This window comes from Camellia sinensis, chromosome 2, assembly GCF_055761805.1.
Source record: "Camellia sinensis isolate YWXY chromosome 2, ASM5576180v1, whole genome shotgun sequence".
NCBI lineage: Eukaryota > Viridiplantae > Streptophyta > Magnoliopsida > Ericales > Theaceae > Camellia > Camellia sinensis.
In genome coordinates this window covers 57,707,424-57,779,512 of record NC_138962.1, presented here as the reverse complement: position 1 = coordinate 57,779,512, position 72,089 = coordinate 57,707,424, and the positions used below count along the sequence as shown (strand labels likewise).

Sequence of the window (72,089 nt, the reverse complement as noted above, 5' to 3'; positions counted from 1 at the left end):
AGTGCCTTGTACACAGTAAATCTGAACACATGAACAAAAGGATTTGCTATTGAAACTAGCATTGGGGAAAAAGTTAATGAAAAGTTAGTGTCAGATCTTTATCCTCACTTGGCACGGGGAGCCATTCCACTCGCTTTCCCAAATTCATATCCATGCACTCTAATAGGAATCCCATTATTACCAGCAGCAATAGCTGCTATATGACTGTTAAGCAATGTTATCAAAGAAAAAATGGATAAGAATATAGTAAAACAAAGAGAATCATAGTTGAAAAGAAAATTTAACTACCAGTTGCGTAAAATGCAGCACCAAAAATAGGATAGTTAGCTTTGTGTCAAGTAGTACCATAATCATGCAAGACGTATTTACTACCAATCAAATGTCCTGATTTCTCATACCTGCAAATATTTGCAATACAACACCAAACTCAAAAATTAGGTTGCGAATAGTTATACACACTTCATCAAATATATACATTATTGCATAAACAAAAAAACACAAAAATATATATTTAAAGGAGAGGGAGGGGTAAAAGTTTTCCTATCTACCACTTCAGTTTAGAGTCAGTTATCACAGGTCCTTTCTTTATGCATCTAATGTAAGTCAGTGAATGGTTTCTCTCTTTAGCCAAAAGAGTTGCAAGTCGATCTGTTGGAATTGAGAAAATGGTATTAATAGTAAAAGACCAGAATAGTTAAATTACTGAACAACGACGAAAATATTAGTTGCCAAAAGTACTATTTGGCTACTAAATTTAAATTTAGTCTCTAATAAGTAATATGTATTGACAAAAAAAATTTAGTACCGGTATCTTGAACCAATGCCGACAAATTTGAATTTTAGTTGCCAAAAAATGTGCATCAGGTGCTGTTATATACATGCTGCATACCGAGACCAACATGCCTCTCTTTTGACCAGGGAAAACTAAATAAATTTTCCATCCTATTTCCCTCCTCCAGTGTTGGAACTCTCCCTGCAAAATAAATACATAACACAATTAAGCCACAGGATATCAGAAAAGGGCCTTCATTTTATGTGCATATGGGACTTAATGATTAAGTGAGATGATCAAACAACAGAACCCTATCAGCACAGGTGAGTGGGGCACTTGTCCTAACCTGTCTTAAGGAAGGAATCTATAGCCACATTTAACTTGGCTCGATTCAGCGTACGCAACACAACAGATTTAACCTGCGCAAACAAAAAAAAACAAAAAACAAAAAAAATGAATAGTTGGTAGGTAAAAATGACACACTTTGTTCCATATGGCACAAAAGTATATAAAGGGCAAAAAATTATTACTAATATACAACAGACAACCTCTTGGTAGGAGCTACAAAGGTATCCACATGAAAGGAAGGAAAATGTTGTGACTAGGGAGAGATTTCTTTTTGCCATCATGATGGGCAACCCAGTTCCAAGCCTCAAAAAACAAGGGTTCAGCAACATTAGCTCTGAGTAAAAATGTTCAATGCATAAGTATGTGCATCATGCACACTGCAAAAGACCATAAAATTCATACCCAATTATCAGCTTACTGATCCAAGCCAACAGCAGCAACACACAACCGGTAGCAACCAGAATGAAGAAACAGCAAACAACCAGCAACACAGCAAGCAGCTACCCCTTCCTTCAAAACAGTAACAAAAATAGCAGCGACATCAGCATCTAGAATCTTATAAAATAAGCCACAATTACAAGATAAGATAAGCCAAAAGCCAGAACTATATAATAAGCCATAACTTAAACAATGTAGACTAATCCAAGTGAAAACACCACCTGAAGATAATGTTTGAATATACTTACCAATGTTGGTTGTTCCTAATGTCCTAATTTTCCCCTTGTTCCACAACCCCTTCCATGGGTTTGTCTCCTGGGTCTCTTACTATATACTCTCTGTATATCTTGCGCTGCTGCACGTACGACTCCCTCGCCCGCTTCTGTAGAAACTGGCTGCATATCACCAATGGCTGCTGTACAATCATTTGATACCACCTCCGGCACACCTTCACATATGGCACTAAGCTGTGAAACGCCATCATCCGCTGCATTATTGTCATGGTCTATTGCTTGGTGTCGCCCTCGCCCTCGCCCTCGGCCTCTACTTACACCACAACGGCCGCCACAACCTCTACCCCTACCTGTCCCTCTGGTAGGTGTATGGACCTGGCCCTCCCCCTCTCCGTCAATGTGGAAGTCATGGGTAATGAGTGGATCAACATGGTAGGTGAAGGTTATATGTGGTGTAGGAGATGATGGTGGGGTAGGAGATGATGGTACTGTGAAAGGGTCGGGTGCGGTCAATGTTGATGCAGAGGGAATCATAGTAGACAGACATGTAGTAGACAGTGGTGCTAAGGGAGTCACCGGGGTACCAACCGCTATCCTATATGGGGGTGGTGACCAAGAGGGGTCCAATATATGGCCATGGGGTGTGGAAGTATGTTCAGACATTAGAGGATCTACCTCAGGGGCAAATTGGGATGTGTAATTGGTACATTCAGGTGGGGAAGTCTGCGGTGTATGCATTGCTGTAGATGGACCATGAGGGGACAGGCCCATGGAAGGCCCCTCACCAAAGTGTTCCATATCGAAATAGTCCGATTGATGTGCATGACGTGCGGTAGGATGCGGTTGAGGCATTGATGTCGATGGCTCAGTGGATGGCATATTCGGGTGCGGCATTGATGTCACTGTAATATCTACCCCCATATAAGGATCCTCGCCAAAGTGGCCGAAATCTAGTCGGTCATGTTGATGTCCCTGTTGCAAACCATCGTACAATAACTCCCGTATCTCGGCAATGGCATCCAATCCCTCTCTACCATCGCGTGTAATATGGGCAGCGTCTGCCATGTGATATGCCCTCGCAACTCTACGAACCTGTAATGTAATGGTAACTGTGTTACATAACCATTAATGCCAAATAACAAACATACACAAACTTAAGCAAATGTTGTTTTGGAGAATATAAAGAACTTACCAATCCCTCTAAACTACCCCCGACGCCTTGGTATCCGAAGGCAGCAATGTCACTCGGATTACTAAGTACTAGACGTGTATGACGGCGAAACCATAACATGTATGGGTCCGAAGATGTAAGCACTTCATTGCTCCTCTCAGCATGGACAATGGTGTTGCGTCGGTTGTTCCACTCACCAATAAATGTCTGGTATTCCTTTGCCTAATCAATGGCCATTTTGCCACGCCTATCTCTAAAATGCATAGCCAAGTGGGAGTCAAAGCAATCAGGTACACTCTGAACTCGTCCAAATTGTCTAAGCACCCGGTCGGGGAGATGCCAGTTAATGATATCGAAGCATATAAGTGGCACTCGTGCCATCCATATGTCTCGACCAACGGTACAATATGATGGGAAGCTGGTCATGATATCATCCTCCGTCCCGTAAGGCTCCCATATGAACTGCAATAGCAATGCAATAATTTAGAGATCTATTCGTACAACGGAGGTTGACAAACAAAAAAATGGGTAAATTCACATGAACAAATTACAAACCTCCCTCTCCACCATGCGGTCGAACTGGTCCCGGAAGATGACACCGACATTAGTCGATATCACCTCATGGCTGAAGGGAACCCTCCACCTACAAGCTCGCGGGCCAGGTGGTAACAGCTGGTCGCCCTCCTCTATGGCACACTCGCCAGCAGCAATGTTCGACTTCCAACTAGGGGCGATCCTGCTCAATCTCTCCCACGCCCAAACCTACAATGAATGATGCCATTATTAATTTATTACAGTAGGCACTTTAGAAAACATGGCAATTGAGAATATCAGATAAAACTACAAGTCATTGCAACTCGCTTGTAACAACACTAGTGGGCTAGCTATCTCCTTTGTATCAGCCTTAGTTGCCCGACACAACATCCTGTACAAACATGCCAATGTGGCACCACCCCAGCTGTACTCCTGGATACGGTCAAAGTCTCTAATTAGTGGAAAAAACATCATCTTGACTATATTTTGTGACTTATCGGGGACGAGTACCCCCCAATAAGCCACATAATATAGGCTCGAGCATAATGATGAACCGTCTCATCGGATTCATCATGTGGAAGGTGATGGAAATGCTCTGATATCCATTTCAACTTAAGCGATGAGCCTATGAAGTCTTCTTCTGTAGGTGCTGCTCCTAACAACTCCACACATAGCGCTATCAAATCATCCAACTTATTTCCTGGGTCTTTTCCAGTGACTGCGTATCTGTCAACCGGTAGGCCAAATAGAATAGCCACATCTTGTAATGTAACTGTGGACTCTCCAACAGGAAAATGAAATGTGCGCGTCTCTATGCGCCACCTCTCTACGAGAGTTGTGACGAGATGGTGGTCTAATCGAATAGGCTCGATCCGATACACCCTGTAGAACCCCGCACGGAGTAGGCAACGTAGGACTCTATGGTCCAAGGCGGTGTCCCATATACCCGAATCAGATCGTCGGCATTTCAATTTCGCCTGATCTTTCGCCTGCACAAGACAACGTTGTGTGTAAGAGACATAATGCTTGTACAAATGACAATTGAAATTTCATAATGAACCCATCTTCTATTAACTGAAACAGTGGGTGAGATAACCAACATTTTAGTGGTGCATAGTGCGTAAGTGGTGTAAATGTACAAAGATAAATACATACAGACACAGATTTGCAGTATCATGACATAGAAATAAAAGGCTCCATCAAAACTAATATAAGTTTTAAAATGTTTGGTACACCTGTTAACGAAGTTGGGTTGTACCCTTCATTGTAGACTGCAATGGGGGTTTATGTGGTTTTCAGTTAAATTAGAAGGGCGTAAAATATAACTAAGCCGTGATTTCATCATTGAGATAAGAATTAAATAAGTTGGGGATCAAATGAATACAATGAAATATTACAGACTAATATAACATATAATGAATATATTTTGAAGAGTTTAAAGTCCTTTATTTTGAAATGAAAAATGTCGCTCGAACTATATTAATGCAAGTTGTTGTAGTATGAAATAAGTTAAAAGTTATTTAAGTAAACGAACAAGCTAAAATACTCACTTTGTCAATAATTGAAATTGTTTGTGTTCTTATTTTATATAATTTTTAGGACAGTCAAAATATAAAATAAGAAATCGCTGGCAAGTAGAAGATTATGTTATTCGGAATTGGCAAAACGCTTCACAGATGAATCAACAAATGAGAAATCATAACATATTAAGTGAATTATTTATTATTTCTTAATTATTTAACAAAAGTGAATCAACATATTTTTCTCCTAAAGAACTACATAATTAGCCAGCTAGCAAGGATAATTATTGAGTCATCCTAGAGTATCATGTGGTGTTATTTATTTAATGTTCCCAACTACTTACGTGATGACAATTTTTACAAGAAATAATGTTGACTCACTTTATTAACTAGGTAGAAGACAAGGAATGAACAACTGTTCCTTCGTTCGCCATGGCGAAAAGACAAAATAGGCTAAAAAGCCAATAACACAAAATGTTACATCTAAACAATAATCATTTCATTTTTACTTTTACAAAAGCCAAAAAGCCTATCCTAAGTGAGGCTTTTTAGCCACAGGCTAAAATAGCCAAAAAGTTAAAAAGCCAAAAAGTCAACCCGCATCCCAAACCAACCCCTTCATGTGTTTATTTGGTACAGTTTATTGTAAGTTAAAGGTTAGTAATAAAAAAAATGCCGAAAGCATTATTTTTGTAACATTATGGTAATTAACTTTTTCAACTTATTTAAAAATAAAAGTTGCACCAACAGGCCAATACGCAACTCTGAAATTATAATTTAAAAAAAAAACTACAAACAATTCATATAAATTATACGGAAAATCGTCTCATAAAAATTGAAAAAGTCAATGTGGGTTAATAGTGTGAAAACAATTCGTACTATGAATTCCAAAAACCAGCAGGTAGTTCCTACTGTTACAACACTTAACTATTTTTGAAAGGGCAAACTCCACCTATTTTTAAAATTTTTTATTGAAATTTATCAATTGAAATAATGTTGTTCAAGTAAGGAAGTAGACAGATCTAGTTTTCCATACTGCGATGGTACTAGGAGTCGCTGAAATTGGATTATTTAATGGATTTTTTTAGTAGGTAATGGGTGATGAACTAGGACTTCTGATTTGATGATTATATAATATTATTTTGTGCTATAAGATTATGAATTCAACCTCTATAAAAAAGAATTTTGTTTGTGATATTTATTTCTTCTTTTATTTTAGGAATTGTATTTAAAAGTCCTTTATTTCATCGTAAGCGTAAACTTGGGGTAATTGTTAAACTTGATGATTATTAACTTTTTAACCATTTTTTTTTTTTTGGGGTTAAGCTAGCGGTCCATTTAATATAATCTTCTTCGTTCTCTCTCCATGGACTAACGTTTACACTTGGGGAAATTTGTCTAAACCATTGAAATGTCCAAATAGGATGATCCATGGACTAACATTTACAGTTTCACATTATATTATGTAACAACTACAATGTTTGTGTAGTATTCAAATATCGATTATAAGTAAATAATTCATATCGACTGATGCCATATCGTATCGGCTCGATGCTGATGAATCAATAATGGGATATCCTCTGGTAAATGAGTCATAGACCTGCACAAGTTTTCATATATGAAATCGATATCCGATAACAAGATGTTTGACAATAGTACATACATATGCTGACAAAATTAGAATACGACCTGACAATATATCACAGGTACACAAACTGCAACAAGATAGGGAAAACAAAAAGAAAGGGTTGCCTGGAAAAATTTCTTGATAACTAAAAAAAAGTTCACCACCTAACAAAATGTGGCTACGCATTGAATATTACATGCATTTATATTGGTGATTAGTAATTCATTTCACATTATTGTGATAGGAGATAAGGTACACATGGTACCTGTGAGTTTAAAGATATTGTTAGTCCGTTGTCACGTCAAGCTTTATGACATGAAAACCCATGCTTCAAGTAGATTTCAAATCCACTACTCAAACTTTTTAGAACAACTAAGCATTTACCAATATGTACTAAATTTAAGACACATGATTGAATTGATAAAATGGTCTTCCGTCACGTAATGAATTTTTGGAAACTAAAAAAATAATTCACGACGTAATAAAATGTGGCAACGCATTAAATATGTCAAGCATTTATATTGGTGATTAGTAATTCATTTGACATTATTGTCATAGGAGATAAGGTTCACATGATACCTATGTGATTAAAGTTATCAGTGTGTTGTCACATCAACCTGTATGACATGAAAAAATGTGCTTTCACTTTAAAGGAGTTGTCATTTAGACAGGAAAGAAGTACGAAGGTTTGAAAAGGGTTTTATGTAGATTTGAAATACATTAGTCAAACTTTTTACAAGAACTAAGCATATACGAATACGTAGTAAATGTCCGAGAAGTGATTGAATTCATAAAATGGGCTTTCACCCACGTAATGGATTTTGGAAAAAAAAAAAATATTAAAAAATTAGTTTTCCACATAACAAAATGTGGCAAAACATTGAATATAAACTGCATTTATATTGGTGATTATCAATTCATTCTATGAATATTTGCATTTTTCTAACATTAGATAAACTGGTGTCCATCGAGGTCAGGACACAATCGACCATCAACGCACCAAAGTTTGCACAATTCAGTGCACAAAGGACACTTGTAACAACTAAAGCAATTGAAGAGGTTTGCCACATTTAACCAAATCTATGTCATTAGTAATTACATTTGACCAAACCTATGTGATTAAAGTTATCAGTGTGTTGTCACGTCAACCTGTATGACATGAAAAAATGTGCTTTCACTTTAAAGGAGTTGTCATTTGGACAGGAAAGAAGTACGAAGGTTTGAAGAGGGTTTTATGTAGATTTGAAATACATTAGTCAAACTTTTTACAAGAACTAAGCATATACGAATACGTAGTAAATGTCCGAGAAATGATTGAATTCATAAAATGGGCTTTCACCCACGTAATGGATTTTGGAAAAAAAATTAAAAAAAAAAAATAGCTTCCCACATAACAAAATGTGGCAAAACATTGAATATAAACTGCATTTATATTGGTGATTATCAATTCATTCTATGAATATTTGCATTTTTCTAACATTAGATAAACTGGTGTCCATCGAGGTCAGGACACAATCGACCATCAACGCACCAAAGTTTGCACAATTCAGTGCACAAAGGACACTTGTAACAACTAAAGCAATTGAAGAGGTTTGCCACATTTGACCAAATCTATGTCATTAGTAATTGAAGTCGTAAATACATTATCAATTTACTGAATACTGATTCATTGAATATTACATTGACTCCAATTCAAAGAAAGTAGCGTGGAACTAATATGTAAAGAAGACAAAAAACTACTGTCGAATCGATCGGATTCTCGTTGGACATTTTCTCTTATCATGCCCTCTTTGCAAACACAAACTACAATGGGGCAATCCACTTTGTCTGGAAGTATCCATTTCGTTGTGTATGCGGCTATGTTGAGGACGACCCGTTTTAACTTCACGTTGTCGAGCTGGAATAGCAAGCAAAGTTGGGTAATCATTGTCAGGCCAATATTGCTCGTGCGGCATGGGCCTAAACTTCTGCGCGAAGATACGCTTGTGGACTTCCAACCTATACTCTGGTGCAACGAAAGGAAAAGGGTCCTTGCCCAAATCTGCTGTCACAGCAAGCATGTGGGAACATGGCAAGTGAAATAATGTGTACTTCCCACATGAACAACTCGGTGGTCGGAGACTAACTATTTGACGAGCACCACCCCCCATCCCATGCGGTGCTGTCCTCACCTCATATTCCCCTATTCCCCTACAGGAAAAATGTATGTACGTGGATTAATATGCATATATGTTTAAATATAGACTAACATCAATGATCGACGAGTGCGAAATGTTAATGTGTAGTGAATTCGGTGCATCCAATAAAAATTACCTATTAATCGGTACCAACATATGCACATTCGCTTTAGCTTGGTGCTCGTCAATCCATCGTTGAACATTAGTCGTGTACAAGTGACCCCGATTACTCGCATTTTCAGCAATGGCCCTGCCCTTGTCAAAATATTTCACGAGCCAATAAAAAGTTATCTCAACTGATGCTGTAATGGGAACACTGCGTACGCCTTTCAGTACACCATTGAAGCCCTCTATATGGTTTGTCGTCAATATGCCCCAACAACAACCACCATCATGGCGAAATGTCCAATGAATAAGGTTCATCCGTCTAAACCACCGTTCAGCATTCTTCTCGAGCTTGTAGAAATTGTCCATAATCTTGCTAAACTTCCGCACTTGCCGTGCAGAACCAGCTCTCCACACAAGATCCTTCGTTACTGTATTGTCGAATCTTTCATTGAAATTGCTACATATGTGTCGCAAGTAATACCTATGGTACCCTCTTGGTTGAACTGCTAGATTGTCCCAAATTCTTGACACGACACTAAGCAAAGCTGTGTGTCGATCGGATATCAATGTGATCCCCTCTCGGTCACGGCACACATGTCGCCTAAGCAGAGTAATGAACCAACCCCAACTCTCGATTATCTCCTTGTCAACAACGGCAAAGGCAAGAGGTACAATCTTGTCCGCAGCAGTCACTGCAGTGGCAGCAACAATCTTCCCTTCGTATTTCCCGTACAAGTGTGTGCCGTCAATGCATATCACTGGACGACAATACTTGAAGCCTTCTATTGCAGGTTTAAATGCCCAGAACACATAGTTCATGTACATTTCAGTTCCGATTGAGGTAGAGTGCAAATTTGGAATCATGTCCCACATGACAATTGTGCCTGGATTGAATGCCTACAATGCAGCCATATATCTAGGCAACCTTCGGTACAACTCGTCCTAGTCACCAAACACCATTGCAACTGCCTTCGTCCTTGCAAGCCACGCTTTCTTATATGATATAGTGAACTAAAACTTCTCCTTCACGACCTTAATTATGGTAGCAAGAGGCAATTCTGGTGATATCTGCAAATATAAATTATATTTGAATACATTACAGTCATAATGAAATCCTAAAAACAATAATGTATCTAGCATGGCACTTACCGCAATTTGTGCCTTGATGAAATGAGCAATGACCTCGGACTTGAGGTTGCAATTGTCCCTATTCATTCTAGGGTACACACACTGATGTGGCACTTCAAACCTCCTAATTTGAAAGAAATCTTTGTCTTTCAACTTCGTTGCCCGAACCCTCCAGTTGCAGCCGTGCTTGCACTCGGCCACCCAACTGTTTCCTTTGGATTCTACGACCTTGCATTCTCGATTGCGCTTCAGGTTATACAACTGAACAACGTGCACTAGTCTTTTCTTATCACTAAATATCATTCCTTTCTCCAAATTAGTAGTTTCGAAGTCTCACAATGGCCAACGTTCGACAACATCACGGCTAGTGATGGAACCATCATTGTTGAAATGCAAATTATGGTAGAAAGGGATATGGACATTTCTGTGTACCTCCTGCATATCATGATGCCCTCCAACTTTGTCATCACCGGAGTCATTGTCCGCACATTCCCATGCGCCATCCAAATCTTCCACGAAATCTTCATCACTTACTCCAACCTCATCAAACAATGGCACTGTATCATCGGAGTATGCATAATTTTGGACAACCGTCTCCGGTGTACGTTGAACATTACAAATCGGTGGACATTCTTCATTCCAGTGGGGATATGGGGTTGTAAGAACCATCGGATTATACGTTGTTAGAGCACTTGGACTTGCTTCGACACTGTAATAACCATCTACGTTTTGTGATGCATTTTATTGATTGTAACTTTGAGAATGATTGAATGGAGGGTAATCTGCAGGGAACATGTGTGCAGACTGTATAAGTGTATTGTCAGGGGATTGCGATTGTGTCAACATTTGAGTGAATGTCCCACCCACCGGAATTGGCATCTCTGTGCCACCAAAATTGCTCTCCTTCTCCACATAGATTTCCAAAAAATAATCAGGGCCTAATTTATGTGGGAGCTCTAAGACATTACTTAAGGTCTCATTATCTTTGATTGGGAGTAACCTATACTTCCCCCGACATGGGAGTCTACATTTAAACTCTAATCGCATTATTTCCCCATACGTACCAACCTTCGGCACCATCATAGCCTCCAACTCGGCCAATGTTATCCCCCTGTGCACATTATACAACCCCTGAGGTTCGATGTTGTACGACACACCTTCATCGCGATTGCACAAAATCTTTCCACCCCAATAGAACATAATGCTCACAACTTCCATACCTACACTTTGCATTCAAAGTAACTCAATTATTTCAAAATAATAAAGTAAGCACATTTGAGAGCAAACACCACATATATTACATAGGAGTGCCTTTAGGCATGGGTCTTTTGGTATTACAAAATATTTAAGTGGTATATCGACATGAACATGGAAATGAAAGTTATTTGCTCCATATATAATAGCATCCTACATGACTTATATTTCTTGTATTATTTAGAAGGATTATCTATTTGTACATTTAAACAAAAAATCATGTGTGGGATCATTTCTCTAATTATCATGAATTAACATTTGAATTCTTTTGTTGTGATTTGTCATGATTTCTTCATCCCTTCTTACGAGCTTATGTTTTCCTTTACTCTTTGTTTTATGTTGTTATGCTTTCCCTTTGGTATTATTATTATTTATTTAAATAATTTTTTCAATTAAAACTCTTTTTTTGGGCTTTCATGGGTGGGTGTTTTCAAATGCTTTGAAAGAACCTTTTCCATATCTTTAATTGACATTTTGTTCAGGTTTATCAAACCCGTTTTCGTCATGTGTTTCACGTGTAGTTGCTTTCATACTTCGATTTTTTTAATTTCACATTCTATGAAATAGCATTCACATACTGTAAGAACTTTTCCCACAACCTCACTTTGCGCACCATAATTTCTCATTTCATCTTCATGTATTGAGCCATCCATGTAAGACATTATAACCAATAGGCCTTTGATACAGAAAAACTCTACTAAACTAATTCTTCATACTATAAGAACCTAATTTTACAAACCCTAATTTTTCATACTATAACAACCTAAGAACTTTCAACAGGAAAATCCTAAATTGTTCACAAGTTCAAACTCTAAACTACCATGCCCACAATTGTTCAGTCTGAAACAATAGTATAAAATACTGAAATTCCAACTTTCCATGAAGAATAAAAAGTATCTTGCCTTCTAAAAACATAAACACATTAAGCTTTTGGGTCAATCGCTAATCTAATAGATTAATGTAGCTACAAATAATCAATTCACGCATGGAGTTACAACACCTTAGTTTAGAAGAAGCTCTGAGGATTGTTGAATAAACATTTGTTTTCTTAACTCCGTTTGATTGGGCTAATTACATTGATAAAGAGGTTATCTTTACAACTTGGTAAAGTAAATGCTAGTCAAACAGATGTCAGATCAAGTGCAAATCAATGACACATAGACCCTTTGAACTTCTTTTGACTAAAAATCACCACAAGAATTAAGACCAACCAAAAAAGATTTTTTGAGACTTTATTGTGATAACAAATTAGCTACCAATTGTGCTCGTAGTCTAGAATCCATTAAGGAGCAATGCATCGATTGTTTATTTTTCCATGCCTATTGTTACAAGAATTTCACAATTTTTTTTAATATATTTTTCTTAAAATGGGAAACCCCTTTATCCAACTAAGCATTCATAACACTCAACATGTTCAAGTAATTAACTATTGAGGATTTATTAACATCAATAAAACATTTCGGTTTTTTTCCTAAATATTTTCATACACTTTCAAATCCTTTTGTTATTTCTCAAACTTTTTGAAAAGTTTGAAAAGTTTCCAATTCTATTTTCATTTCCATCCTAACCGAAAGAACGTACGGAAACGAAATTTTGATCCTATTAGAGAAGACGGGAAAATTATCACATTTTAATAACAACATTTGATTTCTTTAACATCAATTTATAACCCAAGTTTGACATCACATATGCACACCCATACAATACCACCGAACAAAGTACTAGCCAAAATTAACAACAAACAAAGAAAAAAAGAAAAAAAAAGCTTACTAAAAATAAAAATAAAAATAAAAAGAAGAAAAAATAAGCACTTTTTCATATTTTTTATTTTTTAGTAAATTTTTTTTCAGACTTCTCATAAATATTAAAATTTTAAGTATATTTATATTAGGTGCATCAAAATAAATAGATTTTTAATTAAAATCTAAAAAAAATGAAAAATAGATGAAGACAAAAATAAAAGCTCTTTTTTTTATAAAAAAAAAAATTCTAAACTCTATTAGAATGTGTGTATTTCTTAAATTTAAATTTATCACAATAGTACCTGTAACCCCGTGCAAGGCATGGGCATTTTACCCTAGTATCTATATATCTGGTCCTAAAGGGTTGCACTCTATCACAAAAATATGGTTTTACCATAAAATTGTGTAACATCAGTAACAAAATGTATAATCTCGTTACAAATTAGCATAATAAAATGTCCAAAATTTTGTGGTTAATGATGTAAAAGTTTTTGGCTTACTTACGATATTTTTTATTATGCCAATTTGTAGTTAGTTTATGGATGATGTAAAAGTTTATGGTTTTGTTGCGGCATTTTTTGTTACGTCAATTTGTAATAGGATTACACATTTTGTGGCAGGTGCATATGGTAGCATTTTCCATATATCTAGGCTTGAATAACTCGATTTAGATCTGTTGTTATTGCATACGATGTAATGGGTTAGGCTAGGCTGTGGGCTCATACAAGAAAATTGTGGGCTTATTGTAGGGCTTGGTCCAAACGGGCCAAACTTCTATATCTAGAGGCTCTGAATTATAGGATTTTCCTTTCTTCAAAAAAGGTTTGATTCCCTTATTAGATGTGGGCTTTTTCTTTTTATATTTGTTTTGAGGATCTTTCTTGCACATATTTATAATTTTCTTTTTATGTACTAAAAAAAATGTAAATAAATACAAAGAAAAATATGTTAAGTTTGTTGTGAAGTTTTCTCAAACCTATTATGTTATTATTTGAAGGCATTTGTTATTCCCAAACTTTTAGAATTATGAACTTTTTTATCTTGTTTTTTCTTTTTTTTCTTGCCATTTTTATTGACAAATTTAAAATCCAAATGTAGAAATTAAAATTAAATCTTCTAAAATATGCCCTCCATTCCTCGGTCATTTGGCATATTAATTCCATGTTGATCATTCAAGAGGTAAAGTCTCAGAAAATTATGAAGTCCAAGTGTCCATCAATGGTCGTAGGGGGTTCGAGGACAACAATGTGATGTTCAATCACCAAAAACTCCAAGCAACTCGTTGTTGTCCTTTGTTTTTAATCTTTCCTCAACCCACTTACAAAAATATATATATTTTTTGATTGGTATTCGGCCGTAATGACTGACTAATATGATCTCAAAAATACATATATATATATATTTGGATTGGTATCCGGTCGTATTGACTAACTAATATGAGAGATCAATCCCAACGTAGTGGACAGTGGGACAGTGGGATTAAGGGAAAAAGAAGAAGAAGAAGAAGAAATCATAGAGTCCACTCTTTTGCTTATGTCTCATCTCTTTACTGACTGACTATAAAGCTAGTGTTTATATGGGTCAATCGTAAATAAGATAGTCTCTTGCTTAAAAATGCTATCTGTATAATTTGCATTTATTGAGAGAAAATTATACTACTAATACGTCTTGAATGTAGAGATTTAAAAGGTTGAATTTGGATATTTTAAAGGTATGGAATCACTAGGAACTCCAATGATGTGTTAAAAATACCAAGTAAAATAGATGCACTACTTGAAATTGACAAGTTGAGAGTTAGCGAGTTAGCAAAACTCTTGCATCAATTCGAAGAGAAGATCGAAAGCTTTCACGAGGAGTTTGCATTAAGGATGTGGTTGTATTAGGCGGGGAATAATGTCACAACTTGGGAATTTTATCAAATATTTGAATTACGAATTCGATTTTAGATTTATGTAAAATTTTGTAGAAATCCCTATAATTAGGTAGATAATTGTAGAATTTATTTATCATAAGGTGGTGGAAGGATGTAGATAGCTTTCATACTACTAGATCATTGAAATTTATACATATGTAGACTATTAATTAAAATATATAATAGGCAATCATTTGGTTATAAAATGGAAGAATTAGATAGTTTCCACACCATTGGATTGTTGATATTTGTATATATCTCTAGACTATTAATTGAAGATCTGAAGGCCAAAGGCATCATTTGGCCAAACTAACAAAGCAATGGTAAACTCTCCGTATTTTCAATTCGAGCTTTACTTCTTGTGAACTTGCTATTTTCAATTCAAACTCTCTCTACTTCCAACTCAAACTCTATACCATCCTGAAAGTCCATCAGGGTGAGTACCACATGCACACAAACCATGGAAGGCCATGGCCTCCCTGCCTAGTATATATATATATATGTGGGTTCATTTTATGAGACATGAACTACCTTATCTAATTTTCAATTTTATGCTCACAAGACATACGGCTATGCATTTGAAAAATTTGATTTTTAGAATTTTGATTTTTTAGGTGTATATATAAAATTTTGATTTTTTAGGTGTATTACCCTAGTATATATAAAATTTTGATTTTTTAGGTGTATTAGCTTATGGCCAAACGTGTGGTGTGTATACTCGTATAAATCTGTGTGTAGTGTGCTTAGCATCTCCATTGAGGATGCCCCAAGGATCCTAATAATGAGCCAAGGCCAGTAGTATTGCCCCAACTAGGAATGGTGTAGGAATAGAACACCACAAATCCAATCCCACTCTACTTCATTGCTATTCCTACTTTTGTTCTAAAATTTTGCCCTATATTCCCAATACATTTCCAAACACAAGATTTCAATATTTCAAAATTCCACTACTTGTGGCTAAGAGTGTATTGAAAAAGAGGAAAATAAGGATATTATATGATAAACAAAAAAGGAGTGAACAGATGAGGGTTTTCAATGCCCTAGAAAATCGTATAATATCCACAAAAGTGAACTGAGATACACTGAATCATATAATGCCCTAGAAAAGTGAACTGAGATACAGAAATCGTAAACTATGTCCTACGAATAACAAAATTTGTAACTTTTCAATGCCCTAGATTCAGCAATGAAATGAAAACCCCAAATTTCGAAATTTAATGCCCTAACTTTTCAATGCCCTAATTTCGAAATTTAAAATCCCAAATTTGAAATGAAAACCCTCATTTATGTGATACAAACATGAATGTGGGTGTTTGATGAAGGTGCCCCTCGTTTTTCCGGTGGTGTACTGTTGGCCGTTGTTCGTTGCTTCCTCTTCGTCGTCGGTCTTCCCTTCGGAGTTCAGCTGAGTGAGGGAGAAGAAGAAGGGCTGGAAAAGAAGAAACGACTTTCGTAAAGGAAGAAGGAGATGGGTTTTGTGTCAAATGAAACGGCTTTCCGAAAACCGTTTTCCATTTATGATAAAATCCTTATTTTAGGCAAACAATATTTATAAATTGAAAAAAAAATTTATTAAAAATAAAAACGATTTTACAAAAACCGTTTTCTATTTATTTTCAAATTATTATTTTAGGCAAACAATATTTATAAATTGAAAAAAAATAATAATAAAAATAAAAACGATTTTAGAAAAACCGTTTTATATAAACTTAAAATTAATTAGGTGTTAAGTAAAAACGGTTTTACAAAAACCGTTTTTATGAAGGAAAATTTTATTATTTTTTTATTAATCAAAAACGATTTTGCCAATGCCGTTTTAATGAAAACGGTTTTTGTAAACCTGTTTCACCCTATATTGGAAATAAAGTAGAAAACACAGCCTACAGTCGGACTAAAATATTCAAAATGCCCCAAACAGGGAAATTGGCCTATTTGGCTCCGTTTGGAAGGCTCTCAAATTATAATCACACTCATTGAATTGATTTAAGTGTGGTGTTTGTTCTGAGCTTTTAAATCATAATTTTACATCTATTTTTCAAAATTCAATTCAAAACATAATTATTAATTTTCAAAACTCATAACCAAACACATAATTCAAAACTCTTTTCAAAATTCAATTTAAATCAATATTTTAATTTTTAATTTTTTTTAAATATTTTAATTTTGTTAAGATTTTAAATATTTTAATATTTAAATATGTTACGATTTTTTTAAATTTTTAATTTTTTGAATATTTTTAAAAATTTTAATTTTTAAATATTACGATTTTAATTTTTTAAATTTTAAAATATTTTATAAAAATAAATTCAAACTCTATTTTATAAAAATATTTTTAAATATTTTAATTTTTTTGTTATGTATTTGGTTACGATTTAAGTGTAGAGTTGTGAAAGTAGTATGGAGTTTCGAGTTATGTGTTTGGTTATGAGTTTTAAAAATAACTTCTTGATTGAGTTTTGTTTTATGTGTTTGGGTTACGATTTGAGTATAGAGTTGCTTTTAAATTTAAAATATTAAAATTTTAAATTATTTAAATATTTATGATTTAAATTTTTTGAATTTTTGTTTTGAAAAAAAATTATTTCCTTTGTAGTATTTTCAATTAAAAAATTGATTAATGTTATTTTCTGTTAATAATAAATTTTTTTAATTGAATTTTAAAAAGAATTTGGTTATGAGTGTTGATCAGAATTTTCAATAGTGTGAAAGTAATGTGTTTTGTTATGAGTTATAACAATTTGAATTAAATTTTGAAAACTCTTTCCAAAACTTATAACCAAACAAATTTTGTTACTTTACATGTCAAATCAAACTTTTACAACTCAATTCCACACAAATCATAAAAAATCATAACCAAACAAATTTTGTATACTCAAATCATAATTTCAAAACACACAAATTCAAAATACAACTCATACTCTAAAATCATAGTTATAAAGTCTAACCAAACGGAATGAGTATTTTTATTTTGCTTTAGACCAAGGCGCCAATCTATATCACCAAAATTTTACACCTTTGCCGACTTAAATTCATTTTTTATCGGAAAATCTAATTTATAAGGACTAAACTATTTGCTAGTCAAATCTTAATTTACAACTATTAAACTATTTGGTAGCCAAATCTTAAGTAACGGCGATTAAAATGTTAGTTGCAAAAAATACAATTTGACTACTATTTTTTTTTTTGGTCGGGAAAAATGAGTATATGATGACTAAATTTTTTTTATTTGTGACCAAAATAGTTCAATAACAATTAAAACAACATAGTTTTATTTTCTGCTAATTTTTTTTTTATTTCCACATTTTTTTTGGTCTTCCCTCTGACTTTTGCAGACCAAATTTCAATTTCGGTCCTAGAAAATTATATTTTGACAACTAAAAAATATTAGTCGGCAAAACTTGAAACCTTTGTCTACCAAATTTTTATTTAGTCGCCAAATGAAATCTTTTTGTAACTAAATAAAAGTTAGTTGGCAAAATTGGTTGAAAAAAATGTAAATTCCTGTAGTGGAAGGTAGATGTGAAGCCCGTGCCATGGTGGTAGTGAAGGTGACAGTGACCATATCGATGGTGGTGTGGTAGTGGACGTGAAAGTGATAGTGGTGATGGTGGTGTGATGACATTAATAAAATTTTAATCCAAAAGTGAAAAATATTTGCTCTCAAAATAGACTTATTTTTTATTAATCATGAAAAATATTTTCATCGACTTCTATTTTTTATTATATCAAATATCAAAAAAATACAAAAAAAAAAGTAATAATAATAAATATAAGAGGACATGATATTTAAGGGGTTGTTTAGGATGATATATTTTTTGAATTTTTATGAAATATGAGTTGGATTTGGATTAGATATAAAGTGATGCGCAAGGATCCTCTAGAGTAATCCTCTAGAGTGATCTCCTAAAGTGGATGATCGGATGGTTGATCTTAATACTCACCAAAACGACGTCGTTTCGGTGAGTATTTTGAAAAAAAAAAAAAAAACAAAAAAATCAACAATATCTGGGTTCACTTTCACTCTGTTCTGGGAAGAGTTAGAGAGAGAGAAGAGACCAAAGCTTTGATTTTGCTTTGTTCTTTCATGTCCTCTTGAAATCTCACGGTTGAATAGTAGTGATGGAGAGATCTGAAAGACCTCCTCCGCCGATCGTAAATCTACGATCAATTCTACAAATTTTCTCGTTGTTTTGGAGGGATTTGATTTGATAGAAGAATTCTCTGCAAATTTCGATTCGACGAAGCTCTTTTTTCTGTAAGTTCATCTCCAATCTCTGCCTCTTATTGGGTATTGAACGTTGTGGTTCTTTGCTGTTGGATTTTGCTGGGTTTTGTTTTTGGAGATCAGATCTGTGGCATTTAGGCTTGTTTCGATTGGGTATATATATATACATATATATATATATATGACGCAGAAGCCATTGCTGTTGGATTTTGCTGGGTTTTGTTTTTGGAGATCAGATCTATGGCATTTAGGCTTGTTTCGATTGGGTATATATATATATATGACGCAGAAGCCAAATAAATAGCCCAAGTGTTCTCCTCCATAAATCTGATTTTTTTTTTTTTGTTCACGTTTTTTCTTCAATCTTTTGATAATGATGATGATACATATCTGAATCAATTTTATTATTGAATCGATTTGATCTTCTTTTTTATTGAATCAATTTCATTCTGTTCACATTTTTTCTTCAATCTTTTGATGATGATGACGATGATACAGATCTAAATCAATCTCATTATCGAATCAATTTAATCTTCTTTTTTTATTTATTTTGGTCTCACGGATCAAAATTGACGATGATGATATATTCTGAAGCTTCTTTGTCATTCTGTTCAACTTTTTTCGTTTTTTTTTTCTCATTTTTTTTTTAAAATTTCCCCCACCAAAACGACGTCGTTTTGTTGAGGATTAATCTCAACGTTTAATTTCATTAATGGGACACGTGTCGAGCCTATGTCACTCACTTTAGGAGATCACTCTAGGGAGATCACCCCAGAGGATCCTAACGCATAAAGTGATATGTTAGAGAGGTGATGCGACTTAAATAGGATAGTGACTTTTTGACTTTTTATCTTTTTTCATGGATGCCAAACTTGGCCTAATAATTTGTAAAAAAAAGTAGGGCAAATTACATATACCTCCCTCGAGGTTTGACTAAATTACAGATACTCCATGAGGTTTCAGAAATTATATCCTGCCCCCTAAGGTTTGTATTTTCATAACAATTTGCCCCTTAAGGTTTATATTTCATAACAATTTACCTCCTAATTTGTTATGCAAATATAGCATTTAGGGAAAAATTTATTTCTCAAATCTCGAGAGTATTTGTAATTTAACCAAACCTCAAGGAGATATATGTAATTTGCCCAAAAAAAATTAACACGTGACGCCCCACACGTATTGAATAGTTTTTCTCCAAAACGCTATCAGAGAAGACTGTCCGCAATCTAGAGAGAGAGAGAGAGGGAAACTAATCAGATCGACACTTCACGCTTCGCTGAGTCTGATCAATCTCATCGATCACCACCTCATCTTCACATATTCATCATATACACAGTTATATATATATATATATATATATGATTCCGGTAATCCATCAATCTCAAAGACCATTTTTGTGTAATTGATTCGATTTTCAGTGTTATGCACCAACTCTGCTTCGAAATTTTCGCGAATTTCGTCCAAGTGAGGGACAACTACTGTGCTTATACATATACACATAGGTATATATGTTTAAATTTCTGTATACAGATTATATATTTGAAACGTTTAAATTAGGTTACGGGTTTTCAATTTGAATTCGTAAAAAATTGGAGTAAATTTGGGCTTAGATCTGATCAGGACCAGAAAATATTTTTTGGAGTTGGACTCTAGCATAAATATCTGTTTGATGTGTGTGATAAATAGGTAAAATAGGTCGAATAATGTAACTACCATTTTTGGCTGCTGAGAATTGGAATGAAAAAAAGAAAGAAGATAATTTGAATTTTATGGATGAATACTATTGGTTTGGATTGCAATTTGCAAACTTAAAAAACCCGACTTCAATTAGGCAGAGAGTAGAGTGGAGTGGAATTTTTCCTGCTTCAAGTAATAAATTAAAAGATTTAAGGGCGTGTTTGATTAGCAAGATTAATAGCGAGGAGATTAACAACCATGCGATTAGTGTTGGATTTTATCCACCTGGATTCCTGAGATATATAATATCCATTGTCTACGTTTGTTTTGCAATAAGTTTGTTTTGCAATTATCCCAATTATATCTAAACAAGGATGCACGTCAAAGTCAATCATCATCTGTGGTCCGTTCTGAACAGAAAATCCAGGCCTCAAATCTCGAAAAGCACAAAAGACCTCCTCGACCTCAAAATGTCCAGCATTTCTTCAAGGATACGAATAGATCACTGGAATGTCGTTGGGAATGGTTTGCATAGTGTTTCCAGTGAGAAGCAGGAGAAACGTACAAGGAACAAGGATAGGCCTGATCGTGGTGTTTGGACTCCTCTTCGCCGTTCAGATGGATCACATGCTAGTGATGAATCTTTATCATCTCCAGCTTCTCAATCTACACAGTTACAGCCAGATTCTGCTGAAGGTGTGGTCATTACTCAGCTAGAATCCAGAAATCAGTAAAATTGTAGTACTGGAACCCCTCTTGTTTCCATTTGCACACGTTCAAATGGAAATAAGGAGGTGAAATGGAAACGAGGGTTCCAGTACTACAATTTTACTGATTTCCGGATTCTAGGTGAGTAAGGAGGTCAAATATGGAGTTTCCTGCAAACTTGCATTTATAGATGTTGCTTTTTTTTTATTTTTTTATTTTTATTAGGTGTTAGGCCTCGTTTAGGAACAGGCTAATTTAGTAACTTTTTGGCTATTTGGTTAAAAATGTAGGTAAAAAAAACTTGTATGTTTGGGATGACTTTTTTGCTAATTACGAAAAGATGTGCAAAAAGTAGAGAGAAAAGAAAATTTTTGACTTTTTGGTATGGGTTGTTGGCTTTTTGACTAATTTAGTAACTTTTTTGCTAATTGGCTAAAATAACCTCTTGCCAAACGAGGCCTTAGTTGTGATCTTATTATGTACATATTGTTTTCGTATTTTATTTATTTATTTATTATTATTATTTTCCAGGAAGTCATGGAGAAGTGAAATATGACCTGTCAAATGCAAGGAGTGGGGAATTTAAAACTGTTGGAACTGGATGTAGCGGGTATCACTCACTAGATAATGGTTAGTTTTGCCTTTGGAATCTGAAATATATATATGAATATATATCTCTGTAATATAATTCTTCAAACACCTCCCCCTCCAACCCCTTTCTGCTCACCTGATTTGCTTGCATACCACAACTCATGTTGCTACCACTTACCAGGTTCACATAAACATGGTGGCCGCCGGGGGCTAGCACATAATGTGAAGGATTTAGATGGCTCTTCTATCGTAAGTGAAGGGAAGCTATTGAAGAAAGGAGGTTCTTCTGGCTATGGTTCCCATGAGGTGTGCTTGCAATTAAATTTATGGTTTCAACTTGAGCTATCAGGTTTTTCTATTTGGTCATTTGCTAATCTGATTAGGTTAATTATTATTTAAATGCAGAAACAAATGTGGGTTCAGAAGCCAAGTGCTGGTTCTTAATGTGGTTTTGACTGGTAAGCCACTATGCTTTATGAATGACTTCTTTTTCATTTTATATGAATGAAAAATTCATATTGCCAAACCAAAATGCTTGAATGTAAACAATTTCAAAAATTCAGTTATCTGTATACATATGTCAACAAATATCTAATACAAGAAAGTTCCATTGTTTAGTACTTGACGGATTTGTTGACTGATGGAAATAGGCTTTCGTAGACCAGTTTATAAATACATGTCGGTAAGTTGTCCTTTATGGTAACTAGTATTGTGATTGAACTTTTTAGCTGGGTGGAATGTGGGGAATATGGGAAGGGGACTCTAGGACTGACTGCCTGGTCAGGTATCTGTCCGAGGTGTAGGGAAGGAGCACAATTATTTTGTGTGATTTGTGTTGTTGAGCAGCTATATAGTGTGACTTGTTACATATATAGAAGTCTATGACTTTGTTAATCCTGCCTTCTAATTCTTCAAATTTAGGCTTGAACTTTCATGCAATTTTTCTCTTTTCTTTTGCTTTCCATTTTCTCCATCTGATACATGTAGATTGAAAAGGTGACAACATATCACAGATTTTTTAATTGGTTTATCATGCTTGAGAAATGGATGTTCAGAGCCCATTGACAATATCTGGTCATAAGAGTGTATTTGTTTGTTTGTTTGTGGTATTGAGAAAGGTGTGTAACATGAATCTCTAGGGGTCAATTATGCTGTTTACATTAACAAGAGGTAGTGATTGATGTGAATTTGGACCCCTACCTGATGTTAATGTGTTGGACCAAAATTCTATCATGATTGGATTGTGGTGGCATTAGGACAGAAAGTTGTTCCTTTAGATTCAAAAGGCTGATGGTGTTTGGGAGAAGGCTAGGGGCTGGTGGAGAGGTTATACTGCAGAAGAGAGGCTGAGTTTGGTGTTGGCCAAAGTAGTGTTTTTTAAGGCAAAAAGTGAACAGAGGTAATATGGCTTCCCAAGGCCCAAGTGTGAGGTGATGAGGATAGGGCTTCATCCAAGTGAGGTGAACGCTATGAATATTTTAAAAAAATATATATTCTAGACAAAAGCTTTATTATTTTCAAGAAGTATGATGCATCCAATATTCTAAATACTACATATTCATTAAAAACATAAAACTACCAACAAATTCAACATCCTAAATATCAAAATCCTACAAAAACACAAAAAATCCAACAAAATTGATCAGGAAAATTAAATAAAAAATGACGATTAATCTGTGTGGTGATCTGCCTACGAAGGGTAGTTGGTGATCTACCCGCCTAGATTCCCAAGAGACATTTTTGATAAAAACAAGAACAAAATATGAAGCAGAGTGAGGAGAGAGGAAAAAAGAGGAGATTAGAAATGTTACTATTTCTTTCTATCTCATCTAAAGTGCATATTTTCTACATATTTCATGTCCTTGTTCACTAAAGCCTCAAGCTCACTATTCCTACATATTTCATGTCCTTGTTCACTATTCCTTTTGCCGTTGCTAAGAGGCTTGAGAGAATGCAACGAGACTTTCTTTGGGGCTGGTTAGCAGAAGAAATATTGTTTGGTGGACTTGGAGTGATTATGTACACCTCTTAGAGAGGGTGATCAGTGATTATGAGGATTGGGATTCTCAATCAAGCCATTTTGGGTATATGGCTTTGGAGAGTTGAGAATGGTAGTGGTTGAATAGTATAGTTCTATATAGGGGTGGGGATTGGTCTTTAGTCGACGTTTCTATGTCTTTCGATATGGGCCTTTGTAAGGGTATCCATCTAGGTTGGAATGATTTATGCTACTATACTATGTAGGTTTAGTGACACATGAAACTATGTTGTTGAAAAAGCCAGAATGTTATATTGTGGGTGTTTGGGAAGCGGATTTTTATGTAAATTCTTTTAGTTGTAGGCTATGAAGCACGGACACGGACACGCGACACGACACGACACGACACGGACACGCGAACACGTAAATTTTCAAAAAATGGGGGACACAATACGTTGGGGACACGTTCAATATATATAATTAATTTTATTTATTATATGTCATAAAATTATAAAAAAAAATCATTAAACGGTAATAAAATATACAAAATAACACTATTAAAATTATAAAAAATAAACATTTAATTGATTTAACATCATATATATCATTCACAAATAACACTATTAAAATTATAAAAAATTAAATCAGAATATAAAAGAAAAAAATAAAAGAAAAGAAAAAATAAAATAAAATCATAATAAAAGAAAAAATAAAATAAAAGAAAAAATAAAATCAGAGGCTGAGAGAAAATAAAATAAAAGAAAAAATAAAATGAAATCAGAGGCTGAGAGAGAGAGAGAGAGAGAGACATCGACTGAGGAAAGAAGACAGAGGCTGAGAGAGAGAGAGAGAGAGAGAGAGTGATTGAGGGAAAGAAGAAAAAGAATGAAGATAGAAGAAGAAGAAGAATGAAGATCGAAGAAGAAGAGCAGCGTGTACCTTAACGACAAAGGGGGAGAGATGAGAGACGACCGACAAGGAGTGACGAGAAGAGAAGACGAATGACAAACGACGAATCGATCAGGTCCTCTCTTTCTCACCCTTTCTCTGCTGTTTCTGTTCTAATCGAAGTAGATTAGGGCAGATATTGATATGCTTTTACTTATTTAAAAATCGACACCAAAAAAAATTATAAATTGTGAAATTACCTCGAACGTGTCCCGAAAGTGTCTATAACGTGTCCGGAACGTGTCCGGATGTGAAAAAATTTTAAAAAAAAGGGACACTCTCTGCTGCGTGTCGGACATGTGTCCACCGTGTGTCCGTGTCCATGTCCGACACGTGTCCGACACTGGTACGGAGCCCTCAGAGAGGTGTCCGTGCTTCATAGGCTGTAGGATATTATTGAAGAAATTTTTTTTGTGTTTGGGAAGATAGTTGGGTTTTTTTGTGGTTAGATGTGATGTTTGTGAGAGAAAAAATGAAATAATTATAGGGTTGGATGTGATATTTTGTTTGGATTTGTTTTTTTTTTGTTTTGCAAAAATTGTCTTTTAGTGGAAAAAATAAAAATAAAAAAACCCAAAATTTTTTTTCCCCAAACACCGCCATTGTGTATATATTTAAGAAACTATACAATCGATGTACCTTTTTCTACATGTGTAATTATTAATAATTGTTTTAAGATGTGATAATTGATCTTCTAGTTGTCTCATTTAATTTGTTTGCAGTGAAATTGTTTGTCTTTGACCATATTGGTGTATACATGTATGCGCTAGTGGCTGGAGGCTCTTTGCTAGATGGATGATCAGGTGTTTGCAAATTTAAGGAGCAAAAAGCAGATATCCTTTGCAAGACCTTGGAGGAACTCCAGGTACCCTGAATGATGCAGATAATTCATTTATTTACCGTTCAATGCGGTGAATGGATATGGATCTTATTTAGTTGAAGATGGCCAAAAAAAGGGGAACGTAGAGGAAAAGAGATGGCGATATGTGCATGATATAAAGCGTATATAACACCTCGATTTTCATAAGGCTGTTCATTTAATGGGCTTCTTCTGTTCACAGATGGAGAGTCCTCGTTCTTGCCATTGACTTAATTGGGTATTGGCATATCAGCTTATAGGTGGATTTTGTGTTTTTGTTAGAACTGTAAATATAAATCTGGAATTAGATGTGTACTGGCTCCGTTACTCTCTACATATGCTTTTGTTGAGCGGTAGGTATGTCATATGCTGTTAGTGAGTTCTTGTTTATAGCCCGCGGTATATGGGCTTTCTTTGTAATTGGCAATCGGGTTTGTGTGGAAGGACAAAGTTGGGGGCTTGCCTTCGGCGCGGCAGGTATGTTTTTAGTCTTTTGACATATACCAACCGGAGTGACTTTAAAATAGGTGAGGAAATTGGAGTGGAGAGTCAGTAGAAAACTTATGTTTTGGTGTGTTGTGGCGGATGAGGCTGAAATGGGAATATGCATTGATTTGTGCTATGTTAATTGTTTGTAATCGACACTAGCTAATATTTTCAGCCAAGATCAGTGTTTTATTTTTTTTCAATTATTTGTCATTGGTATCTTGGAAACCCACTTCGCCCAAGAATACTGAGAAACTGTTTCTTTGAGATTATTTTTTGGCTGCTCGATCTTTTGATAATGGATCGACAACTTTTCATGTTCTTCATGAAGACGCTACCCGTTTATGAGTTAATTATCATGTGCTTGCTAGCTGTGACTTTTTTATTTTTATTTTTATGATTTACATGAGGAACCAATTTTGTCTTTTACATTGATTTATTGCTGCGCGTACACATGCGCACACACATCATCAAATTTTTGCAGCAATGAAATTAGTTTTGGTTTGGATGGATTAGACGGCAGTGAGTAGCAAATGACTCGTTTTTTTACTAAAATAAAAGATGGAGTGTGGATAAATGTGGACTGAAGATGTTGCAAAGAGAGAAAAAAATGTTATGAAATGATGTATATTTTCAACTTTAATGTTTCAGGCTCAGATTTTCTTACTTAACGATTACCAAATACTAGAAAATGATGTGGGTCTCACCAATCCACCATTGGCTGAGAATCTGAGATTAATTCAAGTTTTGGTTCCAATATTTTGAATTGATGTTAAATCAGTCAATTAATTGCGCTCCCAAAAACATATCATGCGGGGTGATGTGTTATTTAATTAATTAATTAATTAATTTATAATAATAGTAGCATTGCCCTCAATACAAAATTAGTGAGAGCTAACAATTACTTTAGAGGAGTGCTATTTGCTTTCCTTGAGGTTGTGTTTGGATCATGGAGATTTGAAGGAAATGTTAGTTTAATACCCAAATTAATACCCATATCCATGATCCAAATACAACCTAAGTAATGAGTATGTCATTGTTGTACTGTCTAAGGCCCCGTTTGTTTGGGGTTATAGGGAGGGGATTGGGATTACTAATCCCTTGGTATTACTAATAGAGTGTTTGTTTTGAGAGATGGGAAGGGGACTATTAATTCATTGGTATTAGTAGTCCCCTTGGAAGGGGGATTGGTAAGGAGGAGGTAGAGATGGTATTAGAAAAATAGTGAGGGGATTAGAATTTTTTTTATTTTTTATATATTGGGAATTTTTTTTTTAAAATATAATGTTTAATTTTTTATATTGTTTTATTTATTTTATTATTTTATATAAAAATAATTTAACAATTCCTCACTATTAATCCCCTCACTATCAATCCCCTCCATTCTATCTTTGAAAACAAACGGGGCCAAAAGTTCTTTCATAGCCATCTACCCTTCTTTGAATTCTGGGGCATTGTTGATCATGTACCTAGTATTGACGTCGTTATCCACAAATCAGTTTGGTTTGTGGAAACCACAAAATCCTTGATAGCAGAAATGTTTAAGAGAGGAGAGGTGACAGTAAACATCTGTAAGGGAACCTCATTGTGTGATTGTTAGGTCTGTATGTATTCCTCGATCTGCTTTCTACAAGGGCCATTGCCTGTTTAGGAAGCTTATGGTCTTCAAGTGCTTCTTATGGCCCCTCTTAGGACTCTCTGGTCGGTATGGCAAGTTATGATGCAACTAGATTAGATATGTGGGAAATGTTTTTTCGATTGGCACCGAAGTGTTCGGATCAAAGCCGGACTAATCCTAGGTGCACAGGTCCTCGGTAAAGAGTTTTCCGCCAGTACACCTCACTTAATTCAAGGGTTTTCTTCCAGTGGAAAATGTTAAAAATAAACTATTACCCAATTTAATTCATTCGTGATTTGAAAATTTCATAGAGAAATAAAATAATTCCGAAACCAAAATTTGCACATTTTAGTCTAAGATTTGGGCTTCATGATAATGGAAAGATTCTTCAGAGTTTAAATTGCTTCCTAAGCATTATTTAGGTCCTCTAATTTAAAGGAACACTGTCGAATTATCTGCAGGCAAGCCAGAGGCAGATGTTGTTGTAATTGGAAGTGGAATTGCTGGACTATGTTGTGCAAGACTTCTATCTAGATACCAGCAAGATGTTTTAGTGTTAGAAAGCCATAGTTTGCCTGGGGGTGCTGCTCACTCATTTGAGAAAAAGGGCTACAAATTCGACTCTGGTCCATCTTTGTTCTCTGGATTCCAATCAAGAGGTCCTCAGGCTAATCCTCTAGCACAAGTAATTTTTTCTTTTCATATCACCTTACTTCTTACATAAATGCAGTTTTATCTGAATATAAGTGGTATTTAAGATCTTGCTGCTGATAACAGCAATTAACTTCACTACATAGCATTTACTGGGGCCTGGTTGTACTCTATAGACAAGAAAAGATCATATTTAGTTTGGCTTCTCTCAAGTTGTTATCTCAACTTGAGAGAGCATTTGTTCTTAGTAGACCCATTTTGGAACCGATTTATATGATCAGAACCGTTCACTTTTTATGACTTGTTGAGTAGAATATTCATGCAAAAAACCAAGATGATTAGACATCAATAGCTATATGTTTTGAATCATATTTGTTTTAAAAAATTGTATGACATATATAATTTCAAGAATTTGATTCAAACATATAGATATTGATATTTGATCATCTTGACTTTTTGTATGAATATTCTACTCAACGAGTCCTAAAAAGTGAACGGTTCGAATCACCGAAATTGGTCCCAAAATGGGCCTACCAAGCCCAATGCTTTCTCAAATTGAGATGGCCAACTTGAGAGTAGCCAAACCTTTAAAGTAATTGAACTGTTGAGTGTAGCTGGCCTATAGCTTGCAACTATGTCGAATTCCATTAGTGATGTGCAACTATACCCACATGAAAATACACCCACACATCTATAAAAGAAAAATGCAACTGAAAAATGACTAAAAAACATCCTGAGGCTCTTTTTATTTATTTATTTATTACCTTTTGAATTCTACACTGGACAACTCAATTCATCATCATTTATGTGATGGACAATTAATAATATAATGTAGCACATGATGAAAAATATATATATTTAAATATTTTGTGAAGTTCTTCCTTCAATAATGTAGTTCATGATAATATTTTGTATATATTTGAAATCCTCCCTTTAATTATGCCAAAGATATTTATTTATATACAAAAAAAAATGCAAACAACTGACTCTTCAAAAAAACTTAAACTAACAATAGAAATGGTGCAACTCAAACAAAAGCTGATAGAGGGGATGCAAAAAGTACTAGTATCATTAATAAAAAAAAGAGAATTTGAAGTGGGAAGGAGTGGTGGTGAGTGCCTTTTTGCTGAGGTTAGTTATGACTGCTAGTAGGGCTAAACCTAGTGAAAGCAAAAAGAATGCAGCAGCAACATGTTGGGTATACCTCCTTATTGGAGTGTGGGACCCAATTGGTTTATTAAAAGAGTTTGATTTAGTTTGGTATTAGTTATAATATATTTTTATATATTATATTCATGGAGACCCAATTTTATTTGGAAACAATTTAGGGTTTGATTACAAAACCCAATACCCAATTATATATATATATATATATATTGGTTTTCACCATAAAGGTAGTACGGCTGCCATTCTTGGTATTTTGCCAAAAAGGTGAGCATCCAGCAGCATCATGATCATGGTGAGAAGCATGGTTCTGTGGTTGTGATTCGGTGGTGGCGTGGTTTCGGCAGCTTTGGTGAAGTTGATTTGGATTATTATTTTGGGTTTTCTTCAACTCTGGTTTTGAAGATTTTGGTTCATCTATTTGGTGAGGTCTTTCCTCTTGTTTATTTGTGATTATTTGGAATTCACCTAACGGTGGTTTTGTGAGACCATTAGTGTCTCGTTTGTAATCGTTTGGAACTTATTTGGTTGATAGTGGAATCGGATTTCGATCCCGTGGACGTACCTCACATTGAGGGAACCACGTAAAAATTCTTGTGTTGCTTTTGATTTAATTTTTCCGCATTAGTTTTTATTCCCATTGATTGATTTACTTGTGGGGAATCACATCGATTTTCCCTAACAACTGGTATCAGAGCTTACGGTTTATTTGCGTTTAATTATTTGTGTAAATCAATGGAGGGGAATGTGGGTCGTATGTCTAGCTTCAATGGAAGTAATTGGGTAACTTGGAAAACTAAAATGAAAGATCTATTATTTTGTAAAGATTTGTATGGACCCATTGAGGGTGCTAGTGGCAAACCCGAGGGTATGAAAGATGATGAATGGAATAGGCTTAATCGAAAAGCCGTTGGTGTTATCCGTCAATTGATTGATGACAGTGTGTTTCATCATGTTGCTACTGAAACTTCAGCACATGATTTATGGAAAAAATTAGAGAGTCTTTATGATAGAAAATCAGCCACAACTAAAGCTTTTCTATTTCGTAAGTTGGTTAATTTAAAATATAAAGAGGGCAGCCCTATTCCGGAACATCTAAATGAAATAAAGAGTATTGTTAACCAACTTGCCTCTATGAGAATTGTTTTTGATAATGAGTTGCAGGCTTTGATGCTACTAAGTTCTTTGTCCGAAAGTTGGGAGACTTTAGTTGTGACGGTTAGTAATTCGACACCTGATGGAGTTGTCACAATGGGCCAAGTCACTAGTAGCTTGTTGAATGAAGAAACTAGAAGAAAATCAGCGGGTTCCTCTCATTCAGAAGCATTTGTTGTGAGAGGCCGAAGCAAAACAAGAGGGAGGAGTAAAACTCCTCATGGTCGTGATCAAAGCCGTGATAAATCAAAAGATGGTTCTTTTTCAAAGAAAGACATTGAGTGCTATTATTGCCATGAGAAAGGGCACATGAAGCGAGAATGCCGAAAGCTCAAGAATAAGGAGAAAAGGCGTGACAAAAGTGTGGACAAGAAGCAAAAAGACACAACGGCAGTTACTACCAATGGTGATCTCATGGTCGTTTGTGAAGATGATTGTATCAATTTTGTGGGCCAAGAGAGCAATTGGGTGATTGATTCTGGTGCTTCTTTTCATGTGACTTCTCGAGTTGATTTCTTCACTACCTACATTGCAGGAGATTATGGTTCTGTTCGAATGGGTAATGAAGGTTTGTCCAAGATTATCGGCATGGGTGATGTTTGCTTGGAAACAAATTTGGGCTGCAAGTTGTTGCTTAAAGATGTGAGGCATGTTCCCGACATTCGCCTCAATTTGATCTCTACCGGGAAGCTAGATGATGAAGGCTACAACAACAAATTTGGTGATGGAATATGGAAGCTCACAAAGGATTCTTTGGTGGTGGCTAAGTGCAAGAAGACTCATACACTTTATTCGATGTAAGGAAAAATTTGTAAAGGTGTTGTCAATGCACTTCAAGATGATACTTCTACCGAATTGTGGCACAAGCGGCTTGGCCACATGAGTGAAAAGGGGTTGCAAGTTTTGTTCAAGAAAGAGCTTCTACCCGGTTTGAAAGGTACACATCTTAAAACTTGTGTTCATTGTTTGGCGGATAAACAACATAGAGTTTCTTTTCATAAAAATGTTGCTTCTAGAAAAGAAAATGTTTTGGAGTTGATTCATTCTGATGTTTGTGGTCCTTTAAAGGTTAGAACACATGGTGGTGCACTTTATTTTGTTACTTTCATTGATGAATATTCAAGGAAAGTTTGGGCTTTTCTACTAAAAACTAAAGATCAAGTTCTAGAAGTATTTAAGCATTTTCAGGCCATGGTTGAAAGAGAAACAGGGTAGAAATTGAAGTGCATCCGATCAGACAATGGTGGTGAATACATTGGGCCATTTGATGAGTATTGTCGCAGCCAAGGTATTTGGTACCAAAAGACAGTTAAGAAGACTCCTCAACAAAATGGCGTTGCCGAGAGGATGAACCGCACCATTGTGGAAAGAACAAGGTGTTTGCTTTCAGAAGCTAAATTGCCAAGATCCTTTTGGGGTGAGGCATTGAAGACAGCGGTTGACGTGATCAATTTGTCTCATTCCTATCCTTTGAATGGTGATGTTCCAGAAAGAGTTTGGACCGGTAAAGATGTGTCTTATGAGCACTTGAGAGTGTTTGGTTGCCGAGCTTTTGTTTACATTCCAAAAGATGAGAGGTCCAAGCTTGATAGCAAGTCAAGACAATGTATTTTTCTTGGCTATGGGCGTGATGAATTTGGGTATAGATTGTGGGATCCGGTCGACAAGAAAGTCATTCGAAGCTGTGATGTTGTGTTTCTTGAAGACCAAACAATTGAAGACTTTGGCAAAGTTGACCAACCGGAGCCAAAAACTAGTGATCTCATTGACATGGATCCATCTCCTTCATCTTCAGTTGATGATGAAAACAGGGGAGATATGCAGCCACCCATTGGAGATGTAGAAGATGATGCTAATCCTAATGAACTTGAGCCAAAAATTGAGGAAGAGCATCCAACTCAAGAACCGCCACCACAACTTGAGTTAAGAAAATCTACAAGGGACCGACAACCTTTAAGAAAGTATCCTCCCAATGAATTTGTATTGATTTCTGATCAAGGGGAGCCGGAGAGCTACCAAGAAGCAATTGAGCATGCAAAGAAAGGTGATTGGAAAAAGGCCATGTAAGAGGAGATGAACTCCTTACTTGAAAATCACACCTATGACTTAGTGAAGTTGCCTAAGGGGAGGAAAATTCTGAAAAATAAGTGGGTCTTCAAATTGAAGAATGATGGCAAGAATCTGAGGTACAAGGCACGTCTTGTTGTGAAAGGCTTTGGGCAAAAGAAAGGCATTGACTTTGACGAGATTTTCTCACCAGTTGTGAAGATGTCTTCTATTCGGGTTGTACTTGGCATGGCTGCAAGTATGAACCTTGAAGTTGAACAACTTGATGTGAAGACCGCATTTCTTCATGGTGATCTTGAAGAAGAAATTTACATGGAGCAACCGGAAGGTTTTGTGGAGAAAGGAAAAGAGAAATTTGTTTGCAAATTGAAGAAAAGTTTGTATGGTCTCAAGCAAGCCCCGCGGCAATGGTACAAAAAATTTGATTCTTTCATGATGAATAATGGTTTTTCTAAAACCACTTCGGACCATTGTGTGTTTGTGAAAAATTTTCCGGATGGTAAATTTATTATTCTTTTGCTTTATGTTGATGACATGTTAATTGTGAGTCAAGATTCTACCATGATAAATAGGTTGAAATTGGAGTTGAGCAAGTCTTTTGCTATGAAAGATTTGGGGCCGGCAAAGTAAATACTTGGTATGAAAATTGTTCGTGATCGCAAAGAGGGGCTGATTTGGTTGTCTCAAGAAAGCTACATTGAGAAAGTTCTTGAGAGGTTCAACATGAATAAAGCAAAACCGGTTAGTTGTCCACTTGCAGGTCACTTCAAACTTAGTTAGAATCAATGTCCTACAAGTGAGAAAGACAAGGAAGAGATGTTGAAAGTTCCTTATGCTTCAGCAGTTGGTTCTTTGATGTACGCCATGGTTTGTACAAGGCCGGATATTGCTCACGCCGTTGGTATGGTAAGTCGTTTTCTCTCTAATCCGGGTAAAGAACATTGGGCAGCGGTAAAATGGATTTTAAGGTATCTTCGAGGGACTTCGAAGGTGTGTTTGTGTTTTGGGGATGGTAAGCCGATGCTTGATGGGTTCACAGATTCTGACATGGCTGGTGATGTTGATTCTCAGAAATCTACTTCGGGGTATTTGATGACTTTTGCAGGGGGGGCTGTGGCATGGCAATCTAAATTACAAAAATGTGTTGCTCTCTCAACTACCGAAGCTGAATTTATTGCCATTACGGAAGCTTGCAAAGAAGAGTTATGGTTAAAGAAATTTTTGCAAGAATTGGGTTTGAAGCAAGAAAAGTATGTGCTTTATTGTGATAGTCAAAGTGCTATTCACTTGAGTAAAAATTCTACTTTTCATTCGAGATCGAAACACATTAATGTGAGATACCATTGGATTCGTGATGTGTTAGATTCGAAATTGTTACAACTCGAAAAGGTTCACACAGATGATAATATTTCGGATATGTTGACGAAGACTTTGTCGAGGGACAAACATTTAAAGTGTCGAACTTTGGCGGGTATGGTTGATATCTCCACCTAAGTCGGCAGGGGGAGAATTGTTGGGTATACCTCCTTATTGGAGTGTGGGACCCAATTGGTTTATTAAAAGAGTTTGATTTAGTTTGGTATTAGTTATAATATATTTTTATATATTATAGTCATGGAGACCCAATTCTATTTGGAAACAATTTAGGGTTTGATTACAAAACCCAATACCCAATTATATATATATATATATTGGTTTTCACCATAAAGGTAGTACGGCTGCCATTCTTGGTATTTTGCCAAAAAGGTGAGCACCCAGCAGCATCATGATCATGGTGAGAAGCATGGTTCTGTGGTTGTGATTCGGTGGTGGCGTGGTTTCGGCAGCTTTGGTGAAGTTGATTTGGATTATTATTTTGGGTTTTCTGCAACTCTGGTTCTGAAGATTTTGGTTCATCTATTTGGTGAGGTCTTTCTTCTTGTTTATTTGTGATTATTTGAAATTCACCTAAGGGTGGTTTTGTGAGACCATTAGTGTCTCGTTTGTAATCGTTTGGAACTTATTTGGTTGATAATGGAATCGGATTTCGATCCCGTGGACGTACCTCACATTGAGGGAACCACGTAAAAATTCTTGTGTTTGTGGGGAATCACATCGATTTTCCCTAACACAACATTTATCTCCTTGCCGCGTGTTCAATTGCTTGAAAGGAAGTTCTTCGCTGTCGGGCTATATAGTATGGAGATGAATGAAAAAAATATAAACAAACTGTGTGCTTGCAAGGAAATGAAAGCATTAGTCATGTGGGAATTTAGATTACCAAGCAAATAAACATATTCTGCACTTCTCTCTGGGATTTACAATTATTTAAAATTTTAACCTTTCACTTCCTTATCCATTCATCCTATTCTATCTAGCTATTCTCATCACTGTTGATGGTGAAATGCCAAGCTGATTTTTGGCAACAATTTTGAAATTCAATGGACTGCATTAGTATTTGATCACAGTGGGTGGTTGACTATTCAGTGAAGGGAAGGAATGGTTCTACTTCTCAATGGATGTTGTACTTTCTTTGTGGAATACATTTTATGTCATTGCATTGACGTCATTAAACCCAATTCCTTGTGTTGCTTCATTCTCATTAATTAACCTTGTTATGTAATCTGTGATAGCATATTTTCTGTCTATTCCATCTATGTAAGAACTTTTTGATGGACATAAGAATATTTGGTGGTGTATGGTACTTGTCTTTAACAATCAAGTGTATGCTATTTCCTAAGGTTACTATAGAAACTGACAAAGTGACGATTAATGGATTTGTCTCTTTTTAGCATAGATTCTACTTGGAAGCTGCAATAAGTTAGATTCGTGGACTCCATGTGAAAAAAATATAATTACTGCATCTGTTCTATTTTCAGGTCTTGGATGCATTAGGTGAGTCAATTCCTTGTGCCAATTATGACTCTTGGATGGTTTACTTACCTGAAGGTGACTTCTTATCACGCATTGGACCAACTGAATTTTTTAAGGTGGACACTCAATATCCACTTCTGGTATCATGTTAGATTGATTCTATTTCTTAATTTCATGGGTCATCGTCCTAGGTTTTTGCTACCCTTCTAATTGATGACTGAAAGAAGCAAAATTTATTTTGTAGAAGCATTATGCTTTAGATAATGTTTTCCAAAAGACACATGAAACACTTTTTTATTTTCTAGCCATTAAAATCATGTGTATTTGACTTGCTTCCTCAAATAATTAAATAAAAACTAAACCAAAGGAATATATATATTTTTTTTGTTGAAGTTGCTACCGGGCGTTTATGGTTTGATAAGAACTGAAAAAAAAATTTCAATCTCACCATTATGAAAATTACTAAATTAGGTGAGCGCTATAGATAAAAGAACAGAGGCAGATCGAAAATTTCACATGGGGACGTATTGGAACTCTTGCAATTATTTTTTGGTTCAATTTGAGTCTTGTTTTTAGGTTTCTATGGGTAAGTTGGCTGTTGGTTTAAAATCAGTTCTAGCTTTATTAGGTATCACGAGTTTGAGTCGGTAGTCTTTAAATTTTCTGGATATGGGCCTTTGTTTTGATCTATTGGTCATAATATGCATTTAGCTATATTTTTGGGAATTATATCTGGCCAACGTTAGGTTTTGAACATTAATATATTACAAGTAGTCAAAATTTAGTTGAGGTAGTAGAAGTATAGCAGCCCATAAAAATCCTTGTAATCTTTCTATTTGAAAGAGTTGAGTTGTGAGGATTTGAGGTTTTGTTTTTTGATTTTGGTTAAACTTTGCGAACTTCGAGCTCCTCTTTTCTTCTTCTTCTTCTTCTTCTTCTTCTTCACAATGCAGCCAAGTTACCCTGTGTGAATCACCATTCATACCTAATTTCCATACACACCATACAGAGGGTAAAGAAAGAGTATACAATTTTGGTTTTTCTATAACTTTTATGAAACCTAAAACACTAGGATAAAAAAACTTTATGATAAGAGATTTCAGCAATCAATTTTCCTATGGATCTTATAAACTAAAAAAAAATACTTGAACATCGAGATTAGCAGACACAATCAATTGCATATATGTAGCTGCGTCACCTTCATGACTGAGATGAACTTTTTGAAACAAGAAATCACTTATAGCCCTGTTATTGTGTTCTCTTAATTCTGGAAAATTGCTTGATATGACATCTAATCATTCTTCAGGACCTTGAGAAGTATGCAAGTCTTGATGCTGCGCGAGAATGGAGAAAACTTCTTGTAAGTATTGTGTATAGATGAATATAAATTCTATTCCTCATCAGCCCTTTTTTTTTTTTTTTTTTCTTTTTCTTAAATATAGAATGACTATGTTTTTAAATTTTTTTTTTAATAAAGTAGAAAAGGAAAATCTTTGCTATCATTTTCTTTTCGAAATTGAGAATGAGCCAAAAGCTCAAGGCCGAATCACAAAAAGTTGATTGACAGATTGCCCAATATCCTGGATACGTGATTTTGCAGAAGTTGCCTTCATGATTCCCTATTATTGCTCTTATCAAGAATATAAAATGCATTTCTGTACAGGATGCAATACTGCCAATGTCTGCAGCTGCAATGGCTCTGCCACCTTTATCTATTCGAGGTGATTGGGGTGTTCTATCTTGAAATCCTTTGCCCAAATGGGACCTCAGGGAGCCCTTAGTGCTACGAAGCTTCTCAGACCCTTCTCAGAAATAGTTGACTCATTGGAGCTGAAAGAGCCTTTTATGCAAAATTGGATAGATCTTCTGGCTTTCTTGCTTGCAGGGGTGACATCTAATGGTATGCTGTCTGCAGAGATGGTAACTATTACATATCAAGGTTTTTTCTTGTTTTTGTTTGAACTGTGGTATGATTATGAAATATAAGTATGCTTGTGCTGCGTATTTTATTGATAACAAATAATTTTGTGCTTCAATCTTTTCAGGTATACATGTTTGCAGAATGGTACAAGCCAGGTTGCAGTCTGGAGTATCCCATTCATGGAACTGGGGCAGTTGTTGATGCTCTTGTCCGTGGACTACAGAAATTTGGGGACGGATCTCTTTCAAGAGTCATGTGGAAATTATTGTTGTTGAAAATGGTCGAGCTGTGGGAGTAAAGCTAAGAAGTGGTCAAGTGAGTAAATGATTTAAGTGACAAAAATACAGAATTTCTCATTCAGATTGAATTATATTTCTTTCTTATTCATTAATTGATAAAAATAAATATTTGCTGCAGTTTGTACGCGCTAAGAAGGCTGTTGTTAGTAATGCCTCTATGGGGACACATTGGATCTATTACCTAAGGAAGTCATTCCAAACAGGATCAAAATGACCCCTCAATGTGAATCATTTATGCATCTTCATTTGGGTTTTGATGCAGAGGTGAGTGATTGTAACACCCAGCCTTGCTTATGATTATTGGGGGGGGGGAGGGAAGAAGCTTTTTGTTCACTAAGTGAGGTGCTTCTTTACAGAATCCATTATAATTCTAGATCTGAGGAGGATGTTTCACAGATTTATTTTGTACATATTCTCATGTCAGCAAATTTTTTTTTATTTTTCCAATTGTTCAATATCAGATGCGAAAGTTCTGGTTGGCCATTGCACTGTTTGTGGGTTAGTTTCTGTTATGTAGGCCATCAAGTCTTATTTCACTGCCTTAGAAAATATTTTTCACGTCCGTGTTCAACATGAACCATGTTGATCTCTATTCAGTGGACAAGTGGTTAAACTGAGCATTTAGGGGAGATGATTGCCTAACATAGCATCAAAGCATTAGTTTTGGTAGGACTTGGGTTCAAGTCTCTGTGTGTTTATTTTTTCCACCATTACGCTTTTCGCTTAGCATCTATTATATTTTTACTGTTTGCACCTTGTTTGTATGTTAGTACATTTGCAACCTATTTGGTTCATCTGTTTGTTGACATATGAGAAGGGGGTCTCGTGTGAGGGAGGGTACAATGGCTTGATACGTGTTTTTTGGCCCAAATCCTAAATAGCTTTAACTTTTTTGGGTAGCTTTGATCCTATTAGGTCTCGGGTTCAAGTCTTTCCAAATAATCTAGTACCTTATAGGATCAAAGCTTTGATATCATGTTAGACAAATCTAAGTTCAAGTCCTATTATCCTTTGGGTTCAAGTTTCTCACACCAAGGTCTTGGGGAAGGATGTGAGAGATCAAGCATTTTACTGTCACTGGGTCGTTTAACATAAACCATCTTGACCAAAATTATCTACTCTTATTGTTGTTGTGTTGTTGCTGCTGCCGTCATCAATTTCTCATGAATCAGGTGCTTGTGATATATTTTTCTATTGCCTCTATCCTTTTCCTGTGCAATATCCTAATTTCCATGTCTGCTCATTTCATGGGCTTCTTGGGTTTGGTTTGCTCTACATTTGTAGTCAACAGAAGGTTTCCTGTAACCTATGATTACTTTTGCTATCAACTTTGTAAATTTATTATATATATGATATGATTGATCAATGTGTGATGTCCTGAATCCTCATTACTAATGGAATCCAAATGATCTCTGGATTGATCAGAAGATCCTTTCAATTGGTTAGAAACCGTTACTTGAATGAAACTAGATTTTGTGGAATTATTTGAATATTTGACGATACATTCTGTACCTTGCTAAACAACCGATCCTTGTTTACCAACTGTATTAAAAAGTTTCCCACGTGTGAATGTGAGGGCTTGGGTGAGGCTTGCTAAAAATGCATCATCTATTGGTGATAATGCACAATGTACTTAAGTCAATCTTAACTCTTTAAAGAGAGATTTTTTTATTTTTTATTTTTTCTAATATCGCTGAGACGAGTTGAAAAATAGTAGAATTGAATCACCATTTGGAGAAACTGAAATCACAAAGTGGTAACGCTAAGAAATTATTGTTACATAAACAAATTAAATAGATTGTTGCCTATTCTGTGGGATATGTTACATAATGTTAGCTTTGTGCTCTCTTCAATCGTTAACATTTGTGGCATGACGACTTTTTCTCAATGTTGGTAATCTTTTAACTAGGCTTCATCTGCCACTGCTTTGGATGATGTTTTCCTAAATCTGAATAAATACATCTAACGTATGTTTTATTTATTAGGGTATAAGCGAGGATTTGAAGATTCATCATATAGTTGTGAATGATTGGGAGAGAGGAGTCGATACTGATCAAAAATTTTGATATCTATACCCAGTGTGCTTAGTCCAGATCTTGCACCCCCTGGGAAACATGTGTTACATGCCTATATGCCAGGAACTAAACCGTTTGGACTCTGGGAAGGACTTGATCGTAAAACTGCTGAATACAAAGAACTCGAAGCTAAAAGATCTGAGGTATGCTTCCTGGAAACTTTTGTCATTGGCTTTTCTTATGTTGTCATTCATGACAAATGCACTAATTGAAAGCCGTGAAATTCAACATTATCAGAAGGAATAATAGAGCAAGTTCAGCTAACTTATTATGGAACATTTTAATGACAGTCCATTTAGAATTTTACTATGGGATTGAGGTTGAGGGAGTTTTACATGTTTTTTGCTGATTAGGTTTTTTTTTTGCATCTTAAAGCTTGATTTGTTCAATTAGACCCAATGTATTCTAGTTAATTGTCAAGTTTAAGAACAATATATATGGTATGCATAAATTTTGGCATTGGAGGTTGTGAGCTAGAGCAATGACAAGTGTTATCTGCTCCGTGTGCTATGGCATGGGGTTGAGTCACGTGAATCAGCCTCTCCACAAAAATGTGGAGGGAAAGCTGCCTACTTACTATCTCTCCCCAACCCTATTGTAAGTGGGAGCCTTGTGCATTGTGTACAACCTTCATAAGTTTTGGCATTCTTTTGATTTTTACCTATGGTGGAACTTCTTAAGAAAGTCTCAAGGTGTACATAATTTTTCCAATAATTGAAGCAACTTGATTTTACCATGTATGATGTGACAATATTTGAACCATCATGTCTTTTAGTTTCTCTTTAAAAAATGGTCAAAATTGCATATAATTTTGGAGTCAGAAGTTCATATTTCTGTGTATTCTTGGAATGTTGTTGACTTAATTTTTGAGTTTCCTATTAGCTGCCTTGCTAATATCCCTGATTGTTCTCCTTTATTCTTTGAAATTCTCAAATGCTCATGTGCCATCAGATTATTTCCGGATAATCTTTATTTAGTGTATGAAACAAGATAATTATTTTTCCTATTAAAGCAGTTCTTATTATTCCTTACCAATCCAGGTCCTGTGGAGGGCCGTGGAGTGTGCTGTTGGTCCAGGTTTTGATCATGAGAAGTGTGAAGTGAAGTTGGTTGGAACCCCCTTGACACATCAAAGGTTTCTTCGGAGGAATAGAGGAACTTATGGGCCAGCTATACAGGCCGGTAAAGGCACTTTTCCTAGACATTCAACTCCGTTCCCACAGCTTTGCTGCTGCGGTGATTCTACATTCCCTGGTATCGGAGTCCCAGCAGTTGCGGCTAGTGGCGCTGTTGTTGCAAATTCATTGGTTTCTGTGTCTCAACACTCGGAGCTTCTTGACGCTGTTGGAATATGATAAAAGCTGGCGAGTTCTGTTTAAAGTTTCTAGTGAATTTTTCCTCATTTTGCTGTATGTTTATTAATATTGTATATAATGTTTTTGAGAAACAAGTATTTTTGTCTTGCCGTAAAATTTAAATAATACACGTTTTTTTTTAGCACACACTGAAATTAAAATGAACCTCACTGAAATTGGTTGAATAAAAATCTTGGAATCTAATTTAATTAGATTTTTGCCCACCTTTTGAATTGGAAACAAAAATAAAAATTACTCACATGTTTTATGATGTATTTTTCTAATAATTGATAGGAGAGAAATAAGGGACGGGGAAGCTGCATTTGCAGCGGTGAGACTCGAATTTCTCCCCTGGTGTGGGTAGGGGAGGAGGTTTTTTGTTACACACATAGAAAGATCAAAGTAGCTATCAGATAGAAAATACCGGTTTTAAGTTGTTAAACATACCAATATTGTTATGATGGTGATTACATGTACCTTCACTGCATTGGTAACAATTGTGAGTGGTGGAGCCTATTAAACCAATGAAATGGTAACACATAAGATGATGTTTGGATATTTTTTACGATAAATTAGAAGCACAAATAGACTGGGAGTCATGTAAGTTTAGACCTGCTGAAGTAACTATTTTTTGGAGACTTGCATAAGACTAAGGTCAAGTATAAACTTATTGGAAATTTTTTGGATTGAAATTATAAATTATGTTTTGAACAATTAGTTTTTGAAACTAGAGAGTAAGTCCATTCATCCTTGTTACATATTGGTTGTGGGGGGATTAATGCATGGGATTGGATTATATATCTTGCTTGATCTTGAATTTTATATTTATCTATTAAAGTGGACCTCTAGATTGACAGTCCCTTTTGGACTGTATATCCTCCATATAGGCCACTGTTGAGTCTTATAGGAGGGGATGAGATACAAAATGAAAGAACTAAGGGGGTCCAGATTAGGGAGTTGAAAAACTAAAATATTCTCAAATTATAGTTTTTTTTTTTTTTTTTTTTTGGAGCAACAAACAAACAATTTTATTGAAACAAAGATGATAACAAAGGGAGAATAAGAAGTCCTCTTACAAAGTCAGAAAATATAAACCTAAAGACCAAAGAAACAAAACTACAACATATCACAACCGGCACTAAGTATGACAAATAGCAGCCCAAACCCTAGAGACCATTTCTAACAAACATGAGATAAGATGGAATTCCAAGACTTACTAGTTTCGGTAATCTTGTCCAACGAAACAAACATAGTAAATTTTCACAAACTAGTCTTGAATACTAACCCAGAGCCTCCCAACTTTTCTTCAATGACCTTGTTCAAGCGTTCCACCATCTCAGGTGTAAAATGATTGATCCAATCACCCACTTCACCTCTCCTGAAGAGCGTCTCATTCTCAAAGTGTCCAAGGAATTTACCAGTTTTGTTCACCTCCAACTCTCTCATATTGTTAAAGTTGCACAACCTTGATATCTCTTCTATCACACCTTCACTCTCTTCCTCTAAAGAGAACGGAACGCTCATAAACTCTGCTAGCCTCTTCATCTGAAAAATAATATCTTCTTTCAAGTCCTCGTACATCAAAAACAGCACCTTTTGAGGCCTCTTCAGGCTCTCCTTCCAGTACCCCAATACATTGTCCCAGAAGGGCCCAAAACCGATGACACCCCTACAATACATGTCAAAAGCATCAATACACGATAGAGGCTCAAGGCTCTCTGGTCTAGGCTTAGACAAGAAATGCCAGGCGGAGACAAAGGCGTCGTAGGGATTGCGACAGAGATAAACAACGCGACAATTAGAGGTCTTGATTGAGTCAGGTAATGAATGGTATGGCATATGGGTGGAGAAAATGCTAGACTGAAAGTTGGAGAGGTTTAGAATATGACTGTCTTGATGGCCGTCTTTATTAGCAGAGAGATTGATCTCGTGAAAAGGGATGAGGTCGTGAGGGTTGGAAGTGAGAAGGGGGTGTTGGGAAAGCGTGTTGGTGTAGCGATGACGGTTGGCGATAGCGAATGTCAAGGCCTTCAACCAGGTGGTGCCTGATTTGGGCATGGTGGCGAGTATGAGGTCGGTGTCCTGAGCTTTGAAGTGTTGTTGGAAAGACATTACTCGCTGAATTTCCATTGAGGGGCACCAAAAGCCTTGGTAGAGATAGAGATCCAGACCTATCCATCCCTTCTCTTTGGGAAGCAATGCTAGTGGATTGTCATGGCCATCTTCTTCTTCTTCTTTGTCTCTGATGATTGGATTGCTTTCCCTTCCTTGAGTGTTTTCCATGGAAGGTGGGGATGGTATGTTGCTATGGTAGGTAATCCACAAATTCAGTATTCTTGATCTTGATAATGGTTTTGAAAGCCTGCCTAACCCAATCTTATCTATACACTATATAGTGTTTGTGGCTTTCTTTTTTCCTTTCCCTTTTTGCTCTTGACTTTTTTTTTTTTTTTTGCTTGGACAATTTTATAATTTTAATATTTTGTTTATAATTTTTGTCTCTTTTTTATAACACTTATAAATCAATTATTTAATAAAAAAAATTCACTAATTGTGTTTGATTGCAATTTTAGTATAATTTATTGCATTTTTTCAACTAATTTGAAAAATTAAAAAAATGAGAAATATTTTTTCAACAATTAGAACTTTGTATTACGGTTGTAAATTTTTTATTTTTTGGTAAACTTTCAGAGAGTGTTGGATAGGACAATAACAAATGTTACTTAAGCAAATAAGAATTTTATGATAGTGTTTAAAGAATAAAAATGTCAAATATTGTTACTTAGGCTCACATAAAAAATAAAATATTTGTTGAAGATACTCTTATGCCACTTCAAATTATTTTCCTTTTTTATTCAATTAATAGTAAAAAATAATTAAATATTTTTATTGCATCCTAATCAAACATAATGCAATAATCTCCTATTCTTATTTAAGAGTAATGATATTATAGAATTGGGAAAATTACCAAAAAAAAAACAAAACAAACAAACTAGAGTTTTGAACCCTGTAACAAATTAAATTCTAAATTTTTAATTTTGTCAATTTAAATCTTAAATTTTTGATTTGCTTTCAATTCAAACATTTGCCAATTTTTGTTAAATAAAATAAAAAAATAAATATATATTTTAGTCATTAAATTCAACAAAAATTATATTTTAGATATTTTCTATACACTTATATTGAATTTAATGACTAAATATAATTTTTTTTCGTCTATTTTATTTAACAAAAATAGGCAAATGATTTAGATTGAAAATAAATAAAAATTTTAAAATTTAAATTGATAAAATTAAAAATTTAGAATTTATTTTGTTACATGGTCCAAATCAAACACTAGGTTTTTTTTTTTTTTTTTCCCCAATAGATGTTTATACAAATTTATATATAGAATAATATAACTTCTTTTGGTTATTTTATTTTCAAGCAAAATACAATTTATCATTGTCTTCATAATTTCAAAAACTTCATTGACACTTCATTATAAATATTTTTTTCTGTATAAATTTTGGTTTGTTAAAATTTTTTCTTTTATATAATTTTTTAAAAATAATATTGAGTAATGTTTGGTTTATTGGAATAAAAGCGAGATGTAATATAATAATTATTAGGGAAAATTATAAAAAAAAAATTCAAAGGTTTGACCCTTATAATAAAATAAACTTTAAAATTTTAATTTTGTCAATTTAAACCCTAATTTTTTTATTTATTTTTAATCTAAACTATCTATCTATTTTCAAGATGTAAAATTGACAAAAATAATATTATTTTAATTATTAAACTTAATAAAAATAGTATTTTATATATATTTTTTTTATGCACCTAGATTAAGTTTAATGATTGAAATCCGTTTTACTTAACACATATGGTTTATATCAAAAATAAATAAAAAAATAGAATTTAAATTGACAAAATTAAAAATTTATTCAAGATACAATTTTGAGAAAAAATTTCTAAAATCATCTTCTCTCTCATACACATCAATCAATCACTTTTTCTCTCTCATCTCTCCTTCTCAATCTCTTTTTCTCTCACACACATCTACTCAATTACAACAAAATAAATCATCCCAAACTCCCAAACTCCAAAGCTATTTTCAAAATATACAACCACAGAAATTAAAAAAAATTCTAAACTCTTTCTTCAAAATTTTTTTTTTTTGAGAATTTATCTCAAAATATAAACCAAACACACCCATAATTTTATAAAACGATGTTATCTATTTTGTAATAAACTAAATATTATCTTCAGTAAAACTAAAAATATTATAGTTGTGAAATTTAAATTTACTATAAAAATTATTATATTTGTGAAGTATTATGTGCCTTGCATGGACATTTTTTTTCTAGTATGTATATAAACCAGTGCTCAATGGTTTTGAAACCCTGCATAACCTAATGTTTTATATTTAGGGTAAATTACGCTAACAGTCTCTAGTTTAGGACTCGTGTCATTTTAATCTCTGACTTTTTAATTATGACACATTTGACTTTGAATTTTGAATCTTATTTCAAATAAAGATAATTGAAGATATAATTATTTAATTTCAAGGGCAAAATCGTCAATTTAATAAAATCTAAACTAATTTGATAAAAATAAATGTCAAAAAAATATTTTTAATTTTTTAAAAATTATTTTTATCCACTAATGATAAAATTATGTAAAATTAATTAAAATTAATAAAAATTACATGATTAATTTTTAAAAATTAAATTTTGATGATCATCATCCAAACACATAATAAAAATTAATTTCGTAAAAAAATAAATAAATGTCTAAAAGATTTATCAATTTTATATAATTTTATTTTTAGTGAGTAGAATTTTTTTTAAAAAAATTTAAAAATATTTGTTTGACATTTATTTTTGTCAAAATAGTTTATATTTTATCAAATTGAAGATTTTACCCTTGAAAAATCTAATGATATCTTCAATTGTTCTTATTTGGAACAAGATTTAAAATTCAGGGTCAAATGTGTCACAATTGAAAAGTCATGGACCAAAGTGATACAAGCCCCAAACTATAGGGACTATTAGTGTAATTCATCCTTATATCTATATTATTATATTAAATGAGGTCTAAATTTGATCTCTTAAAATTTCTATCACGTGTAAATTAAATAATAATAATAAATAAATAAATTTCTACACCTGCACATGTTCTTCACAGCAGTTTAACGGCCATAATAATTTCAAATTTAAAAAATTAAATTTACAGAATTACTTTCAATTTAATTAATAATATGTTACATGTGAACCCTTCTAGTCTATATACCATAAGAAGCACTTCCTCTATAAAATGGGTTGCTTTTTTGTGTGCTACTTTTACCCTTCTATTTTGTCGAGGGTCAACATTGTTTTGCTATGATTAATGGTCAATTACGTATTTGTTCCTTTTGTATTAGCAATAATAGTGGTAACCTATGCTATGTATGAGACTTTATAAATTAAAAAAAAAAATTATTATAAATATGTTAAAATAATTTAATATTTTATCTTGTGGTATATATGAAATAAATAAGCTAATTTTTATGTTTATAACTTTTTAAATTATTAGTTTAAAAATTTTAAAAAAATATATATATAAATCTATTTAGTGTAATTTTGATAATTTGTAATACTAAAAAGAAGAAGAAGAAGAAGTTAAACCTAATTAAATGAGGTTACATTAGTTATGATATACCTCTTCTTGTTATGAAAATGTGCAAATTTAAAAGTTATAATTAAGAGAAATATTTAATTTTATTATTAAATGTGAAGTGAAGTGACATTTAACAATAATTGATATGATGTTTCTGTTATTAATTCAATAGTTTAAGTTACATTTCTTTTGATTTTAATTTCATAAGTAAAAATACAATATGAATATAATACGCACACGGATTTCTAATATTTAAAAATAAGAAGGTTTTAGAATATTTTTAACCTTTCATCATTTTCTTTTAATTTTTTTTAAATCTAATTTGATTTTAAATTTGAATAACAAAATTGATTTGATATAAATTACTTTAACTTTTTCATTAAATTTCTATTAACTTTTAAAAGAACTCTTATTGTTATCCCATTTTTTTTTTCTTTTCATCAATTTTGATGGAAAAAAATAATTTCCAATGCTTCACTTTTTTAAATTTTTATCAAATTATAATTCGATAAAAAAAATATTAAGGGTTGAAGATTCTATTAATTTGTCCAATTAAGTGATTTAAAATTTTGATAGATATATATATCAAAAAATAGATAATTATATTATTAAATCATGATACAAATTTAGATATTATCATATCTTTTTGAGATCTAGAACTAAATTATTATCTTCTTTATTTTGGTGTGATTTCTATTTTTTTTTTCCAATTTATTTAAGATGGAGTTGTGGGTTTATATATTTTTTTTAATTTAATTTATCTATGATTTCTATTTGGTTTTAATTATTATTATTTAGGTAAGTTATGATGTGAGTTAGATATGTGATAGACATGTGAGTTTTATTGATTTAAAGTATGATGGTTTGAGATATATTATATTTGTTTAGATAGAATTTAAAGATTTTTAAAATTTAAAATTGGATATTGAGAAGCAAAAGAAATATTTTAACTAAATAAATAAAAATCATATTTATTAATTTTATTTGTTTGTATATCCGATTTTTAATTATTTTTAATATAATATATAAGATATAGATAGATATCTATAATTCTCATGAAAAATATTATTTGATTTTTTGAGGGAGAAAAAAGGAAGGCAAGTTTTAATATTTTCTTTTGAAAATCGATGAGAGAAATTGAAATGGAGAGATTATGAAATATTTTTGTTATTTTTCCATTTGAAATCCATAAATTAAGGGATAATTATTATTTCCAAAATAATTAAATAAGTATGGGAGAAGTTGAAAAGGGAAAATAATTATTATTTCCAAAATAATTAAATAGGTATGGGAGGAGTTAAAAGGGTGTGTATGGGAAGTCAAAAAGGCTTGGGAGAAGTCAATAAATGCTGAGTTTTTATTTTAATTTTTTTAAATAAAAAATTAAGAAATTAAGATTGAGACATTGGAGCTCCCACAAGGCATGTGAGTTAAAAACTCCCTCTTCTTTTTTTCCTTTTTTATATTATATTAAAGTTTAATATTTTAATAATAATCATATGTGTTAGACTTTTTAAGGAATTAAATGTCTTTTTTTTTATTATATTATATTAAAGTTTAATATTTTGATAATAATCATATGTGTTGGACTTTTCAAGAAATTTTTTTTATGCTTGTTCTTAATACATTAAAGTGTTATTATGAGAGATAATAATTATATGTGTTGAGACTTTTCAAAGAATTTATATATGTTGGATTTCAAAGATTTTTTTTTTTTATACTTGTTCTTAATGCATTAAAGTGTTATTATGAGGATAAGACTTAGGAGTTGGGAGAAGTTAATAAATGCTAAGATTTTTTTTTTAAATCAAAAAATCAGGAAATTTAGATTGGGAGATTGGAACTTCCACAAGGCTTGGGGTTAAAAACTCCCTTTTGCTTAATATAAAGTATAGATACTAGGACTTGGGGTCACTGCTGTGCCTTGGGCACAGCAGTGACTGTTGTGCTTCATTTTATAGTGCATTATTATGGATTTATTTTTATAATCTGAACCGTTGATGTTGTAGGGTTTGTTCAGTACTTCATGCCTACCAAAAATCATATTAATCGGATATCAATAACTATATGATTGATAACCAAAAAAAATAAACAAGAAGTTTTTCTTTTGAAAAATAGTATAAAAATATGCAATTCGATCCTATAGTTATTGATATCCGATTAATATAATTTTTGGCAGATATGAAGTACTCAACAAATCTTACAAAATTAACGGTTCAGATCATAAAAATAAGCACATAATACATCTCAAAATGAGGCTCAACAGGCACAGCAGTGACCCCAATTCCTAGATACTATCCTATCACACGTGCTATGCACAGGATAATTATAGATATTTATATTTGTTTTAGATTTTTTTTAATATATAAAATATGTTTTTTAAGATTTTTTATAAAAATAATTTAACAATCTTATCACTAACCATAGTGTATGGGAGAAGCTGAAAATGATACTGTAGTAATTACACACGGATTATATCTATAATTATTTGTATGAGGAGATTTTAAATACTGATCAGGGAATTTTGATCAAATCATATAAATGCAGGCATGTGGAAAGACATGTGGATTGAAAAAAGTTAATAATTGCTGATCAGGAGATTTTGACCAAATCAATAAATACTCAGCTTTTTTTTTTATGAATAAAAAATTTAAAAAATTCAGATTGGGATATTGAAGCTCCCACAGGCCTTAGGGGTTAAAAATCTCCTTTTGCTTAATATATACTAGCCTATCACCCGTGCTATGCACGAGATAATTATAAATATTTATATTTGTTTTAAATTTTTTAAATATATAAATTATGTTTTTAAAGATTTTTTTATAAAAATAATTTAACAATCTTATCACTAACCATAGTGTACATGAGAAATTAAAAAGGCTACTACAGTAACTATACATGGGCTAAATTAGTATAGATTTTTTAATATCTATAATTAATATTTTGATTTGGATTTTTTTATGTTTGTTTTAGATTTTTTTTGTAAATAATATATAAATTATGTTTTAGACTTTTTGTAACTATACATGGACTTTTTTATATTAGTATAGATTTTTTAATATCTATAATTAATATTTATATTTGTTTTAGACTTTTTTTAGATTGAAAAAAGTTAATAAATTATTATAAATTATTAATTATAGATATTTTTTAATTATAGATATTTGTCAAAATCCCCTAATCAGCATTTATTAACTTTTTTCAATCTATATGCCTGCATTTATTGATTTGGTCAAAATCTCCTGATCAATATTTAAAATCCCTCATACAAATAATTATAGATACAATCTGTGTATAGTTACTGCAGTACTCTTTTCAACTTTTTTCATACACTATGATTAGTGATGAGATTGTTAAATTATTTTTATAAAAAATCTTAAAAAACATAATTTATATATTAAAAAAAGTCTAAAACAAATATAAAATATCTATAATTATCCCGATTTTTAAATGTCCTTTTTTTAAATGTCTTTTTTTTTTTTCCTTTTTTATATTATTTTAAAGTTTAATATTTTGACAATAATCATATGTGTTGGACTTTTCAAGGAATTAAATGGAGCCTTTTCCCATATTAAGCCAAATTTCTATCTTAATTCTCAAACTAGGCTTAGTTTGGAAGAATTTCCCAAACTAGGCTAAAACGCTATTACAAATCGCGCTTTCACTGTTTGAAGCAGAAAATTTGATGAATAGTGAAAGCGTTATTACAAAAAGCACTTTTAATTAAGAAAACGCTATTACAAAAAGCGTTTTCACTGTCCATATGAAAAAACGCTATTACAAAAAGCGCTTTCACTATGCATATCCTTCAGAAAACGTTTAAAATATATTAAAATGTAATGAAACTTAATCTTGAGTTCTTTGCAGCTCAAATGGTAGTGCATTGATTTTGCCACACCTCTGCACAGGTTCAAATCACATGCACACCAACTCCAAACAATTGCTATCTAAAATGAAATTCAACTTTTTTTTTCCTTCCACTCACTCTATATTTTATATATTTATTATGTAATTTTTTTATCAAAAAAAAATGTTTGTTTGGTTAAATATTTTAAAAAATTAAATAAACAATTTATTTATTTTTAAAGAATTATATAAAGCAGTATACTATTTATACTATCATCACATCACACGTATAAATAGTATACTCACTTAGACGTATTATACTATCATCACATCGCACGTATACTACTTTTTATATTTTTAATAAATTGTTTATTTTTATTATTACCCATTACTTTTAAAAATATGTTTATTTTTAAAATATTTTAAAAAATTGAAAAATGTACGCTTTTAAAATATTTTAATACATTTTAAAAGCCCACATTTTGTTGAAAAAATATTTTTTGAATACGCTTTCACTGTGCATATTTTTTTGAGTACATTTTTTTGAAAAAATTAATATTTTGCTGAAAAATGCTAAAAATACAAAAATATTTTTTCAGTACATTTTTTGTATTTTTATGTATTTATTAATTTTTTAAAATATTTTTTCACAAATTTTTTATTTTTTAGATACATCTAACTAAGGTGCATCTAAAAAAGTAAAAAAAAAATGTTTAAAATTTTAAAAATATTCACTAAAAACAAAAAAATACGAAAATCAAAAAACTCAGTTTTCAAATAACTAAATCCAAAAAACTCAAACCAAATACACCGAATACTTTTTAAACAATTATGTTGACATTTTGAAAAAAATTGTATTTTATAGAAAAATTGTTTAGTTATTGTATTTTATTTATTTATAGAAAAAATTGTATTTTATTTATTTAAATTGTTTATTTTAAATAAATTGTTTATTTAATTTTTGAAATAAATAAATTGTATATTTTAAAAAAATATGCACAGTGAAAACGTACTCAAAAAATATTTTTTCAGCAAAATGTACGCTTTTATAATGTACTAAAATATTTTAAAAGCGTACATTTTTCAATTTTTTAAAATATTTTAAAAATAAACATATTTTAAAAGTAATGGGTAATAATAAAAATAAACAATTTATTAAAAAAAAAAAGTAGTATACGTGCGATGTGATGATAGTATAATACGTCTAAGTGAGTATACTATTTATACGTGTGATGTGATGATAGTATAAATAGTATACTACTTTATATAATTCTTTAAAAATAAATAAATTGTTTATTTAATTTTTTAAATAAATAATTTTTTATTTTTAATTTTTTAAAATATTTAACCAAACAAACATTTTTTTTTTGATAAAAAAATTACATAATAAATATATAAAATATAGAGTGAGTGGAAGGGAAAAAAAAAGTTGAATTTCATTTTAGATAGCAATTGTTTGGAGTTGGTGTGCATGTGGTTTGAACCTGTGCAGAGGTATGGCAAAACCAATGCACTACCATTTGAGCTGCAGAGAACTCAAAATTAATTTTGATTACATTTTAATATATTTTAAACGTTTTTTGAAGGGGAGAGATATGTACAGTGAAAGCGCTTTTTGTAATAGCGTTTTTTTCATATGCACAGTGAAAACACTTTTTGTAATAGCGTTTTCTTAATTAAAAGCGCTTTTTGTAATAGCGCTTTCACTATTCATCAAATTTTCTGTTTCAAACAGTGAAAGCGCGATTTGTAATAGCGCTTTAGCCTAGTTTGGGAAACCCGTCCAAACTAGGCCTAGTTTGGGAATTAAGATAGAAATTTGGCTTAATATGGGAAAAGCCCCAATTAAATGTCTTCTTTTTTTATTATATTATATTAAGTTTAATATTTTGATAATAATCATATGTGTTGAACTTTTCAAGAATTTTTTTTATGCTTGTTCTTAATACATTAAAGTGTTATTATGAGGAATAATAATCATATGTGTTGGGACTTTTCAAAGAATTCATATGTGTTGGATTTCAAAGAATTTTTTTTATGCTTGTTCCTAATGCATTAAAGTGTTATTATAAGGGTAAGACTTGGGGGTTGTGAGAAGTTAATAAATGCTAAGGTTTTTTTTTTTTTTTAAATCAAAAAATCAGGAAATTTAGATTGAGAAATTGGAGCTCCCACAAGGCTTGGGGTTAAAAACTCCATTTTGCTTAATATATAGTATAGAAGCATAGATAGATAGATAGATATAGATATTTATATATGTTTTAGATATGTGTTGGGACTTTTCAAGGAATTCATATGTGTTGGATTTCAAAGATTTTTTTTTTTTTTTTTTTTTTTTTTTTTTTATGTTTGTTCTTAATCCATTAAAGTGTTATTATGAGGGTAAGACTTGGGGGTTGGGAGAAATTAATAAATGCTAAAGTTTTTTTTTTAAATCAAAAAATCAGAAAATTTAGATTGGGAGATTGGAGCTCCCACAAAGCTTGGGGTTAAAAATCTCCTTTTGCTTAATATATAGTACTAGCATATCACCCGTGCTATGCACGGATTGTGTTTACAATTATCTATATATGTGAATTGCGATTTTTAAATGTCTTTTTTTTTTTTTTTTAAATGCCTTCTTTTTGTCTTTTTTTTTTAAATATTATATTAAAGTTTTATATTTTGATAATAATTATATGTGTTAGACTTTTTAATGAATTAAATGTCTTTTTTTTATTATATTATATTAAAATTTAATATTTTGATAATATTCGTATGTGTTGGACTTTTCAAGATTTTTCTTTTTAATGCTTGTTCTTAATGCATTAAAGTATTATTATGAGGGATAATAATCATATATGTTTGGACTTTTCAAGGAATTCATGTGTTGGATTTCAAAGAATTTTTTTTATGCTTGTTCTTAATGCATTAAAGTGTTATTATAAGAGTAAGACTAGGGGGTTGGAAGAAGTTAATAAATGCTAAGATTTTTTTGTTTTAAAATAAAAAAATCAAGAAATTTAGATTGGGAGATTGAAGCTCCCACAAGACTTGGGGTTAAAAATTCCTTTTTGCTTAATATATAGTATAGATGTGTTTGACTTTTCAAGGAATTAAATGTCTTTTTTTTATTATATTATATTAAAGTTTAATATTTTGATAATAATCATATGTGTTGGACTTTTCAAGAAATTTTTTTTATGCTTATTCTTAATGCATTAAAGTGTTATTACGAGGGATAATAATCATATGTGTTGGGACTTTCAAGGAATTCATGTGTTGGATTTCAAAGAATTTTTTTATGCTTGTTTTTAATGCATTAAAGTGTTATTACGAGGGTAAGGCTTGGGAGTTGAGAGAAGTTAATAAATGCTAAGAATTTTTTTTTTGTTAAATCAAAAAATCAGGAAATTTAGATTGGGAGATTGAAGCTCCCACAAAGCTTGGGGCTAAAAATGCTCTTTTGCTTAATATATAGTATAGATAGATAGACTAGTGGTAACCCGCACTATGCACATGACTTTATAAATTAAAAAAAAAAATCATTTATAACTATCTTGAAGTAATTTAATATTTTATCTTATGGTATACATGAAATTTATAAGTTAACTTTTATGTTTATAACTTTTTAAATTATTAGTTTAAAAAAATTAAAAAATATATATATAAATATATTTAGTGGAATTTTGATGATTTATATTAAAAAAAAAATTAAACTTGATTAAATGAGATTAATTGAGTTATGACATACCTCTTCTTGTTATGAAAATATACAAATTTAAAAGTTATAATTAAAACAAATATATAATTTTATTATTAAATATGAAGTGAAGTGATATTTAACAATAATTAATATGATGTTTCTATTATTAATCTAATAATTTAAGTTACATTTCTTTTGATTCCAATTTCATAACTAAAAATACAGTAGGAATATAACACACACACGGATTTCTAATCTTTATGAATAATAAGATTTCAAAATATTTTCAAACTTTATCATTTTATTTTTATCTAATTTGATTTTAAATTTGAATAAAAAATTTGATTTTATATGAATTACTTTAACTTTTTTACTAAATTTTTATCAATTTTTAAAAGAACTTTCATTTTTCTCCCAATTTTTTTCTTTTCACCAATTTCGATGGAACAAAAATAATTTTCAACGTTTCATCTTTTTAAATTTTTATCAAATTATAATTTGATAAAAACATATATTACGGGTTGAAGATTCTCTTAATTGGAATTATAATGAAATAACATCTTGAAATAATCAAAGTTTAACTATGTGGTTGGTTGGAATGTATAATTTAATTAAATCTCTTCTCATATTTGTATAAAAATTGACACTTATGACTACATCATTATAAGTTGGATTATGGAAAAAAATTTGGGGTGTCAAACATTTTCCATTTGTAAATATTCTACATATTAAAAAATGAAAAAAAAAGAAAAAGAAAAAAAAATGTATAACTTTTTTATATGTGTTTATCAGTTTTGTTTTATGGACATAATCAATTGATGTTTCAATTTAAAGAATTAAAAAGTAAAAAAAAAAATAGATTGAATTTTTTAGAGAAAAATGAAACTGTCGTGACCCCAAACCGCCCCTAGTAGTTTGGTGCCGTGATGGCCAGTAATCCGAGATTACCGAAGGCCAACTTTCAAAATTCACACACAATCAGAGTATAAATATATGGGGCTCACAAGTGCGGAAGCAATAATTTAAAATACAAGTGGTCCATAAGAGCAGTGCATAAGTCAATGAAATGGCAAACATCTTTACATAGCTTTAAAACTTGAATACAAATAAGATGAAGTACAAAAATACATGTTACATCTTGATAAAAGGCTTCTCAAGCCGACATAAACAAAATACATAAAATACAAGTCAAGAAACATAATCTTCAGGATTGCCGACATAAATATTGCCGACATAACATGCATCCAAAACATCTTGCAAAACACACATCTCGGCGTAGCCGACTTCTTGCTTGTTACCTACATACATACATAGGGAGGGTGAGCTTGGATACTCAGTGAATGGTACAAGTAATAAAGGGGTTAAATGAATGATTCTCGAGGTCTTTTCAAAACAATACATAGTATATCTTTGTCAAAACCATACGTAACATAGCTTAGCTTGGCTTGAAATAAAATATCATTCGAAATTTGGTCTTTCAAAACTTACTTACTTACTTAACATACGTCAACTTAAAACATGGGGTGATGACATCCGGGATAAAACAAACAAAGGTGCCACAAAAGCTTATAGTTCCCTGGCACGTACGGACTTCACATGTGTGCTACGAATGCTTATAGTCCCCTAGCACGTATGGACTTCACATGTGTGCTACGAATGCTTATAGTCCCCTAGCACGTACGGACTTCCCAAGAACATCACCCAACACAAAACTTATACTTGATACATAAAACAGGGATATCGTTCATGCTTAACAAATACTTTTATCAAAACAAGGCAAAGCTTTATCAAAACCTTAAGAACATAGCTTTATTAAAAATACCACTCACATAGTTCTTGGGACATCGGGATCAAGGCAAAGGTCCAAGTCCTACAAACACATGGCAAAGTCTACTGAATGCACTTCTCAAAACAAGTTTTACATGCATGCAAATGATCTCGGGAAAACATGCTGATAGTCAAAACACTGTTTTACATGTCAGGAAGACATGCTGGGTACCAACCAGGTCTTTGCCGAGGTCCTACACCTCCTGGCCGAGGTGTGGTTACCTAGGCTTCGGCGTGCGGTTGCATGCCGAGGTGCGCACAAGACAAACTAAAGGTGTAAGTGATCATGCAAGGTAGGCCAAGGTGAGATACGATGCTTGGCCTAAGTGTGAGGTCTAGGTGAGAGTGATCTCGGCGACTACACCTCGGGAAGTGAGGTCTGGAGATCTGGGTTTCCACTCGTGAAGAACAGGAAGAACATGAACATGAAGAACATGAAGAACATGAATGCCAAAATCATAACTTCTTTATTTACAAAATCTGGGATTTCATGCTATGAGTTCGAAAACATGGACCTGGGTACCCATACTTGAAGATCATGTGAAAACAAACACAAAAACATGGATCTAGGCATGAGCTTTCAGATCAAAACATGACTTTTTCTTGAAGAACACATGAATGCTATTTTCTCTTTCTAAAACCGAACTTCAAAGCAATGCATGGCTTACAAATTGTAACGCCCTCAAAATTAAACCCATTACATCAACATGCTTTATTTAAAGAAAACATTTTATTAATTCATTCATCAGAGTATTACTAAATAAATGCATTACATGTAACATCGAACAAAATGCCCTACAAGCTTACATCTTTCCAAGCCAACACTTGGATACAAAAATATGAGTTCTAACTCAATACAAGAAAAGCCCTAGGCTTGAATGGTTACATGTACTAATAAATAAAAACAATTAACTAAAGATAGTCTTCTTCAAATCCTGAAGCCAAACCCTCCCAAGCTAAGTCCTTGGAGGTAGTTTATCACCTGAACCTGAAAATGATGTTCCCATAAAGGGTGAGCCACGGCCCAGTAGAAATATACTAAACCACATATAAGCAATGAATAAAGCAATAGCATTCAACAGATGGTTAACCAAGATAATCAATTACTTCATTTTACAGTCTCATGGCACTATTGTCTAAGACACGTTTTACTTTCCAACTTTATCAACATGGCTCAGAACCTGGCCAAACTTACAACAGTGAATTATATATATCATATTCACATTCTTCCAATATCAACAAACAAATGAGACTCAAGCTCAGATCAAAACACTTCATACTTCCAGATTGATACACATTTTAGTGCTGTATCAATAAAAACACTTCTATATAAATAAGCACACATAAAAGTGATGCTAATGGAGTCCATCCCCTATCTCCTCCCAAACAAAATCCGGTTTAGAGGTCCATCCCCTATCTTCCCCTAAACCGTGGAGTACATCCCCTATCTCCTCCCACACAAAAACAATGTATGCAAATGCAATGCTCAATCAATACACGTATTTTCTGTATCAATGCAATAGTCAAAATTAATGACTTAACCAATGTGATTAGTTTCAATTATTCCTAATCCACATGCAATGTCTACAACAATCACGACTATCCTCCACCGATAGCTCAAGTTATTTCTAGACTGGAAATAAATATATCAACAATTCAATGGGCGAGTGATTTACATTATCCAACTACACCATTTAAGCCAATAAATTTCCTAATTTCATGAATTTAACCAAATTCCCCAATCCCCAATCCCCTTAAATTAATTATACAAATTAATTAATTTAAACAACTAGGGTTTTTCCAAAATTATCAAAGTAACCCCAACTTATCAAAATACCAAAACTTAGAACAAAACTTATAAAATGGAGTAGGAAATCCCTACCTCGAAGAAAACAACCCAAAATGGAGAAGACAGAGATGAATACCCAAATACCAAAGTGCTCCAAATCACCAAATGGTCAGATTAAATGGAAGCCCTCGACTCACTCTATCTTTTTAATGAAGGATCTAGGGTAGAAACACACCCTAAGTAGATCAAATCTAAGAGAGAAGGTGAGTATGGAGAGAGAGAAGTCGGACCTAGGGTTTGGGATCAAAAAGAAGATGAAAAGACTGATCAAATCCCGCTGCTGTGTATATAAACTGGACAGGCTCGCTCGAGCGAAGACTTGGTCGCTCGAGCGACCAGACACAGAGAAGCTACGCTCGAGCCAAGGGATCCTTGCTCGAGCCAACAGCACAAAAGCTCGCTCGAGCGAAAGAAAACTCGATCGAGCGAAGAACTCAAACCCTCAGGTCTGCAATCAGACACACGCTCGAGCTAAGGAACTATCGCTCGAGCGAAGAACAAACTAACTCGCTCGAGCGAAGAAAAGCTCGCTCGAGCCAAAAACCTCAGCTCTCAGGTCTAACTCAAAACGCAACCCTCGCTCGATCGAAGCTACCCTGGCTCGAGCGAAGGACCAAAACAAAGAGATCGCTCGAGCGAAGAACTTCTCGCTCGAGCGAAGAGTCAAAATTCTGGGCAGCAACACTGGATTTCTAAACCCAACCAACCTGAACAAATCTGCCCAACACATCCTATAACTCCAAATGAGAAAATAAAGGACAACAACAACAATTATACAATGACAGAGTCTACGGAACCTAAGTCCGGATACAATAATCAAATGGGAAAAGACTGGGGTCGCTATACAAATCATACTCAATCATGCAATGCAATAACATGAACATGAAGAACGACTAGAGCAGATCAAGAATCTAACCTTAGAACATGGATCTAACGGTTCGATCTCTAGGGATCAAGCTTGGAAGTCTACTCTCCCTCAAGAACTCTTCTTCCTCTCTTAGAGCTTCTCTCTCTTCTTCAAAACAAAGATACAACAAATGATAGGTTTCTCTCTCTGCCGACTGACTTAACACTCAGCTCGGACATGTGGCGACGGCTGGTTGGCTCTCCTAAAAAAGGTGATAGATTGACAAGACAAGACTATGACAAAGTGTATCTAACAAGCTACTCGGTAAGGCACTCCAGCAAGTGATGACATCGGCTAAGTACAAAACTTCAGCAACTAAGGTGACAATGACCTCGGCTAGGAAGGACAACACTTGACTAAGCTGTGCCACACCTTAGCCTAGATGTGCCACACCTCGGTCTAGGTCATACCACTCCAGGACGAGATCACTTGGGTGCAAAGGTAACATCTCGGCCTAGATAATACACATCTCGGCCTTGGTGATGAACACCTCGGCCTAGATAATGACATCTCGGCCAATATGTCAGGGCGAAGGTGGAGGTCAAACAAAGGGGTTCCAAGATAATTCTAGACTGAAGATGACCTCGGCTTGGAATGATCTAGGCTTAACATAACAGGGAAAGGACAAGGCATGCAAGAAACACTTAGACATAACACATAAACACAAAGCAAGACAAGATTCATGAATGCAAACTTAACAAGACAAAGCTATGTAAATGAATATGAACTTGACTTCAACATGAATATGGGTTGTTACAGCAACTTAACATGGCAAAACATATAAATGTGTGCAAGCATGATTAGGACATGAATGTGGGTTGTTACAGAAACCATCTAACTCTTCTATATACTATTAAAATGGACTATTTTGATAGATATACATCAAAAGAATAGATAATTATTGATTAATTTGTCACATTAAGTGATTTAAAATTTTCATAGATATTCATCGAAAAAATAGATAATTATATTACTAAATCATAATTCAAATTTAGATGTTGTATCTTTTTTAGATCCATAACTAAATTCTTATTTTCTTTATTTTTGTGTGTAATCATAGTGTATGGGAAAAAAGGAAAATATATTGTAGTAATTATGAGAGTAGTCAAAAATGTTTGTGGGTTGGGAGAAGTTAATAAATGCTGAGGTTTTTTTTTAAATCAAAAAATTAGAAAAATAGGATTAGGATATTGGAGCTCCCACAAAACTTGTAGATTAGAAACTCCCTTTTCCTTATATAATACTAGTATATCACCCGTGCTATGCACGGATTGTGTTTACAATTATCTATATATGTGAATTGTGATTTTTAAATGTTTTTTTTAAATGTCTTCTTTTTTTTATATTATATTAAAGTTTAATATTTTGATAATAATCATATGTGTTGGACTTTTTAAGAAATTTTTTGTATGCTTGTTCTTAATGCATTAAAGTGTTATTATGAGGGATAATAATCATATGTGTTGGGACTTTTCAAGAAATTCATGTGTTGGATTTCAAAGAATTTTTTTGTATGCTTGTTCTTAATGCATTAAAGTGTTATTATGAGGGATAATAATCATATGTGTAGGGACTTTTCAAGAAATTCATGTGTTAGATTTCAAAGAATTTCTTTTTATACTTGTTCTTAATGCATTAAAGTGTTATTATGAGGGTAAAACTTGGGAGTTGGGAGAAGTTAATAAATGCTAAGATTTTTTTTTTAAACTCAAAAAATTAAAAAATTTAGATTGGGAGATTGAAACTCCCACAAACTAAAAACCCATTTTTACGTATAGAAGTACTAGCTTATCACCCGTGCTATGCACGAGATAATTATAGATAATTATATTTATTTGAGATTTTTTTTAATATATAAATTACTTTTTTTAAAGATTTTTTATAAAAATAATTTAACAATCTTATCACTAACCATAGTGTATGAGAGAAGTTGAAAATGATACTACAGTAACTATACACAGATTGTATCTATAATTATTTGTATGAGGGGATTTTAAATGCTGATCAGGGAATTTTGACCAAATCAATAAATGTAGACATGTGGAAAGACATGTGGATTGAAAAAAGTTAATAAATGCTGATCAAGAGATTTTGACCAAATCAATAAATGTTGAGTTTTTTTTTTTTTTAATAAAAAATTTAGAAAATTCATATTGGGATATTGAAGTTCCTACAGACCTTGGGGTTAAAAATCCCTTTTTACTTAATATATAGTATAGATATAGATAGATGTGTTGGACTTTTCAAGAAATTTTTTTATGCTTGTTCTTAATGCATTAAAGTGTTATTATGAGGGATAATAATCATATGTGTTGAGACTTTTCAAGGAATTTATATGTGTTGGATTTCAAAGAAATTTTTTTTATGCTTGTTCTTAATGCATTAAAGTATTATTATGAGGGCATGACTTGAGAGTTGGGAGAAATTAATAAATGTTAAGATTTTTTTTTTTAAATAAAAAAATCAGGAAATTTAGATTGGAAGATTGGAGCTCTCACAAGGCTTTGGGTTAAAAACCCTATTTTGCTTAATATATAGTATAGATAGATAGATAGATAGATGGATATATCTTTTTATTTTTATTTTTATTTTTGTGTGGTTGCTATTCGGGTATTTTTTTTTTCAATTTATTTAAGATGGAGTTGTGGGTATCTTTTTTTTTTTTTAAATTTAATTTATCTGTGGTTTCCATTTGTTTTTAATTATTATTATTTAGGTAAGTTATGATGTGAGTTAGATATGTGATAGACATGTGAGTTTTATTGATTTAAAGTTTATTTATATAAACTTTAAAGATTGTTTTTTTAGTTTTTTAGTTTTTTTTGTTATGTTATAATATAATATATAAAATATAGGTAGATATCTACAACTTTAATAAAAAATATTATCTGATTTTTTGCGGAAGAGAAAATGAATGAAAGTTTTAATTTTTTTTTGAAAATTTGTGAGAGAGATTAGGAGGGAGAGATTATGAAATATTTCTGTTATTAAATAAATAAATCAGTCAATAGTTTTTTTTAATCTATTTTGTAAATTAAAAATCAATAATTTTGAAAAATTGATTAATTTGTCCCATTAAGTGATTTAAAATTTTGATAGATATACATAAAAAAAATACATAATTATATTATTAAATCATAATTCAAATTTAGATGTTATATCTTTTTGAAATCTATATATCTTTTTTTTTTATTTTTGTGTGTAACCATAGTGTATTGAAGAAATTGAAAAGGGTGTTGTAATAATTATGAGAGAAGTCAAAAGGGATTGTGGGTTGGAAAAAGTCAACAAATGCTGAGGTTGGGTTGGGAGAAGTCAATAAATGCTGAGGTTTTTTTTTTTTAAATCAAAAAATTAGAAAATTAAGATTAGGAGATTGGAGCTCCCACATGCCTTGGGGTTAAAAACCCCCTTTTGTTTAATATATAATATAGATAGATATATAGATAGATAGAAAGATAGATATTACACTTATATGTTGGTAGGGCTTCTTGTAATTTTGTTTTTTTTCAAGGTTTCTTTATACAATTTTGATAGCTTTAATTATTCAATGTACTACTATAACCGTATAGTTATATGTTGTTGCTTTGTGCAGTATGTGGTGGTATTCAAAACTTGTGGTGATATTAAAAAAAATAATTACATATTTTGGTTTAGACAACATTAGAGTTTTACAATTTAAGTATTACAATATACTCATATTGATATGGTATTGTAGTTGGGTCATACATAATTGAGTTTGTAACTAATTAAAAATTAGTACATATTTACCACGTCATTGTGGGACCTAAATTATGAGTCTTAATTTTTTTTCTCAAATCATCTGATCTTAAGAGTAATTCTAATGATAAAAATTAAAATAATTTTGCCAAAACAAACAATTAGGATCTAATTATAGGGTTACACATATCTGAATAAGTTTATTTTTTAAAATAAATAATATACTCCACTAACCTATAATATAAATAATTCAATTTATTTAATCTTCTATTCCATTTACTTCCTGAGAGCAATTTTTTTTTAATAATAATAATTTTAATAATATTTAATTAATTGAAATGATAGGCTAAATACCATTGAATTGAATTGAAACAAAATTATCATTTTTTACTTCTACCAAAAAATCAAATTAAAAGAACAAAGAACTGTGCAAGTTGTGGGTGATTTTATTTGGACCCAAATAGTAACTCAGTATGTTCAATTAAAATTTTGAAATTTGAGTTCTTATTATACTCGAATGTAAATTTACTAATAAGAATAATACATTAAACCCTAAAATGATTTTCTTTCTTATTTTTTTTAAAATTTTTTTCATGATACACCTTAATTATTTATACATATTCTTCATATTCAATTCTTTTAATTGTTTTTCAAATTTTAATTATTTTTTCTTCATTCTTTTCTTCGCTCCTGAACTTTAATCCATCCCACCAAAATTCACAATTATCATCAAGATCATTATTTCTTATTGTGGTGTTACACACAAATAAAAAAAATGAATAAAATCAAATAATGATTTTGTTTTCCAAGCAGAGACCCAGAACGAGAAAATGAAAGCGAAAAAAGAAAATCACAGATCAATACTTTCCCTTCTTTATCTAGATATGGCAACAAACCAACAGACAAATAGAAAAAAGGGATTTTTGGTGAAAAGCTCCTTTTATGGGGGCTTTTTTGTGTGAAACCCACCAAATAAAATAATAGTTTCAAAAGTCCCTCAAATAAAAAAATATGATGAAAAGGCTGAAATGCCCTTCCATATAATCCAAAACCCTCACTGAACCATTTCTCTTCCCTTTCTATCTCTACATTACTGGTATCCTCTCGCTTCCTTTTATTTTCTCTCTTTTTAAGCCCTAAACCCTTTTGATCTCCATTTTCGATCCATCTCACAAAATCGAAATTTTGAAATCGTCCATTGAAATCCATCACCATCTCAGATTTGATGCCCATGAACTCATGTTTGAGATCAATAGTTTCAGATTTGAGATAAAATGACCTCATATATGTCCAAAAAAATGATAAATTGATATATTACAATAAAAAATCGAGAGTTTTTTGTTTGTTTGTTCATAGATCTAAAGTAAAATTCGACTATAATTCATTTATCTAATATGTACTCTGTTTTCGCAACAGTAAAATTTTACTCTGGTTAATGAAAAATAAAGTGTATTCTCTTATGCATAGACAAACATTCAACAACACAGTAAAATTTTACTTTAAGATTCAGAGTAAATTTTACTCTGAAATACAGTAAAATTTACTAAAAAATAAATCAGAAACTGCATAGACAAACATTCAACAATATAGTAAATTGTTACTTTCAATTCAGAGTAAATTTTACTCTGAAATATAGTAAAATTTTACTTTAAAATAAAGTAAAATTTTACTTGAAGATTCAGAGTAAATTTTACTCTGAAGATTCAGAGTAAATTTTACCAGAAAACAAATCAGAAACTGCATAGACGAACATTCAACAACACAGTAAAATTTTACTTTTAATTCAGAGTAAAATTTTACTCTGAATTAAAAGTAAAATTTTACTACTTGCATGTTAAGAAAATATAGCAGATAACACCAGAGTAAAATTTTACTCTCATTTTATGAAACAAAAACAGAGCACAAACCAGAGTAAAAGTTTACTCTCATTCTGTCTAACAAAAACAGAGCACAAACCAGAGTAAAATTTTACTTTCATCATGTCAAACAAAAATAGAGCACACCTGATTGAACTCAGCAAATCAACAAAAACAAATAAAAAATAACAACAGATTTATATAGCTTTGCAACGTAATCTCTCATTTAATTGAGAGTGTTGATCTTGGATGGTGAGATCGTGTATTGTTGACCAAGGGTGAGATCGTCGGCGGTGAGATCTTTAGACTTTGAGATTGTCTTCATGGATTTCGCAGATCGTCTTCACTTTGTAGATCATCTTCAAGATCGTTTTATGCATGAGTTGAGATTGTTTAAATATATGATATATATATATATATATATATATATGAGGGCAATATGGCCAAAAAGAAAAAACAAATTATAGAATGTCCTTATTGAGTTGGGCTTCTCTTACTCAGGTGTTTTTTGAAGGAGAATTCATTGAGTTGTCCTTTATCTTAAAAAAAGATCCAAAAAAGGGGGTCTCACCAAAAATCCCTAGAAAAAAAAGGCAAACAAATGTAAACCCACAAAGACTCAACAAACATGCTTTAAATCAACCATTATGACCACATTTAGGGTTTGCTCATACCTTGATTAGAGCACAGAGACAAAAAAAAAAAAAAAAAATTAGAAAACTAAAAATGAAGAAACAAACAGGCTCTCAGTTTCTTGGCCACACTACCTCTCTTCTCTCTCTTCCATGCAAGGCATGCTTGATGGGAGTTTTTTTTTTTAGAGAAATGCTAAGTGCACCAAACCCTCTGCAAACCTAGCATTGAAATATTTGACATTTTTCAAGATAATTTACAAACTCATGAAAGAGATACCTCATTCAAAAACAAACAATTTTTTTTTTTTTTTTAGAGAAATCCTAAGTGGACCAAACCCTCTGCAAACCTAGCATTGCTCTTTTTGGTAAGGTCGATCCATGGATGAAGATAGAAAAGTAGATTTCTAATCGTAACTAACTATTCAATTTTAAATTTGTAGAGAAGAAATTGAAGAAAATTTTCACTACTCTTGGCATATGATGCTTGAAAACAAAATTGTCAGACCTAATACGAGATTGGTCCACCATATAGGTGTCTAGTTTTCATTTCTCATTGAATGCCATTTCAACAATCTTTGGATTTCGATTATGGTGTTTGAATGATATGTGTGTCAAACATTTCTTTCTATGATGCATGTCTATTTAGTTGCAAACCTTAAAATCTATACTTCTAGTTAAGGGTTATAATTCCTTGCTCTTGAATGTTACTACATATACAAAATTAAATTATAAAAAAATATTAAAAATGCATGTATCAGTAGGGTTAAGACCTACCTCTAATAAAAATAATGAGAATATTTGTAGAGAATTATGACTTGTACATTCTTGATATGTGATTTAACTATGCAACAATGCTAGAAACATCTAAATTTTTACTCTTTAACTTTGTGTAGATGTTTGGTTTAGGTTGAGGCCTTTGGTAGCAACATGTATGGTAGTTTAATCATCCTAGCTAGTGCACACCAGGTTCAATTTTTGGATTAAAGTTAGTAAATTTTTTGAACGATTAAGTTTTTAAACAAGAAAGAAGTCCATTCATCCTCATTACATATTGGTTGTGTTTGTTTGGAGGGATTAATGCAATGGGATTGGATTATGTATCTTGTTCAATCTTGAATTTCATGTTTATATATTAAAGTGGACCTCTAAATTGACAAAATACTATTGAATCTCATAAGAGGGGTAGGTTCCAAAATGGAAGGAGTAAGGAGGTCTAGATTAGGGGTTAAAGCACAAAAATATCCTCAAAACTATGATCATTATATTATACCATGTAGTCCACTAATAGTATTTTCAAACAAACATGAGATAAGACAAGATTTTATTAATCTTACTTCTAATTCAAAGACAATTCAAACGTTACATAGAATACATAATCGCAAGGGACTTCTAATCCCAAGACTAACTTTTAGTAATTCAATCCAACGAAACAACAATGACCATTTTTCACAAACCAATTTTAAATGCTAACCCAGAATCACCAAGCTTTTCTTCCATCACTTTGTTTAAACGTTGGACCATCTGAGGTGTTAAATGATTGACCCAATCACCCACTTCACCTCTTCTGAAAAACGTCTTATTTTCAAAGTGTATAAGTGAACCAAATTTGTTCACCTCCAACTCTCTCAAATTGTTAATGCTACATAACTTCGATATGGTGGGGTGATTGTTGTTTAAAAGAGGGTTTTCGTAGACTTTATTCCTCATCCACTGTTAAGAATGGTTCCCTCAAGTTCTTTGTTGATAATAAAGGAACATTTAGATGTGGGATCTCAATTTAAGAAGGCCTTTGTTACAGTGGGACGGTGAGGAGGCATCCAGACTCATTGAACTATTGAGAGCAGCACCTGCACTTTGTTTAGATGAAAAAGATAAACCAAGGTGGCTCCCATGCCAAACAGGTCAGTCCTTTGTTGCTTCTTTATATAGGCACTGCGAATTTGATTTTGGTGTATTTGAGAGTTCCAGTAGATTGGTGGGGATTAACTACCTCCCCACTAAAGTTCAATTTTTTGGGTGGCTAGCTTGGATACATAAACTTAAAACTTCTGTTTTCCTTCAAATGGTGGGAGTTCTGGGTGAGGGAGCATCCACCCTGTGTGTTTTTTTTGTAAATCTGAGGTAGAATCTGTTGAACATGTTCTAATTTCTTGCCCTAAGGTTTGGAAGGTCTGGACTGGACTATTGTAGTGGTAGGGAATATTATGGGATGTGCCTGGATCTGCTGACTGCGTACTGCATTGGTGGGCTGGGAACTGCCTCTTGAAAGCTGAAAGGAGGATATGGAAAGCTATCCCTTTGGTTGCTCTCTGGTCCATTTGGAAACATCGGAATAATTGCTTGTTCAATAATGTTCAGCTAGATATGGAGGAGTTGCCGGAGTCAATTATTATTAGATTAGCTATTTGGTTAAAAGCATCTTCTAAGGATTGTCAGTTCACCATTTTTGATTTTATCTACAACATCTGGTAGATTAGAGCTTGTTTAGGTGGCAGGGTTCGTTGTAATTTACATTGACATCCATGTCTCCTGGTGTGCAGCAGCAGGTGTTTATGGTCTTGCTCTGTATCTGTTCTGTTTGTAGATTAGAGCTGGTTTGCAGTTATGTGGGTCTGTGGGATTGCAGATATGTGGGTTTGGTATCTGGTCTGTTTGTAGCTTTGTGCTCTTGTTTTGGTATGTAGTGATGTGGGCATTTGGGCTCTTTGCAAATTTTGGCATGAGGATTTGGTCATGTAGGACTGCTGATTTGGGCTAATCCTGGTGAAGTTTTGTATTTGGTTCTTGATTACACTGCTTATCAGTTTGTGCTGTATTGTTGTGTTGTGTTGTTGTCTTCAAGTTGGTTCCTGTGTTTGTTGAGCTTGTTGAGTTTGCTGGTGTTATGTCTCAAGTAGTGGTCTGATTGTTGAGCTTGGCTGGTTAGTTGAGCCTGTATCTTGACTGAGGGTGCCTTGAGAATGGCTATTGCTAGTGATATGAGAATGGCTGCTGCTGGTGATCTATCCTATTTTGTTGTTCGGTTTTGATCTGAGAAAGGCTGCTGTTGGTGATTTGTTCTAATGGCTGCTGTTGATCTGTTCTAATTTGATGGTTGCGACTGGTGATCTGTCGCCTGTATCTGTTTTGATCTGTTCTGATTTGCTGGGTTGTTTTGATCTGAGTATGCATGCTGCTGGTGTTCAGTCCTAATTTGGAGGTGCTAGCAAATGATTTGTTTTGCTGGTTTGTTTTGATCTAGTGTACTTAGCTAGCAGCTTCTTTGGTTTGATGTCTAACAGTATTGGTTTGGTGTTTGGTCTGTTCCTTTCATTGGTTTCTCACTAACTTGGGGGTGATAGCAAATCATAGTGTGTAGACGCGCCCGCGTGGGGCCTCGCTACTACAGTTCGGACTCGATTTTGTTGTCGCGGTTCTTAATCTGAACCAAAGAGTCCAAATCTGGCAAATCGTTTTGAGAAACAGATTTTTGAAAAAGTAGTGCCAAACATGGACTGCTTTGCCAGATACAGAGTCGCCACCTAAATATTTTTTTTTATGGGAGAATTTAGGAAACCCTGACTCGGTGCCGAAGGCCACATGTCCGTCATCACCGGAGTTGTCTCGGCTCGGGAGCTTGGGTACGATCGGGGAAGGTCAGCTATGAGCACCCCCTTTCGCCCGGTCCGAAGACCGGCCTCTACTAACCGTGATATCCGTTTTTGAATACTTTACGTGTTCTTATTCCATTTATTAGCCTAGAATTACTATGTTATGCGCACAGCAAACAAGTATAGACTAGATTGCCTAATTTGGAAATAAACATTGCATATCCGTTTGGTTTGAAAATGCTTTGGAATTTGCTACTCGCAAGTAGGCTAAAATACGGATTTCAACGAGTTTTTCCAACTCAAACAATCCGGCCTTCACCCACAGGCATTCAAAACAGTTTAACACATAAGCATCTAGCCACATGTTAAGCATGCTGACATGGCGACATTCACACTCATGTGATATGCTAAAGCGGAAATACTTACATCGTACTCCGTGCCAAAACAAAGAACTTGTTAGCAAACATGCATGATCCAAGTCCATGTTAAGTGCCTAATGCATCGCATACAAAATGTTACTAGAATAGGCTCGGCTATCCTAAACATGTCATGTGAAAATGCACAATTATCACATATTCACTTTTTGATTTGAAGTACGAATGCAGTTAGCGTGATGTACCGAGCCTAATGCATGTCAACAAATGCATGAATGCACGCATGCATAGCATAAGGTATGCTAAATTAAACGTGCCCTAATCTACCATTGTAAGCAGGTAAATAAAAGGGAAGAAAGACGTGAGGTTGGAAAACATACACACACTCACGCACACTTATTACAGAATTGCCCTCGCTCGGAGGGACCGAATAAATATTACAAATTAATTAACTACGCAAGCTAATTAATATTACAAATTAACTAATTTAATTAACAAATTAAATAAATTAATTAAAGTAGGAAAACGCCTCGGGAAGCGTGCCACCATGCGCAAGCTACCTCTGTTTTCCTTCATTTCCTCCTCTGGAGGCTGTCAAAGCCTCAGGGATGATCCCTTGGACAGAGAGGATCACCACCGGCTGATTGAAATTTCCACCGGCAGTGTTGTATGGCCATCGGCACAAAGTTGAAGCTGTCGGCAGAGAAAATGGTGCCGGTCGGCACATTACACTGCCGGTCGGCAGAGTATTCCTGCAGAACCTGCAACTCACAGCAACAGAGGGCAAAACAAGGCATGGCAGCATATTTCAAGGCATGTATGCATCGACCATGTCTCTTATCGTTGTAATGACTCAAAGGGACATGTGCCTCGGTTCTCGGACCACCAATCACGCATTTCCATGCATGATGGCCCAAAGAACCGAGTATGCAACTTTGGTTTCAAATGCAATGCAAACCAATCAAACAAAACTCCCAATCCCTATCACCCAAGTCAAGGGACAAGGAATGCATGCAAGATGCAATGCAACCTAGGCATACAAGCTAGGAATGCAACATGGCATGGCAAGGCACTTATGCAAGCATACAAGCATACATATGGCAATGCAAATAAATGGCAAGATGGACTTATACATGAATTAGGCAGCTCTAATAAGGCCTAAAACAGTGGCCATAAGTGCTAAAGAGTGAGGGCTAAATGGCATACACACACACATGCACATAAGGACCAACACTTAAGCACAAATCAAGCAACATTCAAGCACATTTGAAAGAAGGAAACATGGACAAATTAGCATGCAACATGAGCCCTAAAATCATGTTATAAAATGATGCCAAATCAAGTTATAAATCAAGTCAAGCATGCAACAAATAGTCCAAGTGTTCAAGGCAAATCAATAAGGCATTGAACTACACTTATCATGACCAAACATGGCATGCATTAAACAACTAAAAACAGATTTTTAGCATGTTAAAACAAGGCCAAAGGGCTCCTTAGATGGCATCTAAGTGGCCCAAATTCAAAGGCATACACCATGGTCAAAACATGGAACATTGCAACACATGCTTTCAAAGCATTAAAGAGGCATGCAAGGCAATCCAACAAGCATGGAAATGGGACTGAAATAGCATGTGGGATGATTCCAAATCACCAAAACAATGCAAAGATGGCATGCTACACATGCACATACTCAAGGCCAACAAGCCCAAATACAAAGGAGCTATATAATGCATGCAAAGATCAACCCAAACGATTATGGACAGAGCTAAAACATGGCAAAATAAGCACATAAACTTCACAAATACAAGCCTAAAACATGCTCCAACAAAGGCTAACAACCTAGAACATGTTAAGGCACAAATAGGGCATTACATGGCAACTATGCTAAACATGCATGGAGTTCCAAAACCAACTTGAAATCATGTTATATCATGGATATATAAGCATGAAAAACAAACCAAACATGCTCAACACACACTCAAGCATAGGCTTCCTTAAGAGGCCAAAATAGGTCCTTTTCAAGGACAACAAGGAGAGGGGGTGGCCCTCTCCTTCTTGGGAATTCAAAGCATCATCTTCACCACTGAAATCCCTCAAGATTTCAGTGGTGAAGAGACCTCAACACCAAAATCCCGGAGCTAGCACAAAATGGCTCAAAATGAGGCCTTTTGAGGCCTAAGGGTGGTCAACACCCCTCAAACAACAAAACACTCTTAATAAACAATAAAGAGGGCTTAAAAAAAGAACTTTTTTATGTTATACAATAATCACAAAAACAGCTCTAAGACTAGTAGAAAATCAATGCAAAAATGGGGGAAAAATGGACTAGAATCTCACCCTTGTAGTCCTCTTCAACAATGGTGCTCCAATGGCCTCCTTGAGCTTGAATCCAAGACAAAAACTTCAAAACACACTCTTTAGAACCTCAGCTCCAAGAGGAAGGTGAAACACTAGGTGTTTGTGTGCAATAATGAGACACAAAACACCTAGTGTGCAAAATGAGAGGGAAAGAGAGATAGGTTGTGTATGTCTAACCCTAACCCTAGAAAACCAGAGCTCTCCTCTG

At 33.3% G+C, this 72,089-nt stretch overlaps 1 protein-coding gene and 1 pseudogene across 2 annotated transcripts; one reads left to right on the top strand and one right to left on the bottom strand.

The window, feature by feature from the left end:
- Window positions 1-20,384: 20,384 nt before the first annotated feature.
- Window positions 20,385-41,741, top strand: LOC114301754 (prolycopene isomerase, chloroplastic-like; annotated as a pseudogene). The gene is made up of 12 exons (XR_014360972.1): window positions 20,385-20,691; window positions 22,106-22,204; window positions 22,347-22,471; window positions 22,571-22,623; window positions 28,516-28,739; window positions 35,950-36,060; window positions 37,251-37,304; window positions 37,608-37,864; window positions 37,990-38,180; window positions 38,283-38,428; window positions 40,150-40,382; window positions 41,280-41,741. The product of XR_014360972.1 is annotated as a prolycopene isomerase, chloroplastic-like (transcript).
- On the bottom strand, window positions 41,316-44,154 carry LOC114256702 (cytosolic sulfotransferase 15). Its single transcript, XM_028196380.2, has one exon. The coding sequence runs from the start codon at window positions 43,875-43,877 to the stop codon at window positions 42,855-42,857; it is 1,023 nt and encodes a 340-aa protein (XP_028052181.2). The 5' UTR covers window positions 43,878-44,154; the 3' UTR covers window positions 41,316-42,854.
- Window positions 44,155-72,089: the final 27,935 nt, after the last annotated feature.

Bases quoted from the DNA above. Each gene is read 5' to 3' on its own strand.
- LOC114256702 (XM_028196380.2), bottom strand. From the start codon at position 43,877: ATGGAAAACACTCAAGGAAGGGAAAGCAATCCAATCATCAGAGACAAA.